Raw genomic sequence first — 64,660 nt, 5'->3', positions numbered from 1 at the left:
CCTGAGGTTACAACTCAGAGTTAAATTCATCTTCTGCCAAACCACCATTCACCCACTCCATTTCCTGAGCTGGGTCAGTGAAACCATCCTGTCTCCTGGCCCCCTACCTGGGCACAGCAATACACTCGACAGCCACCCCTGCCAACCTCAGCATCCCAGCTGCCACCAGTCGTGGCTGAGCTGCTTCTCCAGAATAACCCAACTCATCATTCCGCAGGGCTGAAGTCACCACTTTGGGTGGAGGTGCCCTGAGAGGCAGCTGGGCTGGTGCAGAGGAGGAATATAAATAATGATGCGCAGAGGTGGCACTGCAGCTGGTGGCGATGGGGATGGGCTGTGTGGCCAGTGGCTGCTGGGGCAGCATCCCAGCCACCTCCCCTTGGACCGCCTGAGGAACCTGGGCAATAGCTGGGCTGTCAGAAAGCCACCGCTGCCCAAAGTCACTGTCTCTGCCCTGCCTCCCAGCACCTGCTGCCTCCCATTTCGATGGCAAATATGCCAAAGGGGGAACTGATGCTTTCAAGTCACCTGGCACAGCTTTTCATGCTCCATCATTGCCCAACCTAGGCACAATACTAATGCTAATTAAACACAAGAAAGAAAAAAAGAAACAAGAACTGAGTGTTGGATACACTAGCAGATAACAGCTCTTGGTTTACTACCAGTGTACTGGTATTATTTTAAATATATGTTATTTATGAGACAGATAAAGTAGAGCACTCTGAGAGACACAGTGTTAAAATACTTCATCACATATTTTTTGCATTAAGCTTATTATTTTGTTCTCTTTTTTTTCACCACCAAAATAATATTGAAGAAGGGAGAACAGGATAAATGTGAGTTAGCATCTGTGAGCGTTAGAGGAAAAAAAAATGAGCCTTTAGGAGGGTTTGGATGGAGGAAGTGGCCCAACTTGCATCACTGGGAATGACACTGTACCACGTAACTTATTCCGAGGCCCTTTCCAAAACATACACACAATGTTTTGTATTTCCACCTTAGGACCCCAAAGTGCTTTGTAAACATCAATTCATTTATCTCTGTAACACACAAGACAGCAGGTCTTGAAAAAAATCTGTTGATTAGTGACAGTAGGAAGCTTTCCTTACAGAGAAGTAAATATATAAAACATTCCAGACCTTATGATTGGAAAGATGATCTGCCCAATATAAAATAATGCAGCATTGTATTCCTGGGGCTGCAGACAGACAGCTGTAGTGCCTCTGTGGCTGCTGCTGAGAGGTTGCCAAACACCACCGAGATTAACAAAACTGCTCAGTTTTCTTGCTGCTATTCAGCGTCTCGTGTGCGGTAGAGTGACACTATCAAAATCATGTCCACTTCCTGCTGAGGAGGATGATTGGCAAAGCTCTGCCCAGCACCAGTGCCAGACACTGGAGTTATTCATGGTGAGAGGGAGGTTCCAGAAGTGGAGGTTGGGAGAGGGGCAGGGCAGCAGCCACCTCTTTTCCTCCCTCATCATATAAGGTTTAAGGAGGGACTGTGTCTTGGAGACCTGTCTCTAGCCAGGAGGTCTTGGCAGTCGGGTACTACAAGGAGTTTTGCTTTTCATTTAGTTTGGACAGCTTGTAAACAAACCTCAACTGGAATCCAAATCATTTTCGTAATATTTGCGTTACGACGCCGAACACGCAAACCTGGAAGATGTGAACTGCAGCTCGGTGGGCAGCCCGGGGACAATGCCGGTCTCTGGCAGCAGCTGCCGCTGGCACCGGCTCTGGAAGGGACGCTGACCCTCTGGAGAGGCTGATGGCAAAACCTCCCCCTGGCCCACGCAGGAGGCAGCCGGGGGGTCTGCCCCAAAGGGAACCCCCTGCTCTGCCACCCCCTGCCCGGAGGAGCTGGCTCGGGACAGGAGTCAGGCACATGCGGGGAAAAGAGCTATTTAGAGAAACTGAATTATTTAGACTCCACTTAGGTGAGTGGGAGGGACAGACTGAGCAACAGGAAGAGAGGAATGGCTGCAAAGGCACCAAGGATTTATTTGCTTTACATAAGAAGCGTCATGGAGCAACATTTGCAATGGGAAAACAGGGTACATGGTGCAGAGCATTGAAGAACAGGGTGGGAAAGAATAGAGGAGCAGAACAGGGCTGCATGCAAGACAGGGAGAAAGAAACATAGGTGTGGGTAAATAAAGAGCAGGAGAAAGTAAAAACAACTGGGATAGCTGGAAGAAAGGAGTGAGGGAGGAGAGAGGAGACCACCCTAACCACCACAAAACTGCAGGAGGGACTGGAGCCTTAGAAACAGAATGGGAAAGAGGTCTGCACAGGATGGAAAAGAAAAGTAAAATATCAAGGGAACTTGAAGAATAGTGAATAGAGATGCCACATAAAACAGCAAAAAAGGTGAGGTCTCTGAAGGGCAGAAGATTACAGGCTTCCACTCGCTGTGCTGGAAATGATGGCTAAGGGATAACTCAGAGAGCCTTTCCTGCTATTCACCCTCTCTACAAGCTTTAGAAACTACTACATGGTGTCTAGTCTCCGTGATCCTCTCTAAAGCGGTCCAGCAAACATGGGAGGACACACCAACCACTCAGCTCTAGCACCAGAGCTGCTCCATGTTCCGAGAGCACCCAGCACTGCACCAGCCCTGTGGCACCAGCTCCTCTGCAAACGGGACCTGAACACATTTCCACATTCCATTATTTATTTTTTCCACAACATTCTAAAGATTGCATATAAAGTGACAGAAAGCAGCAACAGATTTGAAAAGTATCCTGAGCTGCACCTTCCCTCTCCACTCCAAGTTACTGTTTGTAACAGACTTCCCTCAGTTGCTGCTTTCTGCTCCATCCTCGCTCCTACCCAACCCCTCCCAGTCCTCACTCCAGCAACCCATGTAAAGAGCTTTCCCTGCTGTCAGGAGGCTCTTCCCCAGCTCCTCCTGCCCTTCCCCTCCTCACCTGGGAGCTCTGAGCATCCTGTGGGGTGACACAGAAGGACCCATTTCCCCACCGTCAGAAAAGAGAGATGAGGGATGCAACAGAAACCCACCAGGAGACATTGATTAAAGTGTTCCTCATGGTCATTGGGGATAAGGCAATTAGCTCAGTTGGCACAGAAGGAGAAAAAGGTTAGATATTAGGAGAAACTGAACTATTATGAGGATGGGAGAGGTTGGCCCAGGAAGGCCAAGGAATCCTCATCCATGAAGAGTTTTAAGAACAAGTTAAGCAAATGTCACTTCAGTGATTAAGTTCCATTTTGGCTTTGCCTACTGCAGAGGTTGCCTCTTGGCAACATGTTCAGTCCTCAGTTTCTACATCACATGAGATGCAAGGACAGAAAGAGCTTGGAGTAAAGGAGGCAAAAGCAAGGGCTTGCCTGATGGAAAGGGGAGTTCTGACTGTGTCCCAATGCACAGATGGAGGCTAGAGAGGAGAGGAATAACAGGGAAATTTAAAGGCCATGGTTCGTGGGCACAAGTCAAGGCAAGGAACAGCACGGGGCTGGGCTGCACCAAACAGCAGCAGGACTGGAGAGAAGGTCTGGGACTCAGTTGGATGAACAGGAGCCACAGAAAAAGGTCTGGGTCAGGTTTGAGAGCATCAGCCAGTGTGTTGTCTGCCAGATATCTTAGGCAAACGGGGCTTCTGTTTCAACAGTTTTTAAAAGTATTAAAGTTCAGGACTGAAAATAAAATCCTGTATCCCAGTGGAGAAGAAAACAAACAAAACAAACCCACCAAACACATCACCACACCAGACACGGCTTTTCCAGTGTCTCCCTGCAGTGACACTGCTGGTGACCTGCAGCCCAGCTCTGGGCCCCCAGTAACCATCTTCTCAGGCAGGGACCAGTGATGCTGCACTATCAGTTGATCTGCACATCCTCTTCAGGTCTGACGCACGTGTGAATTATTCATCCGGGGCTGAAGTCAGCACCATGTCAAGGACCTCTAAAATCTGCCATAGAGACATCGGAGTCCAAGGGAACATGGGAGCAAGGGGAGAGCTGGGCTTGGGGAAGGAGGACTGGATCCTTCGCGGAGATGCTTGCAGGAAGCATAAAATCTGGGTGCTGGCAGCACTACAGAGCAGCACCAGAAGGAAGAGGCACTTACAGGAGCAGAGAACTTTTGGTTCAACACATGACCAGGAGCTGAGCAAGCAGAAGCTGCTTCTTCAGCCTCGCTCTTTCAGGACGTAATCGATTTCCTACCTCTGCCACAACACTCACACTGGCTTTTAACTCCCCCATTTCTTCAAGACTTGTTTTCTAATCTAAACTGACGGGACCTTTGCTCCACAAATCCCAACAGCACTTCTCAGAAGACAACTTTATAGCATCGTGGCACTATGGTGGTGTGAAGTAACCGGGACTACACTGTTAAACTTAACAGCACAAAATCGAGAAGGTTTACAGATTATTTGGAGGAATGAACAGAAAAAAGCATCTTGAAAATCCAGGGTGCATGCTGGAGCTCCTGAGATGGGAAAGGTTCAGACCAAGGCAACTGTAGGGGACAGAAATACACACTGTAAATCTCCTTAAGCAGCTCAGCCTGTCCTGGTTCCTCAAGGTTTTGCCAAGGTATTTTGTTTGTACTTGTCACATGACTTACATCAGGCAGCACATCCTAATCAAGACGGACACCGGTGTCTTCCCAGGCAAAGCTCCCATCCTCAGGCCGCAGGAGCAGCTTAGCTGCTCTGTACACGTAACCCTGCCCGAGCCTCCCCCTGGTGCACTTGTAGTCATCTCTGCTTGTTCTCCTGTTTTTCCATAAAAGAAGTCTAAGGCAAGGCACAAACTTGCCCAGTGGGTGTTGTACTTAGAAGAAATCCTGGTTTGCTGCAAAAGTGCACCAGGAACAGAGTGGTATCTCCTCCAGAGAGGGAGCGTATCCCCCAGGGCACAGCATCTTCACTCAGGCTTACAGGCTCCCAGTCCTTCCAGGAGAGGGAATGTGAAATGACACAGCTGTTACTAAAGATTCCAGCTGTAGCAATGTACAGTAGCTTTTAAACATGTTGAGTTTGGAACTGGAAAAGGCTCAAGATCCATTCTTTGGTCCCAAGACACAGCGATTCCCCCATCCACAGACCCACTGAATTACCCTCTCACTGAAGACAAGCTCTGATTCTGCACTGCTCATAGTCTAGTGGGAAATACTTTGTTCCTGCTGCTACTTGTCCATTCTTGCCCTTGTATTTTTTGCTCACTTTTCACAGCCTTTAAGCATTTATCTTTTCACGCCTTTGCCTGCTCTGGATTTCCCTCAAGGCTGATTTTGCTATGTCAGGGTCCTTATGACTTTTTTCTTTCCCCTTTTTGCTCCCAGGCAGAACTTTCCCACCTACCTCATGCCCATGCAGTGCACAAGCTGAAGCAAACCGAGTGGCTGACCCTTTTCCCACCAGGCACGAGGTGATTCACAAACCATGTTCCTCAGAGCTCCCAGCTGGCTGGTGGCCAAGCCACTGCAACAGCGCAGGACCAGCTCCCTCCGAAATAGCTGTCCAAGGCACCCTGAAGCACAAACCTGGGATGTAAACAACATGGGGATATTGTCAAAAGGTGGGGGATGCAGAAGAGCAGCGGGAAACCCCTCAGACAGTGGAGGTACACAGTATTATACTGGAACATCCCTTTACCAGAAGTAGCAATGAAACAGTAACCCCTACAATTCAAAGTTTCTGTGGGATACATGTGTCAAACTGTGGAACATTAATTTAAAAAACAAAACAAAACATACCTTCGGGCTCCTCCAAAAATTCAATCTAATTAAATGTTTTAAGATTTCAGTTCCGTCTACGTGCCCCATTCCTGATCAATCAATGAGCAGGTTCTGCTCTCCTGTCTGCAGGAGTGAGCAGTGCAGATCTGGAGACACCAGAAGAGGGGACTCTCATGAGTTACACGGGAAATAGTGGGATCATTCTCAGGCTTGTGACATCCTGACTCACTGGACTTGTAATCTGATTACACGGGTGTTTTTGGAAGCCCTGTTTAGTACGTCCTGCCCGGCTCCAGCATTTCCCCTCTGGGGATCATCAAGTTCGCTGCTTCACAGACACCCCTGGGGTTTGGAAACTGCCCATTTGTGACGGATGGAAACAGTGAGGAGTGTTCTGAAACTTCCCATCCGTTCTGAGTGTCCGAGTCCAAAGCTGGAGATGCAGTACGCATTCCTCTTTCCACTCAAGGTCTGGGGAGGCTCTGGGCACACGCCGTTTTCTGCAAAACAAGCACATGGTGTCTCAAGGTGCGCACTCAAGATCTGTGTTTCTCTATAAGCAATGACATAGGTGACTAGGTCAAAAGCGTAACGCTCGGATAACCTCTACCTTCTCCATGTTTTTAGCTGCAATAGCACCCCATCCTCCATTTACTGGCACTCTAATAGACACCAAGAAAATCAGTACAGACATTTTCCTGTCTCAAAAGTTATAACGTTCCTGTGACATAACGTGTATTTAAAACAAATCACATTTTGGAGGGTGAATCTAAACGAGCCCCTCTGGTGTCTGAAGAGACCTGGGGACAGCAGAGACGTTTGCTGCAAGGGCCGCGCTGGAGCCAAGCAAGGGTTTGAAGTAGGAAAGCTCCTCTTACACGCTCCTGCTAGTCAGACAGTGTTCTCAAGTTCGTTGGTCATTCTGGAGCCTTGAAAGCAAAGCAGCGTCTGGTAAATTCATTCCCAGATGCTGGGGGAACAAGGGATTATGTGAGACAGCTCGAGATGGGGAGGGACTTACTGCAGAACAGAGAAAAAGCAAATCAATGAAAGTTTCTTCAGCCTTACTTCCCTTTTGGGTTTCTTTTTTAGTGAGCCTGCAGTAGGAGAAATTTGGGGATTTTATGCTTGTGTTGCTTTAAGGACAGGAATGCTGGAAACGGAGGTATTTGATACCTTTGCTGCTAATTACAGTGCAAGCTCCCAGTGTCCTGACAATGCCCTTGTCCCTGACCTGGAGGGGCCTCACTGTCTCAGGGTCAGCTGCAATTTAGTTTTAGGTCAGACCTGGGACTCGCCTGCCAAACTAACTGCACTTTGTTTTGAAGTAGAAACCATTTACTAGCAAGTCTGAGACCACCAAACTCATTTCACTAACGAGAAACAGGAACAAAGTGCAGAGCCCCGGAGACAAAGGTCAGTGTTCGACACAAGGAGAGCTCGGCTGCTGGCGAAGGACGGGGCCGCTCTGCCCGCACAGCCGCGTCACCTCACATCTTCTGCTCCCTTCAATTACACGTATTTATTACAAAAACACCTGGGGACCAACCAAGCTGTGCCAGCCCCCACCTTAGAGAGTTCACACCGCGGCGGCTGCGCTTTGTGGGAGGCTTGGGAAAGAGGAGCGAGCTCTGCAGCGGAGCTCACGAGTTGTTGGTGCTGCTCCTACCTCTTCTCACAGGTTGGCTGGGTGATTTGGGCCAAGAAACTCCATTTTTCCACTTGAAAACTCAGAGTTTTCTTCCTTACCTCAGAAAAAGAAATGCTTTGAGATCTTCAGAGAGAACACGCTGCAGAAAGCAGCCCAAAAGCTGCAAAGGGAAATACTCTTTAACTCCCTCCAAATAATCAGCACTGTCTAACTCACAGGCAATGAAGGATTTTTTCAAATCAACACATTTTGATCTGATCTTCTTACCCCCAGCATATTCATGAACAGAGATTATACTGTCATGATACTGCACTGCATTACCTGAAATTAACTTGTCATTTGCAGAACCGTTCTCTACCATTTGGGGGTTAGTCTGAGAGCCCAGTGCGTTTTGCATATTTTCAGAGTCCCTGCTCTTCTGCATTTATGCAGATATAGGACTGGGTTTGCTAAAGAAAACCTACCCAGAGCACAAATATTTTCAACTCCGCATATCAGTGTGACGAGAGGCCAACTTGCACTTACAGGAGAAATGCTGTATGAAAAATTTGTGCCAGTTTACTGAACTGTAAAAGTCTCTTGACAGCAAAGGAGGGGTTTGTGTCCAAATCTATGAATGCAAGAATGAGACAGACGAGTCTAGACCCAAACATGATCTTTGGGAACACTAAAACATCTTCAGCTTTAGATGCTGCCCACATTTGGGGTTGGTGATGAGATGCAAGAGACCACAGCTATAGTGAGAACATCTTAAGGGACGTTCAGATCTTTCTTTCAGAGAAGATGACCAGAAGACTGCAACACACCCTGATGTGCGTTAACACTTGTTCGCTGCCACGCTTGACAGCCGCATGGCAGCACGGAGGAAGAATTACCAGTCCTACAGACTTCCAGATGAGTTCAAAACGCAATACTCTCCTTGCCAAACACCACAGGTCCCCACGTACACATAAACCCACATCTCTCACCATTCTTGCCTCCGCAAATATCAAACCAGCTTCCAAGAGCTCATCTTAATCACCAGAGCTCTTTGTGGGACAGGTCCAAGCTACCCAAGAGGTGGGTACCTCCCCACGAGTCCCTGAGAAAGCCACTTGTTTTGGGAGCGAAGCAACTGCCATGTACCAGGAGAAGGCTCTGGAGCAGAGCAGATAGTTGCCTTGGCAGCTGGCCCACAGAGCTGGAGCTCGCTCCCAGGAGAGATTAGAGCAAGCAAAAACCTCATTGCCATCAGAGCAAAGCACTCAACCTTCTCCTACCAGAGATTTCTCACAAGAGCAAAAAGAATTAAAAAATCCAGAAGTGTTTCTACAAATAGGAGGCTGTGGGAACAGAAAAGATAACCCAGTTAACGTCCTGCATCCAGCTTTGAGAACGTCGGGTAACGCTGAGCAGCGAAGGACAGGCAGAAGCTCCGGGCAGAGCCTGTTTGACACCGGGAAGATTATCTGACTAACACCTGGACACCGAATTGCCTCCCTTCACCCAAAACCCAAACCTGCAGCTGCAAAGCTTTCAAGTGAAGTTTTTAAATTTGGAAGCTGAGTAGCATGAAGTGTATTTTATTTCCCAGATGACCTTATTCAAGTCCCTAGTTTTATTCTCAAGGCATGGTGGAGGACAGAAGCTACCCTCTGGTTCCCAGGTAATGCAATTTATACCCCGAGGCTGATGAAAGTACAAAACACTCAGACTCTGTGTGCTTTTGGACTCCCCTGCTACTTCAGGTGTCACCACACCTGCGTAACCCCCGCAGCAAAGAGGAAAGGAGAGGGTTTTCACTGCTTTCAGGGCTCTGCCTGTAGACAAGGTAATTTTCTGTCTACACACCGAGGACTCTGCTCAGATGAGCTGTTTCTAAGGGCACAGCAGAGGCAGCTCCCAAGGCTGGAGCTCATTGCAGCAGGACATGACATGTGTCACCCCCCAGCCCAGCAGGCTCCTGGGGACAGGGACATTTGGCCACAGACTGCCCAGGTAGCTGCAGGGAGGTCATCTCCTGCCCTCCGCTCCACCGCCAAGGTCGGGCTTTGCAAGGTGGAGCTCTGGGCAGGGCGGCAGCCCAGCCTGGGAACCCAGGAGCAGCAAGGAAGGAGAGGATGCTGGAGTGGAAGTGATTTGAATTAGAACAAACTGGCTGCTGAATAGAAGCTTTTATTCCGGCATGGAGAAGGCTTTGTTAGTCAAGCACATGTGATGCACAAAAGCCTCCACTTGAATTCATTGAGTTTTAATTGGTTCTCAGGTGGGGGAGGAGATGGGTGTTAGGAATTAGGGATTCCTTAAAGAGGCAATATCATTAATTCTTAACACCTCTTCCCTCTCACCCCCAGCTTCAGCTTAGGAGTCTGGCCTTATTCAGTTGTCTTATGTTAGAGAATCAGAAAAACTGAGGGAGAGAAAGGGTGGGAGGGGAGTAACTAATAAAGCCTAAAGGGAGATCAATGAAGGAGGAGGGTGAGGGGCAGGAGCAAGACTGAAAAAAGAAAGAGGCTGGCTGGGAGAAGAGGGAGGTCACATGCAGGCAGGGAAGGCAGGAGAACCTCAAAGGGATGAGGGAGAGAGAATGATGCCATTCCCGTCCGGCCTTTCTTTTCTCACTGCATTCCTTCTTTTATTGAATACCTAAAACTGCCCTTGGAGATCCTCTAGCTTGGCTCTGTGCTCCAAAATAAGAGTCGACCACTACAAAGCAGGAAGCAAATCCTGGGACGGGCATGGGGGTGCGTGTGCGTGGGGAACGGCGGCAGCGAGAGAAACCTCCTTGGAAGGAGCTGCTGCCTGTTTTGGCAGACACGGCACGTTTCAGACAGAAGTTTTGTTATTGGGAGTCTGCCACAGACGTAGCTGAGTCAAGGTCCCTGTGAGCGAAAAAGAAAGGGAGGAACCGGGAGCTGAGGAGATTTCGGGCAGCGCGGTAGGAGGTTCAGCTCGCCGCCCTGCTCACAGAAGGGACCCCGCGTACCTGCGAGCCAAACCCCAACATAAAACTGCTACGCTGTGAGGGGGGACACACATCTCATAGATATGTCAGTCCAGTACATCATAGGAGAATGAATTAATGTTGTTTTACCTATTACATTTGGAATTTAGATAGATGAATGACATACCAGACACACTGCCAGCAAACACCAACTCAAACACTTTTCTTTTAGATTTCCCAACAGAACACTGCTTCTATATTTAAGCCAGACAGTTTATCCTATATAAAGCCATACACGGCAGATATTCTTTGCAGGAAGCACTGCCTACTGTTTTACTATAATTCTTCATTACAACATTAAACTGCACAATTTCCACTTGCAGACTTCACCATGACCCTCATCTCCCCTAAACCAGGCACTGCAACCCATCACTGCACAGACTCAATGGGAGGTCACAGAGCTCTGCTTGAGGACAGCGTGGGGTGATGAAAACACCATTCCCATAGTGGCTTCTCCATAAGAGACATCTGACCCACGTCACCAGTGTGGTGTGAAACCTGAAGGAAACACAAGATCCTCCACTGACACAGTGGTACAGGGCAGCTCTCTCATACACGTGGGTTATTCATGTATTTCAGAGCACAGGAAAAAAAAAAAGAGAGATCAGTGAATTCACCCATTGAAAGTGTCAGAGGATCCAGTTTTCCAGACTCCCGCCCTGAAACATGAGCCTAAGCATCATTTAGAAGTGACACAGAGACTGAAGTCTCCTTTGGTCCTTAACTCCAAGGAAAAGCAGACGTGGTCTCCACCTGGCAAAGGCATTGGTGAGCAGTGAGCCGCGACAGTGCCTGGCACCAGCTACACAGGGAGCGTTTAACCACACTTGGAGAGGAGCTGACACTACTTGCCTTGATTTTTAATACGGCGAAGTCTGCACTCTGACTCTGCCAAGCTATTGTCACCACTTGACCAGTGACAACCCACAAGAGCCCTGCCCTGTGGGAACAGCAGGGCTTTCCCCAGCAAGGGAGTCTGCCCTGGAAGGCTTGTGTAAGAAAAACAAACAAAAAAACCCTGCAAAAGTCATGTTAGAGATGTTTTTTCCCCCCTCTAAGCAATGTTTCTTGCTTGCTTGAGTTTTCCTCTTTTCGTGCTACCTGCATTACAGATAGCACACACATTGCAGATAGATTTATTTCATTATCTATGAGTTTTAATTAATATAAAGGCATCATTTCAAATGATATCTGCCTCATTTGAAGTAACTTGCTACTCTTCATCATTGACAGTAACATTTGCGAGTCCATCTTATTGCGCATAGTTCTGAACACGGTCCCTGCCTCGTTGGAAAGTCACATTGCTCCGCAGAGGACTAAGAGGTTATGCTGTTTCCCACAACCCTGCATTCAAGGTTAGAGACAGAGCAACTCCTTTGACTGTCTTCCCAGTAACAAAATGCAGAGAAAGGCTGTCGTGGTAAGGATGGGCAAGGTCATGCCTCCGAGATTGTTCCGAGTATGTATCCTAGACTTGTTGCCCTGGATGCATTTGCTCTCCTCCCAGCAGTTTTCTAGTATCAGCCTTTCCTGTAATTGTTCCTTTTTCTTTCAGATACATTCAGTTTATCTTTACACTTCAGTGCTGGAGTACTGGTTTTCCCAACACCACCTTGTTTCTCAACAGTCCCCTGTTCGTAGCTTCCAATAGGATCAGACCAAATGCCGTTTGTGCCTTTGGAAACAAAAGAAAACCCAAACAAACCAAACCCCACAAACAAAAGGCCACACCAAACCTCCCACTATACTCAAGTATCTTGTTGCTTTCCTATGGTTTTCTGTAGCCGCCTTCGGTAATCGGGCTCCTCTCACAACATTTTTCCAAGCAAGTAGCATTTCCACAGCCTTTTGGTATGCGACAGCAAGCACTTCTGAACTGCTTCGCTACACAAGCCACAGATTTGTCTGTCACAAACAGTGTCACTTACCACGGCATCAAATTTGCTGTGTGCAGCAGGTCTCTTTAAGACTGCCATGAATTGAAAATTGTTTTCCTACCTCTTCTCAATGCCTGACGGAACAGGTATCTCAGCAATCACAGTGGCTCTGGGGCAAAGTGTGACTGACACGTTTGTATCAGCTACCCAGTCAATTTTATTCCCGGCCTGTTTCGTTACATTAAACCTCAAGATGCTCATCATATTTCCCACTTCCCAAGCAGGAGAGAAAGCAAAACTATCCTTTTGGCTCCAGAAGAAGTTTAGCTGTGGCTGCTCCACCAATTACAACCAAATAGAATCATTTTGATTGGAAGAGACCCTTGAGATTGAGTCCAACCATAACCTAACTCTGCCACTAACCCACATCCCTAAGAACCTCATCTCTGCATCTTTCAAACCCCTCCAGGGATGGTGACTCCACCACTGCCCTGGGCAGCCTGTTACATGTGGCTGCTGAGACAGTTTCAAGAGTTAGAACATGAAGACCACCTACAGCACAAGTCTTCACAACGCTCATCCAAATGCTAGCACAGAAACATGCTCTGCTCCCCTGGGAAATCACCTATTGCTTTTCCAGTGGACAAGAGCTTGCAAGGACATTGGGGACACCCATCCTCTACTCCGTCCTGGCCATACCAGCCTCCTACGCATAGCCCAAGGGTTTCCATAGCCCAAGGGTTTTCTGCCGCTCGCCTGGAGCAGGACAGCGAGCAGCCGAACCCACAGCCCCCGGCACACACCAGAGCCATAGTTGCCACAGGACTGGACACCAGAGCACTCACGGGTTCTTTGGGCCCAAAGGCCATGTCCAAGTCTGCGCAGGAGGGCAGAGCTGGGCAGGACACGTTACAGAGACAGAATGAGGCTGGGATGACTAATGAGAGCAGCCAGCGCTGCAGAAGCTTTCCAGCCCAGAGCCCTCACAGGTCCCTGTGTGAAATGGTAACACTTTGCACATTTATTGGTGTAGTACTGCACACTTACTGTTCCTTAAACTTGCACAATCCCACAGCTTCATGGCCCTACTAGCCAGCAGACCTTGCTTGGAAAGAGCTTTTCAAATGCACATCACTGCTGATAAACACCACACAAGTTACCACTGTGAACTTCAGGGTACCAGTGAATTCTCTGCTACATCAGCCTGTTTGCCCATTGTACCTAAACATGTTATTTATCTGAATTATATCAGCGTTGTGTTTTGACAGGTAAGTGGACGAGGGGCACTGTGTCTTTAAGAAGGTCATTTCCACTGTCCTGCCGGTGTAATTAGGCTGCTAAAGAAAGGGCAGAGGCTGGAAATTGGATTGAGCAAACCAGGCTTTAGCCGCAGGATGAAGGCAGAGCCTCAGGATTGTTATGTTAATCACCTGAGCTCAGCAGTCCCTGCCCTTCAAACCAGTACAAACCCAGTACAAACCCAGGACCCCTCTGCAGAGCAAACCCAGCCGTGCTCAGGCTCCAGCTGCCCTAGGACATCTCTTTGCCTCTCTGGGGATGCAGGGGCCACTTATCACCGGGAGGGCAGCCCCTGCCCAGCCTCCACACAGCTCCACTGATCCAGGGCACCGGCCACACTGCCAGCAGGTGAAGACTCAGCAGGGGTCACAGGTGACACCAAGAGCCAACAGGCCAGGGCTGCTTTACACCAGCTGAGGATCCAGCCCCGGCCGTGCTGAGTCAATAAGTGCAGGTCACTTACTGCTATTTCACTGAGGAAAAAATAGCATTAGAACAACAGGCCAGATTTGTATCGGGTGTAATAATGGCTGCCCAGGTCCCTGGGCAGCCGGCTTGTGCTCAAGTCCAGTGTCTCCAGTGCCAGAATGACCCCAAGTTAATCTCGGGGCAAGTCCTGGGGGCACAGCCACCCCTGCGCTCCCCCCAGAAGTGCAGCCATGCTCTGCACCAGAGCTGTCACCTGCACCAGCATCACCTCCAGCACCAGCTGGTGTGACACCACCAAACCAAGGGGAGCCGGTGGTGATGGAGAGCTTGGCCCAGGGTGCTGTGTTTGCTGAAGGGACACATTTGTGACACAGCCACCAAGAGCTGGCCATGAACGGCTCCCAGCCCCAGCCAGCTGCCTTCTGTTGTGTCCTCGCCATCTCTCCCCTCCATGGGAAACAAGGCTGGGGTTCACCTCACTGCGCTTTACTAGCTTGTGTTCCCTGGAAACGTGCCTTTTGTCCCCTCTCTGCTCAGAAACTTTAGGCTTGCAGCCTCCACTGCTGCCACCACCACCCACCTTCTTCTTAAGGCAGCGACCCAGGCTGGCCATTGTCCCCTTCGCGCTGCCCCCATTTTCTGAGGGCGAGCTCGCTCCTCTCCCCCGCGTCGGGCCAGCTGGGGCTCCACGTTCCCTCCCTTGTTCTTTGGTGCATTTTTTCACTGCGCTGCCGGGGAGGGGGAGGGAGAGGAGGAGGACGGGAGGGCAGCGTCTGGCCCCGCATCCCGCACCGGATGGCATGGTTTTGGAGAGGCCTGGCTTAGTGAAGTTATTCAAGCCAACGGCAGCCTGGCAACCAGGCGGCCACAATGGGAGCGCAGGAGGAGGAATGTTTCCACATGCCTGATCAATGGGAGCAAGGGAGACAGCAAAGCAAACAGAAGCTGGGAAAGAGACACAAAGAGAAAGCAGCCTTTTCTCTGCTCAGTTCCTTTCATTTGTCACAGCTCTTTGTGCAGCTGATGACAACGGAGGCCCTTCGGAGGCTAGTTTTAGGGAGTTTGGTTTTTCTAATTAAATAAAACGCCATGTCCTTTTTCTTCACTTGTCACCTTCCCGCTCACTGGAAATACAAAAAACCCCACAACCCAAGAGCAGCCCCATCCGCAGTCGAGCCCCCCGCTCCGCGCGCCTCCCGGGAGCCCCAAACACGTCTGCCTCCGCGGGAAGGTGGGCAGGCACAGGCACCCCGCGCTGGCTCAAAGCAGCTCCCGGGCTGGACGTGGCGGGGCCGGCAGCACATGGCACCTGCACCCCCCGGCTGCTCATAAAGAGCCCAGCGAAGGACAACTTCTCTGGAGGTGGCGCGCTCCCCGCGGCAGCTGCTGACCAGACTAACGGGCAACTTTCTATGGGAACCAGGCAGCGTTCAAAACGGGGTTAGAGGACAGTTGCCTTGGAAACTTGGACTGTTTCTGCTGAGGAGTTGATTTCCCTCGATAGGTCCCAGGCGAGATTTACCTGGGGGCCGACTGTGGGTCAGAAGCTCCCACAATGTGCAGTGGCTCCGGGGGGATGGAGGTGAAGGAAGGTTCTGGGCAGAGCCACCAGCTTTGGGTGCTGGGCTGCGTGGTGACAAACAGCACCGAACCCAGCCCCATTGCGTAACCAGCGGCGGGAGCCCAAAGCTGTTTTCTCTAATTACTATGCAAGAGTTCACAGCAACAGGCCTCCTCTGTGCAGGAGTTTACAGGAAAGGTCCTCCCCGGCTCTAAGGCAACAGCAAGCAAGCCAACAGGAGAGAGGTTGGGGGCAGCTTTCCTGCATTGAGGCCAGAGCAGAAATTAGTCTGTCTCTTTAAAAAAAGAATAAAATTCTACCTTGATGCGTGTAGCCCTGAAGAACAGAGAAACCTTCTGGCGGTTGAGGAATAGGAAACAGGGCACCTGCTTCCTCCACACCTCCACCAAAATGCAGTGGCGGGGGCTGCAGCTCAGCTCTAGACCTCTGGGCATCACACGTGCAGGAAGAGGATCAGTAATTCAACCTGCCTCTTAAGAGGAGAGAACTTTGGTTATGAAGATGGTGACATTTGGGATCCCACAGGAAGATTCAGGATGTGAGCAAACTCAAAGGGAGCTCCGGCACCGTGAGTCCCGTGAATGGCAGCGTGAGCTCAAGGAAACAGAACTAAACTTGGTTCTAATCACAGGTGTAGCACCTGCTCAATGGCACGGGATAATTCCCACCCACTTCCAACAGCCAAAGACACAAACAACATAAATACAGACTTCTCAGTCCTCATGGCCAGGTGCTCTGAGGTGAAGGTTACTTGCAGCCAGGCTCTCCAGGCAGACAGCGAGTTCTTCTTCCAGTACCTGTTTCTATTCCCAGGATTGCTGCTGAACCCTGGGATAATAACTACAATTACTGAAGGGCAGGATTCTACCATATCCCAAAGTCTCCTTAGCACCAAGTTGTTTACTGCCATATAATCAACAAACCTGCTCTCGGGAAGCATCTCCATTTCCCTATCGAGTGTCTCTCTGCCACCCCAGCCCTTCCTGGCTCCTCCGCTGCCCCCAGACAGGTGCTGAGTGCCAGCCTGCAGCTTAATGAAGGTCAGGAGCCTCCCCTCCCCAACTTTGGAGTGAAAACTCACTCCACAAGCATTACCTACTGCTTCAAAACTGTTCCAGTGCTCCTTGAGCCTTCTCATAAGGAAGGAGAAATCCACCTGCGCTCCTGCTCAAAGGATTGCTTTCATTGAGGCCTCTTTAGATTTGTGATGGCAAGTATTTGACCTGCTTCAAAAATATTTATGAGACTCTCACATGCATTCAGTAAGAGCAGATTAGCAAAATCCTCCTCTCATGTTCTCCCAGGGTCTTGGGGTGCTGATGGCAATATACATCCTAGTTACAACACATACCATATTGAGAGTGAGACCTTGTCAGCTCTGGCGAGACTTATTTGAATCAAAGAAACAATCTGGAAGTGATTGTGATTATTTCACAGTAGATCAGAAGAAAGTCTAACCACGTGTATTTTTAAGTAAGTGTCCTTTTCCCTGGCCTCAGTGAAAAGCTCCCAGGGCTTCCATGGGGAACATTTGAACTGGACAAGAATATTTAGACACTTCCAGAGCTCAGGTTGTACAGAACAGCAAAGTGTGCTGCTCCCGCACAGGGAGAAAACAAACAAAACCACTCCTCAGGTATGAAAACTGCCAAGACGGTGGCATTATGGTATTCACTAAGCTCCAAAACAAAACACCTGCTTCTTTACAAACAGTGCATTTGGAGCGTTACAGCATAACATGCACAGGGCAAAGCCAGCAGGAAAAGCAGCACTGGCTCACCACAAACAAGCCCCACAGAATGCAAACCAGCTACTGCAGACTCCCCAAAATGCTGCAGAGCAGCGCAAAACACAACCCAAGTGGTCTCTTTGGGGAGCGAAAAGCAAAGCGTACTCCCTTTTAACACGACCCCTGCAAGGCAAGCAGCTCTCACATAGCTGTGTGCTCCCTTCACCCTGCACCTGCGGCGCAGACACCGTCCCCATGAGCTCCGTGGCTCCCTGGTCTGCCTCGCTCAACAACACCCTTCTGTGCTGCCTATGGATTCATCTCCAGATAACATTCTTCGGCAGAAGGACAACCTGCTGACGGACATGTGCAATTAGTAGCCTGCTGACAGGGGCCCTTTCAGCCTCTCTGTGGCCCCTTTTACTCAGGTAGAGCTGGCAGAGTGATGCAGCCACCCATCCTTTGTTACAGCTCTGTAAAGTGGAGGAAATAATTCCAAAAGTCTTAAAGGGAACCTTGGGGTGGGAAAAGAAAACGTAATAGGTATTCCATAACTGAGGGAGAAGCAGCGCTTTATCACTGTTGAAGTGGCTTCTGCTAGTGAATCAATAAGTGCCTGAGCTTTTTATGATTCTCCTTAGCACAGGTAACACCACAACAAGGCAAAGACCTACCACCTGCAAATATATAAGCAAGTAAATCTCAGAGGGGAGAATGGGTGGGCTGGAAAGAGCGCGTTTCTTTCAGGAACTACTGCATTAATCCCAACTGAACGGGGAGCCTTTCGGGCTCCTGACAATGTCACCCCGATGCAGACAGTGCACAGGTGATGCAGACAGCACCCAGTGACTGGGACGGTGGTATCACCCCCCTGCTTCAAGCCGGTGGTGTCCCGCGAGGTGCAGAGTGCACACGTAACCAGTGACCAGATCTCCAAGCAGCCTAATTAGGTGACCTTGCCACCTGGGTCATCACCCAGAGCGGGAGGAAAGGAAATCCTTTCAGACGCGTCACGTCAGAGCTTCTTGGGATGCTTCCACTTATGTCCCAGCCCCACACGTGGGCCACAGCCTCGAACAGCTGTTTTCTGAACAAAGCTAGAAGTGATTCCAACTCATTTTGGTATGGATCAAGGGAAACAGCATCACGTGCTTACAGGACAGACTGCAAATACTTATTATATAACATCCTCTTCCACCCACAGCCATAGAACCCTGATGAAAAATCAGAGAAGCCACCCCCTTGGGTACAGCCAGTCCATGGCCACAGCACATGCCAGTACCAGAGAAAAGCACAGAGCAGATCCAACCCTGTTTCCTTCACCACTTGAGACCATGACCCCAACCATCCCCTCACAGAGGATGTATATAGTGTTCAGAGTTTGCTCCCCACAGTGTTCAGGCTTTTCCCCTTGCTCACAGATATGGTAAACAAAACACAGCCCAAATTTACCACTAGTGGTACCTAATTGTGAAAGACAGCCATCCTTTTTGTGAAAAGCCACCAGTATCCCCTTAGCCCGCCACAGCCCACTCAGACCTTCCTGCAAAACCAGGGAAACTGGCTTTTAACCTTTTCTCATTTGCAGATCCATACAGGTTTCTCACCAGAAATATGGACCTACATGTAGTGAACGTAGCCTACTAAAAAAATACATTTCTCTTGTCAAAGCACCTAATAAGAATCCTTATAAGCTAGAGAAGCAGAAGTTGGGTCAACCAGGGTAACAAGAAAAAACCTACAATTTGTTTTCTTTACCTAGGGGTGAAATGTTCCTTTGGCACAGTGAAAAAGCCATGACTTGCAGAGAGCTCAGGCACACCGACTCCTGCAGCACACCCCTCAATTTGCAGCGATGAGCCAGGCTGGGCAGCACAAGGGAGAAATCTCTTCTGGTTTGCTATCTGACTTCACGTGGGGCACCAAAGAGCAGACATGTAAGTGCTGCCCATAACCTCCACCAGAATTAAAAAGCCATTCACACAAAGCCATCAGTGACTTCTGCACCCTGCCAAGGTCTCTGCCCAGGCACAGTGCCCTCCTGGCAGCTCTGCAAATCCCCTTTTAGGAAGGCTGCGGCAGCTGATCTCTGTTACACCACCTAGCACCTGATGAGCAGCAACTGGGAAGGGGATGTTCACAGGTGGCCACAGCGATGTGCCTTTCAACGTCAGGGACCAGTTAGTGGCAGAGTCCTGCATAGATCTGGGGGAAAGGGGATTTCATCACCCTGAAATCCCACCAGTGCGGCAGGTCAGCCCTCTTCTGCATCACCGCTCTGTCCTGCTGGTTGCAGACAGTTGGCTCTAATTCCAGGAGCAGCAGAAGCGACTGTCTCATTTCCTCTGTCATCTGTATTGCCTTAGCACTAAAAGCCATATGAATCCACAGGGGTAAATCCACCCACTGCTGCAATTCCAGAAGTGTGTGCATCCTTCTGTCATAATAGAACTAATGGCACCCAGCAGCAAGTCCTCCATCCTGCCTGTTTGCCACCTGAAAACAGCTCTTAGTGATTCTCTGCCATACTAGAAGGGTTTGTCAGCTTGTCTCACACCCAGTTCTGGGGATATTGGTGTATCCAAAAGGTATCTCACAGCAGCCCTCACAAAAACAACCAAACAGCCGCAGGGCTGAGTACCGAAACTGGCCATGGGACGTCTGCCCTCAGCTCCGAGAAGCTAATTTGAACCAGCCGATCTGTATGGACTCAATCATTAAGAAAGAATGTACCTGAAGCCAGTATATTAAGGGGTGAGAATGCATTTCAGGTCTAGAGAATTAAACCATTGTAATCAGAGAAGGAGAAAAAAAAAATCGGAGGTAAAATCCTTGCACAGACCTTGACTATTCCCTTAGCAGGACAAACCTGATGACTAGTTGTTGTTTACAACGATAAGGTCAGAGGAAAGGCCATTTCCTCTCAACGATTGTCAGAAGGGATTAAAACCTGCATTCAGGCTTGCTTTGAACTGCAGGTACTCCCTTCCCGATGGTATCAGGATCCATTCCTCCCGGGCATGTCTCCAGAATGCCCCATTGTGGAAATATGCAGGGCTCCATCTTGCCAGAGCTTCACCCCTGTGGCCTGATGCCCAGGCCAGGAAGCAATCCTGCAATCACCGCTTAATTAGTCATTTCCCAAGTCTGCTGCTGCTTGCCGGCTCCTGAGGAGGTTGGGAATCAGAAACATCCCCACCAGACCGGGAAAAGTTGCTCGCAGGGTTCGAGGTGGTTTGTTCGCAGCTCCACACACCACGTTCTCCATTCCCACTTATTCTTTCCCCCCTAAGCAGAAGGATTTAAGCGGATGAAGGGGCCATTGCACCTTCTGCAAGTCAAGACAAAAGCTGATTTATAACAACAGCGCTTTCAGTTTTGTTGATTGGTTGTTAGGGGCTGAGCTTTGGTTGGCTTGCGTTTTGTTTTCCTTGAGAAATAGCATCTTTGCTGCACAGCACATGGTTCAGAAGGTCTGCTCCAGGAACCCCAGCCGCCTGCTTTCCTTTGGGGAAGTCGGTGCTGAGCCCGAGGTTGGATACACGCAGCTCCAGCTTTTCCAAATGAGCTGCAAGAGGCACTTCTTACCGTGCAGGCACCAACTTGATAAGGGAGTTACGCAGTATTAACATATCTGTCTAGATAATGAGTGTTTGTGGGGGGGGGAATGCTAAAGGAAAAATACGTTTGTTGAGACCCAACTGTTTTGAAAAACACGGTGACTTTGCTGTTCAGCAAAACAAATGAGGTATTTCAATAATGCCCAAAAGGCCTACTTTGGCATTTTCAGTGTATTGGACATTGTTGAGAAAGGTTTTCAAAACAAACACACACACACACAAATATAAAGAGTTACATAAAGCTTTATAAAATAACATTTTTTCAGTTTAAAGACACTGAAAACAGAGGAACCGCTCTGATCAAAACAAAACAATGCTTCCAGAGTTTCGTTTTGTAAGAAAGTTTGATTTCAAACATGATTCATTCTGGAATGGAAAAGATTTTGAAATCTCAGCATTGTGCAGTAAAACGAGAACTTGTGTCTTTCGCTCGCTCCAGCTTCCTTTGCTGTAATGAAATAATTGGAAAAGTGGCGTCTGCGCTGGTTTCCTTGTGAGCGCGGGACAGCCCTGCCCTGATAAACCTGTGTGAGGTGGAAATCAGAAGAAAAACCCGAACAGATCAGTAATTCCACTGAGATTTACACACATTTCAAGAAACGATACTGGATACAGAAGATTGCTATGGGGGAAACTGACCCCAGTGGGGAGTAAAACTGGTGACACGAATTATTGGATCTATCATCTGAGAAATTCCCGCTCTCTCCCTGGATTGAGCGTGTAACTTCTTATAACCGTGTTCAAATTGCGTCTCGTAACGCGCTGGGTCAGCCCCTGCTGCACTAGTGCACGGTGCTTCCAGCACCTCAGAGCGCGGGCAGGAAAGACATGGATTTGCTACAAAAGACTGTGCAAGTATGTCCTCAGAAGGGCTTTTTTCCTCCTTCTCCCACTAAGGGTTTACTAACCCTGGCAACAGCCAAATCCACATATAACATCGCATGGGCATCCTTTCTCCTCAGCCCCTCTTTTTGGCATCTCGAGGAGACAAGCGGCATCTTCCCCCTGCTCCTTTTGCCTGATTTCCTGCCCCTTTCCCTCTCTGCACCAGCGTATCTGGGGTTGCCCTCTGCTGTCTCCTGTTACGTGATCTCCCTCTCCAGCTGAGGTTTCTCGCAAAGTGCCAATACGCAATAAGAACAATTATTTTTCAGAGAGAAGGGTGCAGAAGGGAGCTGTGAAGAGAGCTCGGGACACCTGTGAGGTTGTCCTCTCCTTCCCCTCACCTGGAGGGACAAAAGCTCAGCATCCAGCATTACCACAGCACCAACAGCCATCAATAAATTGCTCTCGTAAGAAAAGAACAGATGTGACAAAGATCGTTCCAGGGTCTATAGCAGACCACAGCCAAAGCACAAGAGTCTGAATGCGCTGGGCTGGGATGGCAAGGGAAGTCACAACTGGGTTCCATCTAGGGGGAATTATTCTTACACTCAATTCATCAATTTATGGGCAAGCGATTCCACAGGCAACATTGACTTGATTAAACAGGGCCATAATGACAGTGAGTGTAGGGAAGCATCCAGCCAAGTATGCAAACTAGCCTTCTCAGCCTGGAATAAAAGCTTCCTAACCAATAATTTCATGCTTTTATCTATACGATCATTAATACAGATACCAAACAATGCCAGCTCGACGTGGTGTCAAAGGCTCTGACAACCTCTAATTGATAATAAATAATTCAATTTCTGTCCCAATCCAAAACTGCTGAATCTTGGGACACGTTCCAAAGAAATGATTAAAAAGAACTTTGAATGTAATTATATCCAACACAATTGGGGATATTGCCCAGATGAAATTTACAGCAACTATTCAGAGCTACAAAATTTCAATGACGCTGGCAGCTCCTTATGCCTGCTAGAAAATGCGATGTTCTTTGCTGGGGCAATGGCAGGCGCTGTGGTTTTCACGGGCAGCTGCACGGCAGCAGCGCGCCCAGCCCAGCCGCGCTTCCACAGGGCTGCAGCCTTTCCCAAAAGCACTCGAGAAGATTCGGGAACGGGGTTTTGCCACAGCCTCTATCGTTCTGTACACGCAGAACTGGGTCGTCTTTCTGATACAGCTGATTCTTCCCCTCCCGCAAAACTGTTTACATGACAATTAACAAAAATTTCTTATGAAATTAACACTCGTAGTTCCTGGAATGAAACTGGAGTGACGTGTTTCAGCAAGGACAGTGATGATCAGCACAACCCTGAAGTGGTGAATGCAGCATCCTGAAGGCACGATGCTTGTTCCGGTAATACCCAAACGACAAAGCCAGAAGGAACTCCAAACACTTATTAGTGGAAATACAAGACATGTATTTACAAGAGCGTCCTTATACAAGATTTGAGTCCTATTTTCCTCTCACTTGCATAAATCCTTGCTGAAATCTTAGTTTCTGCATCTGTAAAAGAGGATGATTAGCTTCACATTGATTTCTTTGGATGCACAAACTAGCCAAAGATCTCATATCTTCAAAGCCTTGATAATGGAATAGTGGAACAGGCACAAAAATACTGTAACATCAGAAATCACTGTGGAAGTTGATGGGAGGACTGGATTGGGCTCTGTGGCCCTATAGCATTTTCAGCACCAGGTCACAGGTGCAGGGTGTTTGTTCACAAAGTAACTTAACAATCATTAATACTTTGTCATTAAGCCATGTAATCTATAGGAAATGTTCTCCAAACACTTTGTAACGCAATGTTCACGAAACAGGAGTTTGCAGCAGTTCATTCAGAAATTCCAGGAGGCTGAGTCCTTTTTGAAAGAGGAGAAGCCAGTGGCAATAACAGAGGATTCCAGTTAACATCCTGATTTCTCAGTGCACACCTGCGGGTTGGAAGGGGCGTGGGATGTTGGAACAGCTGTATGCTTCATCTCTGGAAAACCAGGCAACACGTCCCTGCCAGCAGCTCTTCTGCCGAACAGAAGGGGCAGCACTGAAGACTTGATCTGCCCTCTCAAACGTTAAAAATAATTTCTCTACTAAAAAGCCCCTAAAAACAAAACATGAAGGAAAAGCTCCAAGAAGGGTCAGGAATAGGAAAAGACAGAAATGCAGAAGGTGTATTAAAAAGATGTCATCACCTCTGTCATGTGTTTTGTCTTGTCAAGTGTAAACATTCGTAGCTCCTCCATTTGCACCGGTGCAGAGGATGGGAAAAGGCCGAGCCTGTAGCACCAGCCGCACCCCGAGGGTGGGCACTCGGCTCCAGACACAGGGCGAGTGCTGCCGAGGTGAACTCAGCTTAACAGGCTGCTACTTACAGGCTTAGACTGATGTACAGGTGTTTGTCCTGAAATATGACCATCCGTGTCATCACTGCTAATCCTCTCCCACCTCAGAAATCCTCCCACTCCAACAGATAGCTATTTTTGGAGGAGAAAAACCACAAACACACCAAAAAGCAACAGTTCCCATTAAATCTCCTCCCACAGGAAGGGCAGCCTGACTATCACACACCCGACAAGTTGTCGAGTGCAGCGCAGCACCAAGCCCTCGGTTGCCTCTGTCACGGCGGGTGTCAGCCATCTGCGTGTGACAGTAATAACAGGGGTGTCACAGGGAGAGCGCGCACAGACCGCGCGTCCTCCTCCCTTGCAGCCTGGCAGAAAACCTCACGCTGGCAACACAAACCCTCGCAAGCGCGCTGGGCTGCATCCTGGGGAGCAGCGTTTTCCACTTTTCTCTGCTGAAGGCTTCTCTTCTGCTCGCCCTCTCAAGCTTGTGACCCCTTGTCTGCAGCTGAGCTCCCACCCACCTTGCAGCCGGGTTTGGGTCCCGCCGCACCGCTGCAGACCCAGCCCCGGGGATCCCGAGCGCTGTGCCGCACGTACCTGGTGGATCAGTTCTGATTCCCTGCACACGCTGCTCCAGCGCTGCGGTGATGATTTGCAGACATACGTGAGGACAAGGTTCACGGTATAGGTAATCTAAACAAAAAAATTATCTTGGGATTGAAAGTAAATTTACAAAAGTAGATAACCTTCTTTTCCTTAAGTAATATATCATATAGGTAGTGACTGCATTGCATTCATCTGTCTCCTAGCTTAGCTTAGAGACAGCTGAGTACAGCTTCTAGAAATATACCACTTGCGGCAAAATACGACTTCTAGGAGCTCAAGGTCCCCTCTACTCCGCCCTGGTGAGACCACATCTGGAATATTGTGTCCAGTTCTGGGCCCCTCAGTTCAAGAAGGACAGAGAACTGCTGGAGAGGGTCCAGTGTAGGGCAACGAAGATGTTTAAGGGAGTGGAGCATCTCCCTTATGAAGAAAGGCTGAGGGAGCTGGGGCTCTTTAGTTTGGAGAAGAGGAGACTAAGGGGGGACCTCATTAATGTTTATAAATATATAAAGGGTGAGTGCCATGAGGATGGAGCCAGGCTCTTCTTGGTGGCCAACAATGATAGGACAAGGGGTAATGGGATCAAGCTGGAACACAAGAGGTTCCGCTTAAATTTGAGAAAAAACTTCTTCTCAGTAAGGGTAACAGAGCACTGAACAGGCTGCCCAGGGGGGTTGTGGAGTCTCCTTCTCTGGAGACATTCAAAACCCGCCTGGACATGTTCCTGTGTGACCTCACCTGGGCGTTCCTGCTCCAGCAGGGGGATTGGACTAGATGATCTTTTGAGGTCCCTTCCAATCCCAAACATACTGTGATACTGTGATACTGTGAAGGCCATGCCAAGTCTCACATACTGAGCATAAAACCCAGTATTCTGGCTGTTATGCTTTGCTCTGTTCCCACAGAACCTGCATTTTACCTGTTTTGAAGCACAGCGTCTCAGTCCCTCTGTTGCCTTGGGATTTTATCATGGCAGATATGTTGGTTTGGTAGGTCACAGTGAGCTTTGTAGCCCTGTGGGAGAGGGGCCTCCCCCACGAACCACAACCATAAGTGCTGGTAGAAGGAACAGCCAAGTGTTGGGGGCCCTTTTCCATCACACCAACCTGGTGGGAGACACACAAACCTATCACAGAGCCCAAACGACGACTCTGGGCATCAGGATCTCAGTCAACTCAGTGTATTCCATAACTTAGAGAATCAGATGCAAAGGCACAGATCTCCCACTTTTTTTAACTCTGGAAAAAGTCCAGAAAGCTCCTAGAAATTTTCACAGACTTTGCAAACAGCCAAGCAAACACTAAACACCAAGCCAAACTACAAAAATTAGAGACAGAGATAAAACGGGACAAAAGCCCACAGCGATTGCTGGTTTTGTATCTAAAATCGCAGAGAAAATTAATCTCTGTACTGCTGTAAACAAGTCACATTGGCGCCTACAACACCGCAGGAACAACCCCATCTAGGTCTGCTCGCTTCTTCGCAGTGCTGCAGAACCAACACCTCCGTGCAAAGCTGATGGCGACTCCGAGTGCTGACGGTGCAGGGATCCCATTCCCTGCAGCACAGAGTACAAGGGACTCCTCACACGCTTCAGGTTTCATCTCCACCTCTCCTGTTCTTGGCCTTAAAAGAACAACAATATTTTGAGTTAGCTGGGCACATGCCAACACACTGCAGCATTCGGTTTCTGTGGATGCCACCACGCTCCAAGTCTTCCTTGGGACAGACAGCTGCGTATTTGTATTTTTACCTGTTCTGTTTTCCCAATGGCTTCCTCTTTCTATCTCTTCCTGGCTTTCTGATATATCCTACTTCTGTTGTTCCCCTGCTATGTGTGCAGTTCTCTGTCCTCGCAGCTTTTTGCTCTATCTCTGCCCAGCAGTTATTTGTTAGTTACTCAGGATCCCAATAATTTAGGTCAAAAACCTCGGTGAATCTGATGTGGTTTGTTTCGCGTAAAAAGAGTGAAATTGAAAACCACCTTATTCTTCTCAACTGAAATGCTGCATCCCTATTAATTCAGGTGTATAAATAACACTCTCTAACGCTGCATCAAGAGCTCTGCTGTGTGATTAAACCTGCCTCCCTGACCTGTAATTAGAAACTTTGCCTCTGAAAGGCAGTTTGCAGAGAGAAAAGGAGAAAGAGAGAGAGAAGGAACCAGCTCTCAGACCCAACAATTTTGTTCATAATAAATTATTCAGAGTATTTGAAAGTTGAGCTAGATTTCCATCTGGTAGCATAAGGACCCAAAGGGAAGAATTGAAGGATTCTCACAGCAGAAACACAACAGTACAAGAGCATGGGGCTGGAAACAAGAAGCCAGATGAGAAGTTCACGGTGTCCTCTGCCTGTTCCTGTTCAGTTGCTGCCTTTGCACTCCTGGGCTTCCCGCAGGTCCCAGAGCAACGCGGAGTGACCCTCTACCAGCATCCCACCAAGCTACAGCGTCATGTTTGGGATATAACATTAGAAGAAACCCCCAAAATTCCAGGAATGCTTTACACATGTCAGCAGAATCGGACAATGAACACACAAAATAGCAATAGTCATGAGTACAGAAACAATTTACAGAGCATGTTGCACGGTCCCACACAAGCAATATAATATATAACCTTTTCAAGACAAGCAATTTGAAGACGAATTTGTTAATGATTAAACTGATCTTCTGCTCCAGGGGCAGTTAGACAGTACAGACCATCACACTACTAGTGATGGTAGTCACAAGGGTACACCCGATGTTATAAGGCAACTTCTCACTTGGAAGTGTGGAGATAGTAAATATCTTTTTATCCTGGAGCCATAGTAAGAAAAATTATTGTTCCTTCAGCCAAATGTAGATGCATTTTAACAAAAAGACAAATAAAATATTCCGTCTTCTACTATGGGTGTCAGTAATCTTTCCACCTTCCATAAACCGGGGATAAAACAAGCTTTAGGGCACTGGGTAACACAAGAACTGGTCCTAGGATGAAGGTCTCTGGCCTTGAGTATTTGGCAGCTGTTTCCAGGGTTCTGCTTGATTTCAGACCAGAGAGATTTTGTGATGAATTCCTCCTCTGGTTACACCTATAATCTTTGTGGTAAGGGTGTGACTGACATCGGAGTTTCAGTCTTTCATGTTTTCAGGCTCAGGTTTGTGAGGCCTCACACCGGAGGAATTGAGCGTCTGGTAATTTTCTGCATAATTGTCTTTTTCCTGGGAACTTCACAAGGTTGATCCAGGTTGTCAGGGGAGCCTTATGAATTGAGACATCAACTTTAAGGGGACTTACATGAGAGAGGAGAAACGCAACATTTACCTCCCAAGGATCCTTTGGTCAAAATACCAGACCTCACTGAATTCTCCAGTGTTTTATGAGTTCTGCTCTGTTTTAGACATGCACAATTTTAACGCAAATAAGAAATTAAATCTACCAAAATATTAAATTGTCAGTAGTGGAAATGTCTTCATCCCAGGCTGCCTAAATTTGTAAATGTATGAGGTGCAGTGCCATGGAGACCACAACCCTGGTACGGGGTGCAGGACTCCATGAAACAAAAGAGTCCTTCAGATTCAATAACAACAACTTTAAGTAATCTTTTGTGTTTGTAATGTGGTAGAGTCCAAGTTTATCACGGAGCTGCCAGAACATAAATCTGATACAAACTACTTTGGATTAGATAGCACAGCAGCAGGAGCTTTACTGGGGTATTGTGACGAGTTTTATGAACTTCTTAAAGAAACAGAACTTGGAAATACTGGCAGTGCTGTGAAGTTATTGCCTTGCAGGCTTGAACGCTCAGCACTAAGAAGCGAAGAAGGAAAAAAGCTAACAAATTCAGAAAATAGAGCAGTACTTGAAACTTGTATTAAGGCACATTTGTTTTTCAATCAGAGTTTTAAGTCAGTTTACTTAAAGCTGAGTCCTGTGACTCCAGCATGCTCTACCTTCCTCAAATGCAACCGCGGGCTATTCTCCCCTCCTTTCTTCCAAATCCGAGTCCCATATTGCTTCACTTCTCTTTCTTCAGGGTCCTTCTCATGATTTAACATTGGTATGCAAGTACAGAAGCCAAAAGAGATAAAAAAAGCTAGGCACTTGCCATACATCAACTTCCAGAGACTACCTGGTTCTGCACCCTACTTTCACACACCAGGACCGCCCAGTAGCCCCAAGATGCCCCATCTCCGCACCAGCTCGGAGAGGAGCAGCAGGACGGGCAGTGCCAGCTCTGCAGGGGCCAAGTTCGCAGCCAGCTGCCGGTGTGGCTCTGCTCGGCGCTCTGCTCAGCCCCGCGCTCCACTCCAGCCTGCCGGAGTTACTAACCAGTTTCTCTGGTTTTCAGCAAGTCAGACATCAGCCAGAACCAGCCCACACGGTTTGAAAGCACCTTTCCCCTTTGCTGCCTTGGCCACCCTTGCTCTCAGCAGAGCTGCTCAGCGCCAGCAGGCTGGCCTGCCCTCTAGTTCTCATTTCTCCGGGGCAGTTCACTATCTACAGCTGTCCTTTTGAAGATTTTGCTCTCTCATACAGGGATTTACTCCATAAGCTGTGCTCACCCCTGCACAAATGCCTCATATGCTGCGTTTCCAAACCTCCCAGCTCCCCTTGCAATGCCTGGCACGTGCTGGTGCCCCCAAGCAAACTGTGTATGGGTTGCTGTGATCCCAACATTCTCCTCTTCAGGAGCCCCCTGTTCTCTCCTACAGCAGCAACTTAATGTCCCATCTACGTCCTTTCCCTGAGTAAACAAGTCCTCTAAATGCCACTATCAGGGTTTCTGCACTCACCTACACTATGGCTGTACCAGGGTACCCTCAACTCCCTCATATCGGTGTTGCTGTGTGTCCCCTGTCCTTTTTCCTTCTACCTTTGGATCTTCATTCTCCTCCAGTTCTGCCGAGGTTGCATACAAGCCCTGTAATATTATTTATCTGATGACAGATCTTGCAGTGTGCTCACATGATAACTTTTCTAGAGTGACAGACAGAGATGAGATAAAGATATTGGTATGCAAGTGCTATCACCCAGTTGCTTCGGCTACAAATGCAGCAGTATCTAAATTACTGCTGCTCCCCTATTTTTCCCTTTTTATTTTCCTACTATTTTCACAAATTAGTGGTGTTCTTTCGCTCCCAGTAATAATGTAATAGATGGAGCATTTAGAAGTTGTCCTATCCTATGATGTCACAGAGAAATGATGTCAAGACGAGCATGTAGCCTCACAAGTTTAGACTTCAACATTTTGAAAATCGAAGGGATCCTTTCATCACTCCAACCCTGAACTGAATGAAGAACACTCAGGAAAAAGAGGGTTTATGCGAGGTTTCCTTGGTGACATTCCAAGTGTCTCCCAAATCTCAGAATAAAAGAAAAGGTGGATCCAATGATTTGTGTTATTCCCAACAACCAGCCTGAAATACGGTACTACACTGAGAAATGACTCTCAAAAAAAGGAGGAATTGTTTTGTACTTATTATCCTCCAGGGACTCTGAAGTTCACCTTGTCTGTTCCTCAGTACAAATATTTTTCTAGCTTTCAGAATGCAGAGAGAGTTCTGAAAAATGGAGCCGTGTTTCTGTGCATCAACTGAGTCAGACGGTGCCATTTCTACACAGCAGCTTTGCAAATATGGTTAAAGCCCGAAGCACAATGCGGTGCTCCATGGGACATATCTGACCCACACGCTGCCTTTTCAACTCTGCTTTTTCCAAATCGTGTACATTATGAGTGAACAGGAGGAAAATGTGTAAACAAGAACGGAAAAGGTTGTCGTGAGTTCATTAATTCTGATCACTTAATAAGCTGTAAATTGAAGTGCATGAATTCCATTCTCTTGAACACCAGGATAAATTTGAAGAATCTCTATTGACTTAATTCACACTGATATGCATTAGAATAGTTTCTGGCACATTCAGAATCAAAATAATTATTACAGCAACTTTCAAGACCAGAAGGTGCCTAGTTCCCATTTAAGTGACTAAATGAGGGCCAGACTTACAAAAGTAGAGAATTCACCACAAATTAAAAAAAAAATCTTAATTCTTTTTTACAGGCATTGCAGAGGCACAGCCGTGGGGCTCGGGCAATGTAGGGCTGCAGGACTGGCAGAAGAAGCAGGGTGATACTTTGCACCCAACTAATGAGAAGACAGCGCTGTGCAGAAGGGTGACTGCTGTCCTCTGACCTTCTCACAGAAGGCAAAGATGAACTGTATACAAGGAGGCAGAACTGCTTGAAAAACATTGTCAGGCCAACATTCAGAGCAGTACTGATACATTTCGGAGATTCTTTGCTGACAGGTCCCCTCAGAGGTCAGGAGGAATCCAGGAGGATATCGTTCTACGCAAAACAAGCATTGCTTTGGAATTCTTTACTCTGTGGCTAGGATGCTGGACATAAAATCTTACACTAACTTTCTTGGAAGATAAAACACTTGTCCCCTTCCAGGGACCAAAAAGAATCCCTAACATCTTCAGCAACACTCTAAGTTTCTGAAACAATGACAGAGAAAGACATTGTGGTGGGAAAAGGAACCTGGGAAGTCTCCAAAAGGTAAAAATCACTAGAGCTGCTCAGCTGCAATAACTGCTTAGTTGCACAAAGTTACCTGTGTGTTCTGCTGCTGCTGGTTTGTCTGCAAGTCCCAAGAAAGCAGATCTAGTGATGCCCTTGAAACATGCAGCTATGACCGTCGCAATGTCTAGATGGCTCCTCCTGCCGGCTGTTTCTCAGCAGTCTGAGCTCTTGCCAATAGACCCCATTTTCGGTTTATCTTTTCAGGAAGCTGGAAACGAAGAGAGGCAAAGTTAACACCACATTTTTCTTATTTGTCACAGTAACAAACAAGCATGATCCCACAGCATCTCTTGTATCAGTGCACATTTACTCCCCAACTCCTGAGGCAGGTGGAGATGCTGCGTCCAACAGGCCGCGGGCGGCACCGGGAGCAGAGCTGCGCAGATGCTGAGAGGAGCTTGAGGAGCGTGAGCAGCAAAGGCGAGCAGGTCAGGGTCAGGATCAGAAAGGTCCATAACCAGGCAGAGACACCTCTACAGCCGACCCCAAACGAGAGCCAAGGACCAGGGCAGCTCTGTGCTGTGGCTCTCAAGGGAAGCGAGGAGGCCCCAGCAGGATTCTCTCCGCTCTTTGGCACACGACTCTTTCCGCAGCACTCTGGTCCCAGGTTACACTCCACCGTATCAGGGCAGACCATGAACACAGGCAGCCAAACCCGCAGGACAGTGGAAAGAGGTTGCAGAGTCAGCTGGTGGACCAGGGCCCTCACAACACACTGCCCAGCACAGCCAGTGAAGAACATAAATATTACTTGAAGTGCTGACAAAAGAACGTGGGTACAAACATGGCACAAGGGCTGGCAGTGTGAAAGATCAACAATCTGTACTCCAGCTGTTTCAGGCTCTGGTCAGGAATGACTTTTGCAGGGCAAGGGATGTGTGCTTTTGTTTTGCTAGTCTGTTGGGAAGCACTTCTTTCTAAGCCAGAATAAAACTTCCACTGAGACACAATGACAAAGCCCCTCCAAGTTTTTCACCTATGACTTAAAACAGAAAAAAAACCAAATGTAAACTAATCCGGGCTTCTCATTTAAAAAAAAAAAAAAACTCCATCCACACCACATACTCCTCTGTGACATTTCAACTGCTCAGTTCTTTGGTCAAGCTACGTCCCAAAAGAGAAAAGCAAATGAGACATACCGGCATCCCAGTTCCTGCCTCCGCACTGATGACATTTACCATAACCGGGCACTGGCTACATCTCGCAGGGATGTGCAGTCTGAACTCCCAACCCTGCCTGCACAAGGAGGAGGTAAAACTACCTGAGGCAACAAAGCTCAAGTGGCAGGTGAGAATGATCTTAAAAAAAGAGCTTGTCAAATCAACAGAGGGAAGACCGAGCCTTTGGAAAGGGTGACCACAATTACCTTACTGTGTTACAACAGGAAAAAAACAAAGACAGACACAAGTGAGCATCCCAATAGTGCTCCCAGCTGGACTGACACTGATACACCGCCTAGATAAAGCTGGTCTGACCTGCAAAGGCTGCTTGGCTAGAGAAGAGAGCAATGGCCTACTAGAAAAAGAACATCCTTGATCAATATTGATAAAAACACATCTCCAGATAATATGAGTTATTTTGGAAGAAAGTCACATTTACAACAGGGACCCCTCATTTTGCTGAGATGCCCAGGGATATATGTTGTCTCCTTCTGTATAGGGTACTGAATGTATACAGGACTATTCCTAAATATAGTTCCTCTGCCAAGCAATTGTATTCCCATACTTTATATTTCCAGTGAGAAAACTCCAAAGGAACATTTTAAACCAAAGCCGTTTCCTTGGAGCTGCCTCTGACCTTCTTCTCCTCTCTCAGCCGAATCTCCCTGCCAGGATGAATTCAGACCTAACGTCTGCTCCTCCCACCAGGCTTTTGGATATGTGACAACATCCTTGTCACTGGGAGCTGTGCCTGCTGGTGTCCATTGTCCTGTGTCCAGTTTGGAAGAGGGCTTTTAAGGAAAAGCCCAGAATGAAATTTATGAAGAGTCAAATGATTTACAGGAATGGCCAACCACGTAGCTAGTTTCTGCGTGCAGCTGTCAGCAACTTGTGAGGCCTTAGCAATTAATTCACAAGGCTCCAGCATGGGAATGGTTCAAGGCTCAAAAAGAGGATTTTAAAAGTTAAAAAAACCAAATGAAATGAGGTGTCCTGGTTTTGCTAAAAACAAGTTTCTCTTTTAGTGAATTTGCCTGTCAGCTAAAGCCTTCATATTAACTGCATTTTCCTGGAGCACCAGACACATGTTTTGGTAAACCTAGCAATGGAATGCAAACTTATTGATAAGCACAGATGGACATCTCGCGAGAGGGGCGACGAGAAACAAGAGACCAAGAAACTGACCAACTGTGTATAACATTCCATTCACGTGAATACTTCATATAAAGTGGGAGATCACGAGGATCTCGTCACTTTTCCCTTTTGCCCTTTTTCCCTTCTGCTTATGGCCGACATTAGAAGAGGACCTTGCTAGTCGTCCCTGCGAACTGAGGCCAGTGACAGACTGAATCCAGCTCTGATTGGCTGCAGAGTCTAACCCAGGACTTTGGGTGCCGGCTCTGCAGTTGCTGAGACTTTCAAGATTGGTTTTGTATATTTTGTATTATTTTCTCTATTCTTATTAGTAGCATTAGTAAAACATCTTTAATTTTTTCCAACTCTCTTCACTCTGTGCTTCTTTTCCTCCCAATCGCCTCTCCTTAGTGAAAAGGGGGAAGGGGAGGGGGAAGTGTGGGAGGGGGAGAGGGGGTTAACAATACATCTGCCAGGGTTTTATTGTCACCCCGCAATCTTAACCCTCGACATGAGGGATCAATCTCAAAATATTACAACTCTGTGCACCAACCAGGGCTGTGGTAGGATACTGGGGGAAGTGTAGGGGACAGCCTAACAACCTGTCAGGCAGAGCCTGTTGCATTTCAGAGTCCCAACAGGAACAAAAGGAGATACACACCGACCATGTGTGGCTGCTGGCTGTGCTCTGTGGAACGCGTCTGCTCCATCAGCCCGGTGACGGGCACAGCGTGCACGTGCAGCCCGATCACAGCCACCGCTGGGCACAGCCAAGCAGCTACATCACGACACTGAGGTCTCCGCGCAGAGAAGGGAGACAGCGCAAGGCCCAAGGGAGGCACAACGGGTAACGGAGATGCGGAGCAGGGTGCATTGCCCAGGGGAACAGGAGCGGGTCTGTGGGATGGGGTACAGACCACCAGCTGGTACAGCAAAGCGCGGCTGGTGTAAGGCCCTGGATAATCCAGCAGCAATTCTCACAGTATGAGGGGTGCTAACAGAAGGAAAGCAAGTTGTAAGTCTTATTTGCAACCACTCATAATCTGTGGGGACATTATGTGCCCATAGCCCATAGTGTCATCCATGTCTCATTTTCTGTGATATCACATGTATTGTCTGCCCTATATAGTTCAGGTACATGAACAAATACACACCTTGGTAGAAAGTAAAACCACTTTCTCTGTTAAAACCTGTAATCACACTGCAAACAGGATGCAAAAACCTTTGCAGGTGTTTATCCAATTCCCGCATTAAATCAGTACATTACTTGACAAATGCTTTCATCTAAAGACCAGCTACCTGCTAGGAATTCACAACTAGGCTTGAGCCCTTTGTCTACAAACTCTTAACTTTTCTTCTTCTGCTCCCTGTCCCCCCTTCCATCAGTGTTCTGCAATTTGCCAGCCTCCTTTATGTCTCAGTTATGTCTTCACAATGTGAGGCAGGCAGACCCATGTGCCCACAAACAGAAAAGCTCCTCCAGCTCACAATAACTCAGCAGGCTTCTGTGATTTTCAGAGACTGCATTACCATGTGCCCATGTCTGCTGTCAAATCACCGCCTGGACGCAGACTTCATGGTTAACCTCAGCCTTACCCCAAAGACCAAACTGTCCCCGAGCCCTCAGGAACATCCATCGTCTCTTGCAGCATTTCTTATAACATGCTGTGAACCTGGCTGATGCTTCTAGGAAATAAAGAACACGCCTATCCCTCCAAAGACATATGATGATGTTATGTCCTTTTTCTGCAACCTACCAAGAGTGGCTGTGCATTTAAAACACATCAAAACAGATTTGAAGGGTGGACAGTCCTCCTGAGGTTTCCAAAGGAAAACTGAGATAAAAGCCATAAAAAACAATCCTGCACACATAGCATATAGAAAAATAAAATCTAAACCTAAGTTCATTTTTCTCTTTAGTACAAGCTCTGACAGTCCCAGGACTGTTCTAACTTCCAGCTGCTTGTCATGGCTGTAACATCACAGCAGTGAGGAAAAACCCTGAGCGCAGTTAGTCCAAGCTTAGCTGCCTTGCCCTTGAATCCCCCACCCTGCCCTGCTCTATCCGAGGCTGTGAAAAGAAAATAACAACAGGAAGCTGTTCCTAGAGCTCCTACAAGGGAAACAGTTATTTCTACGCCCTGCCTTATTTTAAATACCTGTAGATAGGGAAGATGGCATGGACAGATCACACGCAAACCTGTAATTGAGGCAAGATTTTCTCAAGTGATAGATGTCATTGACTGTAATTGCTGTTGTCTGTTTCGACCTTCTCCTCGAGGTGTCTCCACCTCCCATTACAATGTCACAGCGAAAGAAGTTCCCTGGTGGTCTGCAAAGAAGCACATGGCAAGACAGAACTGACATTGTTTATATAACATAAAATGAATTCTAAATCAACAGTTCAGAGAAAGTAACATTCTTGCATAAAAAAGTAGACAAAAATAGTTATTTCACTGACAGATGGTGCTACTAACAGCAATATTTTGCATCTATAAAGCACTCTGTACCCCAAATCCTAAAAATGTTTTGGAAAAAGGAATATACTACTATTCTTCAGTGTTTTAAAGAAAAAGTGAGGCACAAGGCATTCACAGGGCTTTGTCAAAGTAATCAACGATTTACCACCAGAACGAAGAAGAGAATCCGGGCTTTTTAATCCCTTGTTACTCAGTTATAGACATTATTTTAATGTAGCCCTTGGATTTACTCATTTTAGTGTAGGGTGGGTAAAAAGGAGCACTAAAGCAGAAAGAAATTTATTCTCCATCTTAAACCAAGATTTTCCTTGTGGAATGGCAATAAGGATACCCTGCAGCCCTGGGTTTTCTAAGCAGCCAGAAAGCCTTCATCCTCCGGACTGTGCTGGTAGCCAGGATAACCCCCAATCCATAATCTATGCCCAGTGCGTGCTGCGGGAGGCACAGATAACAAAGGCTGTGACAGAACTCCACCAGGGAAGTCCTTTCGGGCCCCATTTCCATCAGCTCATAAAAGGAACAGCCTGGACCCACATGCTGGGCTCTGCTAAGGCTGCTCCAGGCTGCAGCTCTTCATTTGCAAAAGAAATGACCCATTCATTCCGCTCTGACCTCTGCAGCCACTTCAGACTGCTGACCTCACCACCGATGGCCCCACCGCTACTGCGGCTCCTCAAACAGGTGCTCCCGGATGAAAACCTCAGCCTTGCCAGGCGAGCTGAACCAACACAGCGTCCCGAGTCCTGCTTCAGGGGTCCCGGGGACTGTTCGTGCACAGGCGGGGAATGTTCAGCCCTCAAAGCATTTATTTCCTATCCAGAAAAGCAGAGGCCAAATGAAAAAGAAGTGCAGATGAAAGGATGTAATTTTAACTGAGTCAACTGAAGTTAAAAAATAGACTTGTGTGTGTGTGCACTTGACAACAAAGATCTCTTCCCTGCACCTACTGACAGCTGCACTTTGTCTTAGTGTGTGTTTGTCCAAGCAAGTCCTGATGTTCCTGTAGAGAAATGAGTGCCTTGTGACCGGGGTGTTCCCGTCCCTGCAGCAGATTTCCAGACTCAGTTTTGTGTGGATGGATGGAAGGTGACAATGCTACTTCAGCAGGGGAATCCATGTGCATCCATTGCCTTCCAGGAAAAAGACACATCTCTCCAGCCACGCTCACCACCCACGTTTACCTCGGCATTCGCAGCCTTATTACCAGGAGCATCACGATCCATATTGACTTTTGGTTTTAACAGCCCCATTCTAGAGAGACAACTATGCCGTTTCACAGCCAGGCACAGGGTAGCCAGTCTCTTGTCAAAGGCCACTAAAGCACTTGGTGGCTGAACTGGGAAACTAGTGCTGGCTTTAAGTTGAAGTTCAGAGCCCTGCTCACTGGACTAATCTCCAGACAATAGCATTTTTCTACTTGGCAGAGAGCTGGAAGCTTTCAAGTACATCTGGAAGAATACTAAGGCCCTGAGATAGTGTCACAGATATATGCAGCACAGACTAACATAATTTTTCAATAGAAGTGGCATAAAAATAAAGCAAACTAGGTCAATTCTTACACTGGTCTCCAAAGAACACCCAATTATCAGGATGAACATAACCATCTTTAATAAGCGAGCCCATTTGGAAGCTGAACTGTTTGTTCCAAGTGCCACATACACACCAGCTCTTGCTACTGGCAGAAGAGGCCTGTGAATCAGAGCCCGAAGTCTGATGCAAGAGAAACTTGGGCGTCTCAAGCTGCTTTCCCCGGCAGAGAACAACCCTATTATAATAGTTTGAGAAAGTCCCCTGCCTGCTTTCTCTCTGAGTAATTAAGAGTGAAATCCTCCTCTCAGTGACCCCAATGCTCTCAGCCTAGGCTGATTTACACATGAAAGGAACCCTCTGAGGGGCCTTCTCCCTTTCACATTCACAACCAGGCAGAACCTATAAATAAAACCTTTCTGAAAACGGGAGCTTTCAAAAAGGTCTGTGTATGTGTGCAAATGTATAGGAGAGAAAGGGAATGGATGTGTGCACTCGAGAGTGCCTGTGTGTTTGCATGCATACGTGAAGAGCGGGCGAGAAGAATGTGCATTCATACACCAGGACGCAAACAAGCTGCTCTACAGGGATGCGGGAGCGTGCACAGGTAGCTGGGAGCACTTATAGGAGCCAGAGAGCTTGTCCAGGCTGGTTTCCAGCTCACACGGTTGCAGGGGACATTCACCCAAGTCAGCCGAGTGACCCTAGAGTTACACATGAGAAAAATGAGAGCAGATTTAGACTTAGTTGTGCACATGAGAGCAAGCTTGTGGTGCGCTTTCACTGCACAAAGCAGTAAAGTACTTGCAGAACAAAACACTTGTGTTTTATGCTGCTTTGAATATAACATGGGAGGCAACAGAATCAGGCCTTGTGGCATGTGTTCTGATGGCTTTGACGGAAAGTGAGGTTTTTAAAAGGTTGCATCTTCTCAGCAGCCAGGACAGAGAGCCAGTGTTGCATTTTCCAGGGCCATCGCTGTTCACAAGTAATTTTTACAGTTTGTGGGAACACAAAGCTCCTCAAAGTTTGAAAAACAAACAATGGGACTGATGCCATGAAAATGAAGTTCAGAAAATCAAAAAAGACTAAGACTGCCTTTGCAGTAGCTTATAAAAATGCATAGATATGAACCCGTACTCTCCCGCTGCCCTGTTCACCCCTGTGTCTATGCAGTCAGGACATTTCCCCTTCCAGGAGGCCTAAGAAGAACCAACACAGCTTCCAGGGAGCTGGCAGTCGCTGTGACCCTGCCTAACAGAAAGGAGTTGACAGGGAGCTCCGAGCCCAGCCAGGACAGAGCACAGGGTTTCACAACGCAGGTACCCGTCTGTGAGTCTTTGTCGCTGTAAGAGAAGCCTTTTTAAGACCAGGCTACGACGTGATAATTTGAGAACCGCAAGCTGTTTTACTGCACTGCTCCTGCCCAGCTGCATAATTTCCTTCCTGAACTGTGCCCGTGCTGAGTGGCAGTGCCAGCGGTCGGGCTGTACGTGTGCTGGCAGCGCTGGAGCCGCACTGCTGCTTGGGGGGAGACCCCGCGGTGCGAGGGGTGCTGCTCCCTTCTGACCCGTCACTGCTGACCACAGCTCTTAGATCTCTCCCCTGCCCAATTCTTATGCAAACATGGAGAATAAACAAGCAGAGAAAGGCACAAAGCAGGAGACATAAGGAGTGCAAAGCCTCACACAACTGCACAAAGCGCAAAACGTCTCTTGTGCCGGTTCAAAACACTCTTCCCAGCTCCTTGCAGCGGGCAGGGGTGTGTGAGCGGGCTGCAGAGCTCCCTCCTACCGAGCCCGCAGCTAAAGCCCTCCCCCAGTTCCCAGGGTCTTCAAATGAAGATTTGCATCGCACTTCCAGACCGTTCCCCAGAGAAGGGACAATGGTGCTCTCAGTGCCCTCTTCCCCCCTCCCTCCTTCGCTTACAAAGCTGATAAAGCCCTGGTGAAAAGGGGAACAAAGGATTTACAGATGGCAGAATATTGATTTCTGCAGTTCGAGGACTACAGGGAAAAGATGAAGAACCCCCCAGAAACTCTGTGAAGTTCGAGACACGGGCACTATCTCTGCAGCACGAACTCCACGTTTGCTAAGGCCGTATCTGATGGAGGAGACATTGCTATTCGAGGGGGACAAGCAGGTCCCTGACAACTTGAAAATGCGCAGAGATGAGATTACAGTCTGAAATCCCACTGAGCGCGTTTGTTGTTCCCAAACCTGCTAAACGAAGAGGCGCGTCAGCGAAAGCAGTTTGCCACCAGGCGGGCTGGCCCGGCATTGCCTTGAGAGCCTTCGGCCTCGGCTGGCGGCATCCAAGGCTTTCATCAACCGCGTCAGTGATCTGTGCTGTTATCCGTGTCCTCGTCCCTCCACCAGCCACCACTGCAGCTGGAAAAATAAGAAAAAGGTGGAAGATGAGTCTTCGGAAAACAGCCTTTGATTCTGGATCGCATTGAAACCTCCTGCTCTCAAAACTCCCCAACTTTTCAGGCCGTTACCTGAAGGCTAAAGCTTCCTCCCTCCACAAGCATTTCTGTGCTCAGCACGTGTAAATCCAAGCTTTATTCTGCTTTATTTTTTTCAGCTTAGTGAGTCAACTCCACCTCTACCGAACAGCTGCTCGCTGAAATTGTTTCAGGTTTTGCTGCACTGAACAACGATACGATCCAAAGTGCTCAAATCAGGCGCTGCATGTCACTGCTGCACATCCAACAGGAGACATGTACTGAGTGACCAAGGCAGATCACAGGAGGTCTGGCCTGACCTCCACACTGAAAACAGCCTTCTCAAAGGGACTGGCCGCCAGCTCTTTGTGTTTTCTTTTATGATCCTTTCTCAGAGCTAATTTGGTAGCATTTCTGCACTCAGAACCCTCCCAGGGTGCCAGGTCTTTTAGAAAAACATACACTGAAACTTCCTCAAAGTGTTGAATTTAGGACCAGATTTTTAAAGGTGATAAGCTGGTTTCTAAATTAAGCAATAGGCCCTTCAATAGGTCAGCTTTGGAAAAACCTCACATTAGAAACCTCTGCAAGGCAACAGTGCATACTGGGAGATGCAAGAGGGGGTTCCCACCCCACAAATCAATAATCCAGACAGAGCTACTGGGCCAGCGGTAGAGTTAATTCACCAGTACTTTCCCCACACCTTTGTAAAAACACCCACTGTCAGGATGAGTGCAAACATCACAATGACAATAACCATATCACACAGTTAAACACATTTCATACAACTATATCAAAACATTCTTCACAATACTTTTTTTAAAATAAATGCGTTTACTCAAATACCTGCCTTATCTCAACAAGAAGTTTTTCACATGGAAACTTTTGTATCTTCCAACAGTCACTCTCAATTTACACCACCTTTTAAGAACAGGTGAATCAGACCCATTAGACTCCTGGCACACCTAATACAGAGACTAATTGCAGCTGTTGGGATGACAAAGCCTAAGAAAGTCCCGTTTTAAATCAGTGTAACTCAGACTAATGAAACTGCCACCATATTCAGGTTCAGGTCAGACCCAAACCCAATTTCAGGAGCGCCTTGGAGCTCCACAGGTGGAACAATCGCTCACAGGAGCTTCTTTTAACCTGGGGCAGCTGTGTCAAGAGCTGCCACCATTACACACCGCTCTCTATGGGCATTTTCTTCTCTGAAGAGCATTTTTGAGGCTCAGAGTGAAGCTGTTGGGGAGGACGAGGCACAAGCAGACCTTGGCTGCTCTCACCTCCCGCTCAACACTTGCACGTTGTCTTTTGAGGCTACCGCAGCAGCACAGCTCGCAAAATCTCATTGCAGAGAACACCACTTCATGCTTCCCTCACCCTAGACAGAAGTTTGCTGCTTCTTTTGTTGATCCTTTTTTGTTTTCTCTCCTTTGTAAACATCAGTGTCTGTTGTTTACTTACAGTTCTTATTGCTACAAACACAACTGGTTTTGCTTACATAGCTTTCTGCTATAAACACTGTAATTTGCTTTAGGGTGCTTTCATCACTTAAATATTATAAAAAATAATTCCTGCATCTTCTTTTCCCATGAAAATTCCCATGCAAGTTCCTTTTAAGAAGTCTGATGTTACAGACCTCATAAGCCCGAATCCAAAGGATGCAGGTGGAGAAAGGCAAAATCTACCTCCAGCGCGGCCAAGAACTTAACAACATAACGCCCCCCCCATTCAGCAAAGCAGGTGCGTGCGTGCACCCCGAGCTGCAGCAGCTTTGGGTGTGCAAGAAAGGCACCACGTCCGTGCAGACGGGACGCGTGTGTGGGCACCCACGGTGCACCAGGAGGCGCCGGCTTCAGCGTGGACGTGAGGCCGTTCTCTGCTCCTCGCTCTTTCGGTCTCTACATCCGCTACAGGGATCCTCGCTTCGCTGCGGGGTCCAAGTGTTTCCAAATCTGCTCTTCATCCGAACGGCTTCTGCCAAACAGCCAGCCAGCACACTCCAATTAAAAACCATAGTGGAACAGGGTCTAGATATTTGCGAATTAATAATGATCTTGTGTTTGTTCAAATGATGTTATTAACTCAGCAGAATCATCCCAGGAATCCACATAATTAAAAACACATTAATGGTTACAAAATTGCCTTTCATTAATAACAAACATCTTATGATGAAACCTTGTAAAGGGTGAGTGTCAGGAGGATGGAGCCAGGCTCATCTCAGTGACAACCAGTGACAGGACAAGGGGCGATGGGTATAAACCAGAACACAGGAGGTTCCACTTATATATGAGAAGAAACTTGTTCCCGGTGAGGGTGGCAGAGCCTGGCCCAGGCTGCCCAGGGGGGTTGTGGAGTCTCCTTCTGTGCAGACATTCCAACCCGCCTGGACACCTTCCTGTGTAACCTCATCTGGGTGTTCCTGCTCCATGGGGGGATTGCACTGGATGAGCTTTCCAGGTCCTTCAACCCCTCACATTCTGGGATCTTTTTACTGCCGTGATTGCAACAACTTTTATATCCCAGCGATGGAATCGGTCTCTAATGTGAAAAATCACATTAACAAATCCAACAGCCCTTCCCTGCTGCTGCATGAAAGCACCTCGGGCCGGCTGTGCGGAACCCCCGCTCCCAACATGGCGCTGGTTCCCCCCCACGTGACGTCACTAACGGTTCCTCCCGCCCCCAGATGGCGCACGCGCAGCCGGCGGCCCCGCAGCTCGCAGCTCAAGGTCGCCGTGTCCCCTCCCGGCCGCCGTCGCTGCGGGTTCCGGTTCCGGCCGCGGAGCGGAGGGGATGGCGGCGCTGGGGAGGGTCTCTCGGCTCCTGGTCGGTGCGGCCGGCCCGCGCTCCCCGCCGGCGCGGAGCATGGCGGCTGCGGCACACGAGGGCGGCGGAGGTAACGGCGCTCTGCAGGGCGAACGCGCGGCCGGGGCCCGCGGGCGGCGAGGCGCTGCCCTTGACAGGCGCCGCCCTTGCGGGCCCGGGGCGGCGGCAGCTCCGGGAGCGCTGGGTTTGAACCGGGAGAGAGGGGAGCCCCCGCTTCTCCCGGTTGAGAACGGGGAGGGCGATGCTCGCTGTGGTGAGGGACACGGCGTGATTCCTCATTAATGCACTAATTGCATTTAACGCACTCTCAGGTCGCTAACGCTCATGGAAGCGGTGACTGTTGTAACTGTAATGCTCTTTACTAGCCCGCTTGTGGAAGACGTTGACGTTTGTGGTGGCGCTGCCCGGGGTCGCGGTTTGCATGCTCAACTGCTACCTGAAGGCGCAGCACGAGCACGAGAGACCCGAGTTTGTCCCGTACGCTCACCTGCGGATCAGGACCAAGGTACGTTTTGCTCTAAAGGCCTCTTGCTTCCTGAGGTTACTGCAGCATCTCTTGCATCCTCATCCTTTATGTGACATCCTGCATATGAAGCTGTGATCTGAACTCACGGCTTTGTTTCTGAGGCATCGGGAGGTTCTCTCAGCTCAGGTGAAGTACCTGTGGTATTCACAGGCTGTCCCACCCCCGAGGAATCCTGCTAGTGTCTCACTGAAAGTATTTTAGTCCTAGTGCTGTTGTACTTAAACTAACATAGAGCTAAAAGCTAGCAGAGGTGATCCCAGATTCTCGAAGCTGTGGCCCTCACAGTGTAGCACAGTCGATGTTTAAGGTAAGGGACTGTTTTCCATCCCCTGCTGCCTGTAGCCCAGAAACAGATGCCAACTTGCTTAATTCATCAGCCTGCTAAGCTGTGTGATGCCTGAGTCCCTGTTGCTGCTCGTGTCCCGTGCTGATCAGTTCATTATCTGCAGCTGCCTTGCCTTCTTTTTCCAACAGCCTTTCCCCTGGGGTGACGGGAACAAAACACTATTCCACAACCCCCATGTTAATGCTCTCCCAACCGGTTATGAAGACTGAGATCCCGACCACAGCCAGAACTTTGGCTCTTCCAGTCTTGGACCAGAATGTTGTGTGGGAACCATCACTTAAAAATCTCCACATTCCTTCTGCGATGAAGCCAAGTGGCGTTGTAGCCTCTGTCTGTGCTTGTGTAGAGGCCCTTTAAATAAACAACTCTGAACTTGACTTGAACATCTGACTTTTTTGTTAAACTGAATCCTTAGAAATTCTTTAGTTTGGTGTTTGATTAAAACATTGAGGCTTCACTGAGGTTACAGTGCAGGAGTTTGGGAGTTTGGCTGTTTGAACGTTACTACCTGCTCCTGTATCTGATAACACCAACAGGAACACATCCAGCGTAGGATGCTGCAGGGTTTTATGTTCTTCGTGTCTGGTTTAACTGATCACTGTAAGCCCAGAGCAAACAGCCACATGAACAGGTATCAGGCTAACACTGCAGATTCAGATTTGATATATGCTAAATCATGTTCTCTATAATCAGCAATATTTATTAGTAGCCATGAAGGCAATTTTCTCTTAGGCCCTTATTGGCAGCAAAGATGTGTAATTAAGCTGTGTGCCTTCACAATGTTGATCTTCAGCTCCCAAATTTTCTAGTGTATCAGTATGTATGTTGCTCACAACTCTTTCTCATAACGCTGTAGTCTGGTTGTACAAAGTCTCTCATACAGGTGTTAGAAATGAAAATTTTTGCTCCACCGCATGTGTCTGTGTAATATGTGTCACTCAGAAGCTTCTTAAACCAGAAGAGCTTAATTACCTTCCATAGTTAAACAGTTCTAAAGCCCTGAGCCTGTCAAAGTACAATGTTAATTTTGAAGTTCTTCCTCCCTGCAAGTCGCGGAATCACAGAACAGTTGTGGTGAGATACCCCAGCGGCAGCTGGGGCTTTTAACATTATCAGTTTCACACTTCTACCCAATGTTCTCCTCATTCAACACGTTTCAACTACCACAGGCAAAAGTCTAACAGCGATCGTGGCCGGCCTGATGCTCTGTGGTAGTGCGGAAAAGGACGGCCAGGGCTGCGCTGTGGTTTTACTGCAGGAACATGTAATGCTAAAGGAGAGAACAACCAGCTTTGGGATTGTTTCAGTACCTCAAAAAAGGCTGAAGAAGCAGAAGTGTTCTCAGCTTCAGCTGCAGGCCACCTCCATCCCTCCTAGTCATAATCAGATTCTACTGCACAGTTATCTACTTGAACAAAATAGAACCAGGTTATATTTATTTTGGCTGAGTCACTACAGGTCCAATAGAGTGCTTTTATATCATCTCTGTTGCTGACACCAAATAATGCTTTAGCCCCTCAGCATTCAGGACCATATAAAACAAATTTCACCAAATTTCAGCAGCATAGAGGTGAGACAAACCAACCTCCTTCATACTCTGTTATATAAATAAGCAAGAGAAACTGGTCATAAAGCAGCTACGAACTCAGCCCACTCTAATAAGCGTTCTCCCATTACAGTGCATTCAATCATTCAACAGAGAGTTAGTTCAAACAGCTTTTTGCGCTGATAGATGCTGAACCACCACCACCAAAATTCATTGTAAAGGAAGCAGCAGTTACCACATAATCCACTAGGGGTTTTTTTGGTGGCTGTTTTTACAAGCAGAGAAGATTCTTTACTTCCTCCTGCTAAAAAAGCAGCGTAACAAAGGTCTTATCCAGGCGGCATCCAGTCTTATGCCTGGAGATGTTGTTAGTCCAAGGGCTCGTATCAGTGACTCCATCCGTACAGCTGACGTCAAGAGGAGTTTTCAGTTTTTCCTTTACTTGGGCCCATGAACTCCAGGCCTTCAATGGGTATATCCTTTTCTTTAATTGCTTTCTGAAAAAAAAAAAAAAAGAAAACCCAAAACAAATAAACTTGACATGTCTTTATAGTGCTATGTGGTGTGGGTTTTGGTACAAAACATTATCTAGAAAAGCAGCCTGAAAGCTGGTTTGGATAAAGCTTCAGTGTCAGAGATGCTCACGCAGAACTACGAACATACCGCAGCCTCTAGACCAGCCGGCCTAAGAAGTAACATTAACGAGAAAAACACAGTAAGAGACACCTGTAAAATATTTTATATCGTGACCGGCAGGAAGAGGAAACGCGGAGCAGCGCGGCGGGGCGCGGAGCGGCGGGCAGGGGCAGCCGGGGCAGCCGTAAGGAGAGGAAGTGCGGCCAGGAGCAGCTGGAGCAGCAAGTGAACGGGCGGAACTCGGGGCTGCTGCCACGGGAGGAGGCGGGCGGGGCCGCACGCACCTGCACGCAGAGCTGGTAGCGCTTGAAGAGCTGCCCGCAGGGGTCCCCGTCGCTTTCCCCCTTGAGGAACTTCTCGGCGAACCAGCGGTTGAAGCACTGGTCGTACTCGCGCTTCAGCTCGGTGCACGCCTCGCCCACGCTGTTCATGGCGGCGGCGCCCGCTCCCGTCACCGGCCCGCCCGCGCCGCCGCTCTGACGCGCTTCCGGCGCGGGGAGCTGCCGTGGCAGGCGCCGCCGTGACGGCGCGATGCGGGCGCTGCGGTTGTGGCGGGGGCTGCGGGCGCGGCCGGTCCCTCCCGTTCGGGCGCTGCGGAGCGCGGTGCCCCCGCGGCCGGGCCCGCAGGTAGGGCGGCTGGGCCGGAGAACGGGCAGCCCCCAAACGGCTCCGGGCGGGCCCTGCTCCCGGAACGAGCGCCGGCTCCGGTTGGCCCTTGGCGCGGCGGGAGGTTAGGAGGAGGGGGAAAATAAAGAGTTCGGTTCAAGTTAATTTTCTAAGAAAGCGCAAGGAATCACCGTGTCCCGGCAGGTGTAGACTCGGGGTTTTGCCGTGTAACCGGTTTTTGGTTAAAAAACAGAAATAGCGCCGTGTTAAACTTGCTCACGTTGGCCTTATGGTGTGGTGCTTGCGCAGCAGCAGGTGACGGCGGAGGTGCTGGGTCAGCTGGAGCACCTGGCCCTGGTTGATTTCCGCGACGCGGAGGGCGTGGAGCGGCTGCAGAAAGCGATCCGGTTTGCTGACCAGCTGCGGGAGGTCAACACCGACGGGGTGGAGCCCATGGACTCGGTCCTGGAGGACAGGTGATGAACCACAGCTGCCTCCTTTAGCTGCTAAAGTATCGAACTACTCGCTTTTGTAATTATTTTTTTTTTTCTGGGAATCGCTGCAGTGATGCGTTTGACCCCTTTGCTTACAGAAAAGTTTTTATCATGTTTCTTGTAGAATGGTGATGTCCTTGGCCACCGTGGCCTTTACACGTAGTGTAGCAAAGATGTGCTCCCGTTCCTTTCTGACTTGTCATGAACAATCCACACGTGCTGCCTCCCAAATACCTATTGATGCCATTCTTAGTTGTCTCAGAGTGTTCCAATACTTGTCTTACCACTTACTGAAGACCACGTTTAGAGATAAGCCATACTTTACAGAATAGCTTAAAACAGACAAGTAATCTTTGTTCTTCAGGTGTCTGTATCTCAGGGAAGATGATGTTACAGAAGGTAACTGCACAAGAGAGCTGCTGAAAAACGCCAGAGAGAAGGTGGAAGAATATTTTGTAGCCCCACCAGGTATTGTCTTGCTTATAAAAACCTCCTAACTTTGCTTGAATTAAAGTGAGGAATGTAACTTGCCAGAACTACATTTGGAAATACTAGCTGGTAATAGGAAAGGACTAAAATAACTACCTGTAGCCATCTGAACATGACAGTCTGCAAACTGTTGGCCCAAACGCAGGACCGAAGCTGCCCTTGCTCTGAAGTTACAGCACACGTTGCGTGATTATTTACAGAAGTCAGACAGAACTTGCTTTCCTTACTTGCTCAGAAAACTTAAGCTGCCTGTTCATACTTAGAACGAACTGGAGAAACACTTTTCTGCTGAGTTGTACCACCCAGAAGGTACCTTACGGCTGGTCTCACACAACTTTCTCTTTGTTTTCTATCAGGTAACATCCCTTTACCAAAGCTAGAAGACCAAGAGACTTTTCTGCAGGGCTCTTAGCAAAAGCCCAGAACCCAAACACAAAATCAGTGTTTTATTTGAGGAGAAAAAGAGGTTTGTGCAGTCACAGATGAAATACCCTGGTGTGTGTTTTGGTCAAAAGAGCACTTGCAAGACAATTTACGGAAGAAAGAAGGTATAAAATGTTTAGTAATGCTACTGAAATGTTGATGTTTATAAGCTGAAAGGCAGCATGACAGATCACTTCAGGGCTTTTATTTAGCAAAGCAAATTTGATGTTATACTTTTAAGATACTGACTGGTGTAAAGGCAAACAATAGGTAATATAAATTGGAGATTAATACACTGTTGTTTCTTAACATCTCAAAAAGCCACCAAGCATATTGGAAATATCATCATTTGAGAAACACAGACAAATACTAAAGAGTGTGAATAATAGTGGCACAAACTTCAGCCATTAGTGACTTGCTCTTTAATACCCTGTGTACAAACTGCTTGGACAAGCTCCCTCTCAGGCTGTTCATTATGTGCCACATATTTAATGGAAAACAGGCTGAGTGAAAAGCAATGTGGCTGCCTTCGGTCAGAGAAGAAACCAGCCACTGGGTAGGATCCACTTTCACTCTACCTGCAAGGCTGCATGTTTGGTAAGCTTTGAACTGTATTTTTTCTGGAACTGATTTTTTATATATATATTTTTCTGCCAGAAAGTGAGAGTAAACACTTGTCCGACTCTTATTTGTGCAGTTACTTTGTTATTTGTTTAAGCTTCCATAACATATGCTCATACGTATACACAGACGCATAAAACATGCAATTATTATGATACTTTAATTCAACAGCCTTGGAAGAATTCAAGTCTCTATTTAACCCCACTAATCCAATTCTCTGCAAAGCTGTAACACTGTATTAGTGCTTTAGTCTCAGTGACGCTGTATTAGTGCTTTGGTCTCGGGCTTTTCAAGATTCAGACCCTGCAAATGCTCCAAGTTTTACAGATATACAAGCTCAGCCTAAAAGTCATTTACAATGAATATATACATCATGACAAGGAAAGATCTCAAGTCATGCCATACAACAAGTGTGTTAGCAGAAGATTTCCAGTTTGAGAAATCCCCATTTATTCTATCCATTTTGGCCTCCTCCTTTGACTATCAGAGAAAATAAGGACTATTACTTACATAGAAAAAGGAAGAGGAATTTGAGAGTGAACTGCATGGCCTCAGGAGCTTTCAACCCAAAGTATCAAGTAACTATTTAAAAGCAACAACCAAACCAACACTTTGGACAAGGATGATCCCACCTTCCCAGTGCACCACAGGCTAGGCTTAAAAACACCAATTCCAGGTATCATGCTGGGGGGTCTGGACATGACCACCCTCACCCACACACTCCAATCAGAGAACAGACAGATGCCTGTTCCCTGCACCCCAAACTGCATTTAAAGTGGAAAACACACCTTTGCTTAATGAAGGGGTTTGTTGCAACTTCACCACTAATGGGGGAATTACAGCTGTCATGCAGACACCTGCAGCCACCAAACAGCCCAGCAAAGACCAGATGAGCTGCCTGTGGGGCAGAATGCATTAGCGCTTCAGCCTGTCCTTGGCATGTCTAAGGTGGTGGGTGCTGTGCCCCATGGGATGGCCTGAAGCCCCACGAGGCCCCGGCTGCACCCTGAAGGGGGGACAAGACGCCCTTCGTGGTGCTGGTTCACCTGCTTTCACCGCAGAGCCTCTGGATCTGGGTCAGATCTTCATGTGGTTCTACCACAATGCAACTTACAAACCAAGGTATGTGAATAGATACAGTTAAGGAATTGTAATAAAATCACTACCTGTAAATTCCTTGTAACTGTGGTTTGGCAAACATAATGTGTATTTGTGAAATAACTCATCTTTTCTCAGTGGTTAATAGATAGAGCAAAAATAATCTTAAAAATACTTGGTTAAAAAGAAAACAACAAAAGGAGACCAGATTCTAAGATGACGTCAATATATCTAGTTTCCCTGGAGACCATGGAGATGAGATGACTTACACCTGCTAAGGTTTTTCAACTACTGTGTAGATCTGTACCATATAAAATTGGATGAGAAGCCCTAGCATATAGATTCCAGGTTTACAAAGAAAATTTCAAGGTGGAGATTTCTTCAGCTTTATGGGAAAAAGAAAATAGATGTTTTATTGCTAGTAATGATTATTTTATGTTTTTATAGTAAGTAGCCCCAGAGAAAAAAAAATCTCGGTTAGATATAGTGATACAGTACTGAACACAGAGCAAAAAAAAAGCCTCGTCTGACAAGTGATTACAATCTAATCTGCATCTGCAGGGGAATCTCATGATATGTCTTATCCATTACCGAATTTTCTTTGACGCCTGGTCTACTCCAGCTATCATCTCCTATGTGTATTTGTTCTGCCTTCCCCTGCAGCTCTATCCTCAGGGAAACTATCCTTTTATATTCTAGATTAACAAGTAAGACTCTAAGGTTTCTCTTTAAAGCCATGTATCTCAGGCTTTAATGTTTCTCATTAATGACAGGTATCTCACCCACACTGACATTTCCTGCAGTCGTCAGCACATCTGTTCCTTCAGCTAACCATTTCTTAATAAATGCACAGAAATTTGCCTGCAGCTACCAAACACAACCACCTCCTCAGAGATTCACGGGTGTTTCTGAAGTTCACTGTAAGCACTCAGAAGATTGTTAAATGGTTTGGTTCTGTCAGCACAAAACCGTCCAGTACTCAAAAGAAGCATTGCTGGTGCTGCAGGTATTACACACAGTTCTGTAAATTAATTGCTTACTGTGGTCCCGAGACTACTCAAAGCTTCAAATTCCTAGCACACAAGGTGTCTTATGCCCTTTCATCTGCTGCATTAAAAGAGAAAAATTCCCTTAATTCCATAACTTTCAGAGTTGTCCCTAACACACACTCCTGATGGCAAAGCTGTGAATTGCATCTCTTCTAACCGGAATGCCAAAACCTGGAAGCTAAAGTCAAAAGTTATTTCTGAGATACCCTAGACTGACAAAAGGGCTACCTTATCCTGTTTTAACGTTTTGGGCACAGTACATCCTTCTGAGGTTGCCTCAGAGCTTCCAAAAGCAAGAGGTTTCTTGCAGTTTTGCTACTTCTGCTATGAGTCACATTTAGCAGGTAACTATACTGTATTAACATGAAAAATATTCGCATTTCAAGTGAGGTGGATGACTGCTTTTGAGTGTTTTATTAGTACAATAAAACAGCAGTCCAACCAATCAGTATTTGAAAACTTATAAGTCATCCTGTGCTGTTACCTATAGACATGGTTCAGAGTCATGTTATTAACAGATCACCAGCTACAGAAAAATCAACAGCAATTTTCTAGCTGCTGATGACAGTAAAAGCAGAAACAGCCCCAGGCAGAGTGAAACTAACCAAAGGGAGCACTGGGGATCTCCCAAACATCTCGATTCATTTAAAACAAAACAGAGAAACAAACAAAAGAGAAAATGCAAAAAAGGCATTTTTTGCAGAAATTGTGAGATCCACAAAAGACGCCCTAAATGAGATACAAGAAGTCTGGTGGATTTAGTTGACAGGAGGAACAAAGATTAGAGCTGACTTGATCATATGTGGTAAACATGGATAAAAGATTTCTATCAGAGATCACTGAGTGAAAGACAAATGGAAAACAGACGCATTAATAGGAAAGATGATCAAGTGCCATTTTTAAACTATGAAATTTTTTTGTCTGACACGGGTGGGCATTCCTGCCAGTAAGGAGCATCTTACTGACAGAGCTATCCCAGTTCAAAGAGAAACAAGGGCCAGTTGCAGAAAATACTGGGTTAAATTCGGTGCCTGTGATCTAGGCTGGGGTGAATAACAAAACGGCCTTTGGGGCTCACATATCAGTTATGGAAAGGTGTTTTACAGAAACTGGTGGATATTTTAATGTACTGGAGACAGTTTACTTTAAGGAACAGGGGGTCTGGCTCAGAATCACTAGGTGATGCCAGCGGCGAGTATCAGAGAGTCAGGCCTGCAGGCTGTCCACACACAGCTGCCATCTGCGTTCACACCCCGACAGCGTGCGCTCTGCCGGACCCTCACCCGGGCTGCGCCACCACCGCCCGTCGCCATGGGAACGGACGCGGACGCGGGGCATGCCGGGCTGAAAGAAAACGCAAGAGTAAAACCTACGGCAGCGCCCGAGCCTTGACCAATGAACGCTCAGAGGGGGCGGTGGCAGTGACCAATGGCCGGAGGCCGGTGCGGAGGGGGCGGGGCTGCGGGCGCTCGGAGGCGGTCGCGGCGCGCACTGAGCATCCCATAGCGCTGTTCCGCCCGGCACAGGGTCAGTCCGCAGCGCCCGGCACACGGTGAGGGGAGTGGCTCTCAGCAGACACCGGGACCGGCTGCGGTGCCTCATTCTTCTCTTCCCGGTGCCCGGGCACACTGGCAGCCGGCACTGCCGGGAGCAGTGAGTGTCCGGCGGCTGCACCTCCTTTCCCGTGTCCACCCGAGCTGCGGGAGCGCCTGGAGAGCAGGTGCTGAACGGGAGCGGGTTTGAAACCCCCGTTCCTCTGGCTGTGAGCACAGGCTGTGCCCGAGCCTCTGCCACAGCCGGTGCAAGTGCTGCACAGCCCCGGCTGTGGGCACAGCACGGGCCCTGGAACCGGCTGGGAGTGATGGTACCTGTGTGGCTGCTGGGCAGGCGGCTGCTCCTGCAACTTTGAATTCTCTTCTTCTTTGCTCAATACAGACAACCATGAGTGATCGAAAGGCAGTGATCAAGAATGCGGACATGTCAGAAGAGATGCAGCAAGACTCTGTGGAGTGTGCTACTCAGGCCCTGGAGAAGTACAACATTGAGAAGGACATTGCTGCTCACATAAAGAAGGTAATTGCTTACTTGTGCTGTCCTTTTGATATCTCTGTGCACATGAAAAATCAAGCAGGGGGAATGCTGCTGGGCAAGTAGCTCTAGAGAAACAAGTTCTAGAGACACTAGATAATCAAGTTGGACTTTCTCTGCAGGCTGGTGTCCTTACGTTCCTTTCCCCACCCTTTATGTGCACTTTTCCAGGTCCTTCTGTTTTTCTCTTGCAGTACTTTGTACTCGAGCCTTTTCTGCCACTGTCCCATTGTCAGGTGACCAGAGTGGCGGGTGCCTGATGAGCTGGTACAAAACACAGGGGGTCCGTGGAGCCTGTTTGAGAAGTGGTGTTTTTCCGACCTTGTAATAAGCAGTGGGTTTGTGGCTTTTTTTTACCCCCCACTAAATGTAAGACAAACTGTTCAGGCTAATGCAGAACAGATGGTTCTCAGCTTCCAATGTGTCACATTTTCTCTCCTACTGGGAGCCAGATTGAGCTGCAATTAGTTCAAGGGTTTGGCTGAGCAGAACACAAGCTCTTGCATGCTCTCACAAAAAGTCTCTTCAGCCAACAGCTGTTATTATAGCTAGTGCAGTGTATAACCACTGACTGCATGGTTTTACTCAGAGTAGACTTATACACCTGAGTTAGGACCCAAGAGAAGGTCAAGAACATGTGCCAGGGGAGGTTTAGGTTGGACATTAGGAAAAGGTTCTTCACCCAGAGGGTGCTGGACACTGGACAGGCTCCACAGGGAGGTGTCGCAGCCCCAAGCCTGACAGTGTTCAAGAAGAGACTGGACAACACCTTCAGACAGATGGTGTGAATTTTGGGGTTGTCACAGCAGGTTCCTGACTACAGTGTGTGGGAAAAACATGGTCTCATGACAGTGTATCAAAGAAGTGGCAGAGAGTTTTCCATCTATTGTCCTTTCACCATCCTTGAAAACATCTAAGCAAGTCAAAATAATAACTTAGTCTGTATAGATTCAGAACAAGCAGTGAAGTTTTAAAAGTTATCGTTTGAGATCATGGGAATTTGAAGAAAAGTTACTTCCCCAAACATGTTTTAAGGTTATTCTTGCTCAGCTTGGAAGCACTTTTTTTTTTTTTTAGTCTGAGTAAGCAGCAGATGAGTTAAAAAGTGACAGATGATCCTTGCACTTAAGAGCATATGCTGTTCCTTAATTGCCTTCTTCCAAAAGCGATACTCGCTAACAAGTGACATACTGAAAAAAAAACCAACCCTGTTGAACTATATTAGTACAATTCTCATGGAAATGCTGAATTCCTAGTTCTGTCTTCTGCAGGAGTTTGACAAGAAATACAATCCCACTTGGCACTGCATCGTGGGAAGGAACTTTGGCAGCTACGTGACTCATGAGACCAAGCACTTCATCTACTTCTACCTCGGCCAAGTCGCTATTCTTCTTTTCAAGTCTGGGTAGAACCGCGGACTGTTACTGAAACTTGCACCTGGACTGCAGACCAACTCCAAACAGGCTCCTGCCTTCAGCCTTCCCAAGGAAACAGACCTTGATCTTCAGGTCTTTTGTGGTATTGTTAATGGTCAGGGATTTTGCTGTAGCAGCTGCTATTTTTATTGTGGCTATAAAAAAGGCAAAAGTGTCTTCCGTGTATTTATTTTCTTTCAAAAGATGGCTTCTTTGCTAATAAAACTGTTGGAACAAGTTTATCCTTTAGGAGTTTTTCTACCCTTCTGCCCTTTTAGTGTTTGCATTACCTTCTATTCCACCATGAATGAAGGAGGAACATCCCCACCTCCATTTCACCCCCCCAATCCATAGCAGCTGAAGCCTGAGCTAATCTAGAAATGCATCATCATTCAGTAACTGAGAACAACAGGAGATATTTTCCCTGAGAGAAAACAGACTGGTTTTCAGTTCTCGATAAGAATATTTTCAGCATGCACAACCTCCAGTACAAATTCTGGAGTTTAGATCCCATGTTGCTTTTCTGATTACAAGTGAGCTGGAGAGCTAAAAGCAACAGTCCTTTCGTCTCCCCATTTTCAGAAGAGACAACGTCATCCCATGTCATGTCATCCCAGAATACAGTTATGCAGTCATTTTCCTTAGAAAAAAAAATCCTTTCTTAAAAATATACCTTCTTAGAAAGATTAAAATATTGGCTTAGATGAAAAAAGTTGATGCAGAGCTGTTTTATTTCACAAGCCTTCCATTTGCCTTCAAAAGAAGGAATTGTGGGGAAAAATCCCTTAAGAGTCCACATAACAAAGACAATCAGCTTAATAAAAATCTAATAAATCCAAGTTACTTCTCACTGGCATGATATCCTCCTTGAAGCTTAGTAAAAAAAAAGGAGGATTCTTATTTGAAGACCAGTCAATCTATTTCTGGTAACTGAAGTTGCTTCATTTGTTAGCATTGCTCAGTTTCGGCCATGTCCTTTGCATTGCACTTGAAGGAAAGTGCAAGTGTAAGGAACACGACAGGAGTCACTTCATCTACAGGTTTCATGGGCAAAAAAAGGTAGCCGATGTTCTTCCAGGTGATTGGTGAGCAAGTACCTGTTGCATAAGTTATTAAAGCTCCTCTTCAATCTTGAGAGCATTGAAATTCCACACAGCCTTCATATTTTTCAAGAAAATTACACTTCCTGTGTTTTGCTACATGGTAAACTCACAGTTTGAAACCAGAGTGAATGGCAACAATGCCCGAGTTTAAATTCTGATAATCCACCTTAAGAAACCCAGCATCTTCTATCATTGCCTTCAATTCCTCCTGAAAAATAATAGTTCCATAACTTTAACTATAAGCCTATAAGCCAGTTGACTGCAAGATCATACTGGGACCATGTTGTGTGTTTGTGAATTCAGAAAAATACTGTCTTACCTGAGGGGGAAAACGTCGGATGCTCTCCACAAGATACTGGTAAGACTTCCAGTCACCAGCAATAACCTCACCCAGCACAGGGATAACCTGGAAACTGTACAGATCATAGAGACTGCACAGACAGAAAGTAAATACAGATTAATACAAACAAGTTTAAAACAAACCCTCTCCAAGACAAGTTGGTATCTGTACCACAGAATCACAGACTGGTTGGGGTTGGAAGGGACCTCTGGAGATCATCTATTCCAACACCCATGCTAAAGCAGGTAAAGCTAGAGCAGATCACACAGGAATGTGTCCAGGCAGGTTTGAATGTCTCAGAGAAGGAGACTCCACACCCGCTCTGGGCAGCCTGGGCCAGGCTCTGGCACCTCAAAGTAAAGAAGTTTCTCCTCATCTTCATATGGAACCACTTGTGCTTCAGTCTGTGCCTGTTGCCCCCCCATCCTGTTACTGGGCACCACTGTGCTATGCAGTCTGTGTCTGATTTTAGAAGGGCACAATGAGGTGGCCTCAAAGTGTCTCCATCTCCTGTTCCGGCTAAGTACAAATAAGAGAGCCCTGTGACACGGCATTAAGTGTCATCATGTTCCTACCTGGAAAGAAGAGGGTTGCTGACGTGACTAAATTCAAGGCAGAGAAATCTTCCCCCTGGTTTCAGCACACGATAAGCCTCCTGAAGGGCCTGAGACAAAGCAGACAGAATAGGTTTGTTTCTGTAGAACACCACCTGCCTATTATCACGCCAAGTGATGGCAACTCAGTGATGAACTGAGAGAGGTAAAGAGGATCCTGACTGGCAACCTCCAATATTTGCTTGTGGAGAGGCAGCTCGAGACAAGTGCAAAAAAACCTCCAAACAAACAACAAAGCCAAAGTAGAACAACTCTTGCTGCTACATAAACAGATTTATACCAGGCTTTGTGCTGAAACTATGATGTCGGGTTTGCAATTTTTCTTCTTTTTTTCCCTACTCTCAGATGATGAATGTTTGCCAGCAGAGCTCTTGCAATTACACACCAAACCCAAAAGGGAGGTGACTCAGCTACAAGAAACTGAAAATAAAAAGAAGGCAAGATAGCTTTTTTTTTTTAATCAAAAGATTTTACTCCACTGTGAGGCACACCCAAAGGATCAAAGCAGAAGCGATACCAGGTCTTAGATGAGCAATGCGTGAGAACAGGGAGGAAGGAGAGAGAAGAAGAAAACCATTGGCTACTTTGAAAATTCCATCCTATATGCAAAATAAAACACCTAAGAAGAACCAAGACAAAATTCTGATTACAACTGTATGTTTTTTCACAAAAGAGCGCAGCCAAGTTGTATTCAAGAATCACTGGAGGCTGTACATCTGCTTGGCTTCAACTGTCATGTTCCTAAGGAATAAAATACAAACAGCACACATATGTGAAGGGAGCTCTGCAAAACAATTGGAGGTTTGGATGTGTTTTGTATCAAGTCTCCAGGGAGCTATGCTACCAGTCTGCTGCATCCATGAAGGGGTATTAAGACAGACAGCCTGTGCTTCAGAAGGGTGCAAGATAAAGCACTGTGAAAGGCCATCTGCATTAGGAGAAGTTCAAAGGCATACGGCTCCAGGTGGTTTGCATCCAAACGCTACACCTTCCACAGAACAGTATTGCCAAGGTTGTAACACTCCTCCAAAACAGCCAACTAGTCTAGCTGTTTTTGAAGGACAGATACTGTTTAGAAGAAAGGGTACTCCTTACCCTAACTAAAATCACACTTGTTTTTCACAGGAAACCCTACTGCTGGCCCATGTAAAGACACTGAGCAGCAGTGGGCTGAAGGGGTTTGCGCAGCCGCAGTGGTGGCAGCAGCTGCTTCCCATGCTGCTCTGGGAGCTCTGCGTGCTCAGGCATGGAAAAAGAACCAGGCAGAAGACGCTGGACCTACTGCAGGCGGGATGCAGATCACATGCTCCAGGAGGATCTGAGACATGCAGAGTGACTGCACTGTGCATGTATAGATCCAGCCACACCACAGGTCAGGAGAAGTGGGGAATGACTGTAGCGTTCAGCCCTTTTTGTCTTCGGAAGTGATTGTCTTGCTGAGCTGGAAGGATTGGGCACAGCTAGTATAAATCTAACCTTTTATGACAAATGTGGGGCATTTAGTTACATTATTTATCCAAACAAGTTGCACACTACATGCCACTTATTGCTTCCTCTGCTAGAATGAAAAAACTCAGGTGAACTGTAAGGCATGCCAGGATACACTACAACAACTTACCAAATCAATACGAGTTACATTTCGGATTCCAAAGGCAATTGTGTAAACATCAAACTTATCATCATCAAAGGGCAACTCTTCAGCATTCCCAAGTACCCAGGACAAGCCTGTAATAAAAAGCCAAGGACACAGAATTGAACTCAGACTGCTCCTGAAAGTCTAGAACTTATCTATTCCAGAAGGAAATTATTATTAATAAAGCGATATTTAAAACCAATAATTCAATTTTGCAGTTTTGTTGGTGGAAAGCCACCTCAGTCTATACTCACAAACCTTTCAAGGCCCTGTATTGTACAGCCGTCTATCAAGCAAAGTAATTAATTTTGCAGATCAGCCAAAGCATTATTCTGCATATACATGCACATTGTGCTCAGAATGCCTTAGGCTGCCAAGAAGATTTCACCCAAATCTTGCATCGTAGCAGAAAGTAACTGGCTTTCCAGAAACTGGCTGCCATTTGTTTGTAGTGAAGTTGCAAAAATAAGAATCTCTGCTCAAAGAGTAACTAAAAACAATGGTTAATGTCTTGCCATTCAACAATGGCCAAAACACTTAAAACATGTTGCTAAAAAGTTTCAATAGTTTCGGTTTATCTGAGTACTATTAGCATATGTTCTAACTGAGGAAAGTTTTATAGGTTCACAATACACTTTAGTCCTTACATTTATTATTTCCTGCCTTGATTCCCTAAGTACCCATTATAAGATCTTCACTGTAATCATTCTAAGGCTGAACTTTTCTGCATTATATGTCTTAGTAAAATCAGATTCATTTGCATGGATATAAAGAGCAGGTTTAGGTTATTTAACCAATTTTGAAGGATAGCTTCGTATCAGACCTTGTGGGCACCTCCATATCTGCATTTCTGAAAGTTTAAGTATTATTCAAGAAGATCACTGTACATCTGAACAACATACTACATATATGCTCACTGAAAAAGTTACTTGACACTGGCAAACAGCTCTAGTATACACCCTGGCTATATAATGCGCATTGTAATCCTGAAGTGGTGATTACCTGACAGATACCATGTGTTAAATTCTTGCTATCAGGCAAAGGGCACAATGCATGACTTACCTTCAGTGTAGCCAAGATGCTGTGCTCTCTGCTTCCCAACTTTTAACATTTCTTTGTTAATGTCACAGACCACCACTTGGGAATCCCCTAAAGACTTTGATTTGTCTTCCTGGTAACTCTCAGCAATTTCCTGCCACGATAAATTTTGATGGTGCCTAAGCTTCCGTTGGAGCTGACGTTCTCGTACAGAGCGAACATAATTAATAAATCTAAACGCGATGTCACCTGCATTTGTATTAGAAGAAAGATAAGTGTTTTGGAATGTTTTCTGACTATAACAAATTGGAACATAAGGCTTTGAACATCAAACTGAGTTTTTATTTAGATATATGTAAATAAAAACCACACACACAGGGTGGGAGCGAAAGAAGGGGGAAAGAAAACAAAACAAAGAAAGGGAATGTATTAAGAGCAAAAAGTCCATGACTTCCTATAAATGGAAAGAGTTTTCCATAACATATAATAGCAGTACTATAACTCTTTCAGAGCCTTGAAGCAAGATATTACAAAACACGTAGCAGTTACCTCTCAACCCTTCTGGAAAATCAAGTAGATGCTTCACTAGTTTTAAAGACAGGGAACTGAGGGTGAAAAAAAAGCCCAGGGAACTCAATTCTGAGCAGACTGAAAGAGTTCAAATCCAGCATGGCATTGTCATGTGGAACTCACCAAAACTATTTACCTGTTCCTCCAGCAACATCAAGAAGAAGTGTTCCTGGGGAAGGGTTCATTTTATGGACGAGGATATCCTTCCACACTCGATGAATCCCTAGAGTCATTGAATCGTTCATTACATCATATTTCTTGGCCACACTTTCAAAGACCTGGTAAACTGCAAAGAAAAGACAGGAGAATTAAACGGAATATTACCTAAAAACGCTCCTGTGGAAGTGAAAAGTGTCATTTATTTCCTCGTGGAGGTCTGCCACCATGTGGAACTGAAAAATACCACTCAAAAACTCTTTATAATTGACAGAATCCTGAGTCTCTTGCCTGACATACATCTCTTTGGAGAAACAGCCTCTTCCCGTAGCGCTTCCGGAGCTGAGGGAATAATCTGGTTGGTGTAACACTGACACTATTCACCGAGATTGCCGGTAACGTCTCAAACCAACGGCCCAGCCCAAAACCCATCTCCAGCCCCCAGGGGCACCAGGAGCCCCGTCAGGTTCCAGGCCGGCCCAGCCCGCCCGGCGCCGCCGCTGCTCTCACTTTTCTCCCTCCTCTCCGCCTCCGTCACGGTCTGGAAGCCGAAGTGCATCTCCGGCCCCGCGGCGAGGCCCCGCACGGAGCCGCAGAGCGCCCGCAGCGCCCCGCCGGGCCGGCCCAGCAGCGCCCGTGCCGGCCACAGCCCCGCGGCCGCCATCTTGCAAGGGCACGACCTGCCCCCGCCCCGCCGGCCCCGCCGCAGCACCGCCCGCCGCCCGCCGCCCGCCGCCGCACCGCCGCCGCACCGGGACCGCGCTCCAGCAGCCGCCGCACCGGCGGAGGGCGCGACCACAGGCGGGGCCGGGCCGCGCTCCGTACTGGGCCCCCAGAACCGCGAGGGATCCCGGTGCTACGAGCTGAATCCCGCCCGGCAGAACATACCTGACAGGGAAAAAAAATAAACAAACCAACCCGAAAACCCCCAAAGCCCACACAGTGTATTTGAGTAATTCTGCAAATAGTTTTCTCTAACTTCTTCAGGTTTTTAGTTTTGCAGAGGGGGGCTGGTTTGTGGGCGCTGATGGCCTGAGGGGAAGAGGGAAAGGTTGTGATTCCTGTCAGGAACACTGCCACAAATTAGAGACCTTCTCTATTCTTTTTTTTTTTTTTGCAAAAGCCGTCCTGCTTATGGCATTCTTTGAATAATCCAGAAATTCCTGACAGCTTTGTAGATACAAAGAGGTTACTTAACCCTTTCTTGTGAGGTTTACATCACATCATTCCCCGAGCACGAGTGGGCCTCCCTCGCCAAGATCTTTCCACTTCGGGACTTACTAGTGCCATGCTCAGGCTCTAGCATGATTTTCTCATCTGCAGAACTAGGCAAAACCTGAAATTCAGATATTTGGTCTATACTCTTTGTGGCAGGATGCCTTAAAGCATCACACGTGCTTTTTAGTCGTTTTGTTTGTTGTTTTCGTGTCTAGCAGTGGAGTTACCAAGAAAGCCTCTCACACTGCAGTCACAGACCACTGTACCAGCCACGTTCAGGCAGCTCAGCCATGAGGAAAGAAATGGGAAGGTCGAGAAGAGGCTGCATACCACTTCAGAGCAACCAACCCAGACATACCCACACACAGGGTGCTGCGGATGGACCATACACCGGGCTCGCCCCGGCGGAGGCTTTGTGGGATCCACCCCAGAGGCCTCGCTCCCACCGAGGCCGCGCTTCCATCTGCATCTTCGCTGCCGCCCGTCGCTATGGGAACGGGTGCGGGCGCAAAGCATGTCGGTCTGAAAGAAACTGCTGCAGTAAAACGCTACGAGAGCGCCGGTTCCTGGCCAATGAGGGCTCGGGGGGTGGTGGCGGTGACCAATGGCTGGCGGTCAGTACAGAGGGGGTGGGGCTGGGGCCGCTTGGAGGCGACGGCGGAGCGCGCGGGTCGGTTAAACCGACGCGGCGGCGGAGCGTGCAGTGTGATCGAGTTCGTCAGTGCCCCGCCCGCTGCGTTCCACACAGGGCGGCACCTGCCAAACGGTGAGGAGAGCGGCGTGAGGGCTTCGAACGGTGTGGTGGGGCAGCTCCCGAGAGGGGCCAGGTCCCGCTCGGGCACCGGGAAGACTGAGGCCGGGCAGGCAGTACCCGGGCGCCGCGGCGGCTCCCCCGTGGCCAGCCCCTTCCCCAGCGGTTGCCGCTCCTTTCCCACATCCCCGAGAGCTGCAGGCAGGAGTCTTCCCTGGAGCCGTGCAGGGCTCCGAGCCCTTAGCGGGGGGCGCTGGGCTTCGTTCGCTCCCCCCTGCAGGGAAAGACCGGCGGGGCCGGGCGCGGCCGCGCTCTGGCCCGGGGCTCCCGGCCTGCGTCGAGCTGCGCCAAGCTGGACAGGGCCGGGAGGGCGGCGGCCGGCGGGCTTTGAAACCGCTGCGGCGGAGCTTGTGCGGCTGCAGGCGGGAGTGCCTGGAGAGCAGGTGCTGAACGGGAGCGGGTTTGAAACCCCCGTTCCTCTGGCTGTGAGCACAGGCTGTGCCCGAGCCTCTGCCACAGCCGGTCCAAGTGCTGCACAGCCCGGGCTGTGGGCACAGCACGGGCCCTGGAACCGGCTGGGAGCGATGGTACCTGTGTGGCTGCTGGGCAGGCGGCTGCTCCTGCAACTTTGAATTCTCTTCTTTGCTCAATACAGACAACCATGAGTGATCGAAAGGCAGTGATCAAGAATGCGGACATGTCAGAAGAGATGCAGCAAGATGCTGTAGAGTGTGCTACTCAGGCCCTGGAGAAGTACAACATTGAGAAGGACATTGCTGCTCACATAAAGAAGGTAATTGCTTACTTGTGCTGTCCTTTTGAAATATCTATGCACATGAAAAATCAAGCAGGGGGAATGCTGCTGGGCAAGTAGCTCTAGAGAAACAAGTTCTAGAGACACTAGATAATCAAGTTGGACTTTCTCTGCAGGCTGGTGTCCTTATGTTCCTTTCCCCACCCTTTATGTGCACTTTTCCAGGTCCTTCTGTTTTTCTCTTGCAGTACTTTGTACTCGAGCCTTTTCTGCCACTGTCCCATTGTCAGGTGACCAGAGTGGCAGGTGCCTGATGAGCTGGTACAAAACACAGGGGCTCTATTGAGCTCCTACGGTTTTCCTCTGAGAGAAAGCCTGTTTTACATAGTCCTTGATTTCAGTTTTATTGAACTTAATCTTAAGGATCTGTTTGCAGTTCTGTCCAGCTGGGTCAAAATTTGCAAGGAAAGGTAGTTTTCTGTAAGTTTACTGTAATCACAGCTCTACTTAAGTAGTGACATAAGCAAAAAAGAAAAAAAGACAACAACCGAAACCAAACCAAAACAGTTCTGGTGGCACTGATTATCTGTTGTTTGCAAAGTCTGTGTCATCCTTTATGTAGGATTAACAATACTGAACACGGGAAAAATCTAGTTCTGAATATATTTCCTGCTTTGTCAACTCGGGAGAATGGAGAAATCCGAGTGTCAAGGGAAGTTAAGCTGAAGTGCAAGAACTATTTAAAAATAATTCAACTAAGCAGAATGATTGCTTCCACTAGAGAAATCTTGGTTTGCTCTGCTCACAGTAGAGAAGGGCACTTTTTTCCCCAGATACAGTGGCTGTCTATGACAATGAAGGAGTTTAGTCTGGCATTTTTCAGGTGTTCTTTGTAGCAACTAGTGGGAATTTGTAGACGATTTGTTTGAAATGTGTAGAACACAAGTTCTTAGGGTTCTTGATGGCACTAGAGTTACAGAGCATGTGGCAGAGAATTTTCTAGCGAGTCTGTTTGGCACCCGTATTGCAGATAACCAATGCAATAACCAACGGCTGAAATCTCTGTGAGTGTAAAACTAGTGATGAAGCTTTTTCTTAAGGGCTGTAATTTCAGATGAATTTGGGGGGGAGAAAGATTACTTTTCCTGAACAAGGGTGATGTTTTAAACTTACTGCTGCTCAGACTGGAAGAACAGTGGCTTTTCTTTGTGGATTTTTTTTGCCTAAGCAGCAGGTGAACAATAACATGCAAATAAGATAATCTTGGTACTTAAAAGCATCTGCTCTTCCTCTAATTGCTTTGGTCAGAAAATGAGTATCTGTTTAGAAGATTTCTTAATTTCTAGTTATCTGTTTTTGCAGGAGTTTGACAAGAAATACAATCCCACTTGGCACTGCATCGTGGGAAGGAACTTTGGCAGCTACGTGACTCATGAGACCAAGCACTTCATCTACTTCTACCTCGGCCAAGTCGCTATTCTTCTTTTCAAGTCTGGGTAGAACCACGGACTGTTACTGAAACTTGCATCCGGTTACAGGACTGTGTGCTGACGACTCTGACTAGTCACTGCAGCCTTCCTGAGGACGCAGGCCTTGATCTTCAAGGGCAATGGCAGGGATTATGCTATAGCAGATGATGTTACATAGTGGATATAAAAAGAAAAAGTACAAAAGAGTCTTCCTTGTATTTATTTTTTTTTTCAGAGGCTGCTTCTTTGCTAGTAGAGCTCTTGGAGCAGTTTTCCTTTGAGAGTTTTGTAGCCATCTACAGTATTGCCCAATTACTGCTTGTTCTATGTAAGTACTGACTGTTAGTTCTTTCTGTTTGAAACTTCTCTTCTCATATGTTTTTTTAAAATATTTTTCCCCTCTTGTTTTGCTGGATGTACTACCCCAAAGTCTGAGCTTTCTTTTTCTGCTGATGCCTGTTGGACAACTGCTTTGGAAAATAAATGACAATACCTATCCCAGCCGACAGGTTGTTACTTCTGGCTGCTTGTTGCGGTCTGGGCGGTGGCTGTGCCGAGCAGCGCTGCTGGAGGAGGCCGCGGGGCCGGAGGCGGGAGCGGAGAGCAGGCGCTCGGGGCGGTGGCCGAGGACCGGGCGGGTCCCGGCGCCCCCCGGACTACAGGTCCCGGCGTGCTCCGCGGCGGGCGGGGAACCGCTCCATCCGGGTCCCCGCCACTGCTGTGGGCGACTTGTCGCCGTGACGGGGCAGTGTTCGGCTGCTAGTGGCGTCGTTGGTGCCGCAGCGCTCGGCCCGTGTGACCGCCGCCGTGGACAAGA

General features: G+C 47.7%; 6 protein-coding genes and 1 long non-coding RNA gene across 11 annotated transcripts; 4 read left to right on the top strand and 3 right to left on the bottom strand.

Moving 5' to 3' along the window:
- Window positions 1-21,104: 21,104 nt before the first annotated feature.
- LOC110359816 (uncharacterized) lies at window positions 21,105-36,515 on the bottom strand. 2 transcript variants are annotated; one of them, XR_010466799.1, is made up of 5 exons: window positions 36,386-36,515; window positions 35,775-35,906; window positions 31,312-31,488; window positions 25,540-26,339; window positions 21,105-24,986 (listed from the first exon to the last, which is right to left on the bottom strand). It is a non-coding gene; the product is annotated as an uncharacterized LOC110359816 (long non-coding RNA). The 2 variants fall into 2 exon arrangements; XR_010466798.1 differs by lacking the exon at window positions 36,386-36,515 and having other exon boundaries at window positions 35,734-35,865.
- Window positions 36,516-42,728: 6,213 nt separating this feature from the next.
- LOC102090210 (cytochrome c oxidase subunit 6A1, mitochondrial) lies at window positions 42,729-44,109 on the top strand. Its single transcript, XM_065033755.1, has 3 exons — window positions 42,729-42,930; window positions 43,226-43,365; window positions 43,861-44,109. Exons 1-3 carry the CDS (start codon window positions 42,828-42,830, stop codon window positions 43,939-43,941), a joined length of 324 nt encoding a protein of 107 aa, XP_064889827.1. The 5' UTR covers window positions 42,729-42,827; the 3' UTR covers window positions 43,942-44,109.
- A 1,024-nt stretch (window positions 44,110-45,133) lies between these two features.
- TRIAP1 (TP53 regulated inhibitor of apoptosis 1) lies at window positions 45,134-46,376 on the bottom strand. 2 transcript variants are annotated; one of them, XM_065033751.1, is made up of 2 exons: window positions 46,199-46,376; window positions 45,134-45,775 (listed from the first exon to the last, which is right to left on the bottom strand). In XM_065033751.1, exons 1-2 carry the CDS (start codon window positions 46,343-46,345, stop codon window positions 45,692-45,694), a joined length of 231 nt encoding a protein of 76 aa, XP_064889823.1. In that variant the 5' UTR covers window positions 46,346-46,376; the 3' UTR covers window positions 45,134-45,691. The 2 variants fall into 2 exon arrangements, with proteins under 2 accessions (XP_064889823.1, XP_064889821.1); XM_065033749.1 differs by having other exon boundaries at window positions 46,005-46,345.
- Window positions 46,330-48,614, top strand: GATC (glutamyl-tRNA amidotransferase subunit C). Of its 2 annotated transcripts, none has more exons than XM_065033754.1 (4): window positions 46,330-46,541; window positions 46,833-46,996; window positions 47,379-47,482; window positions 47,860-48,614. In XM_065033754.1, exons 1-4 carry the CDS (start codon window positions 46,446-46,448, stop codon window positions 47,913-47,915), a joined length of 420 nt encoding a protein of 139 aa, XP_064889826.1. In that variant the 5' UTR covers window positions 46,330-46,445; the 3' UTR covers window positions 47,916-48,614. The 2 variants fall into 2 exon arrangements, with proteins under 2 accessions (XP_064889826.1, XP_064889825.1); XM_065033753.1 differs by having other exon boundaries at window positions 46,402-46,541; window positions 46,830-46,996.
- Window positions 48,615-52,173: 3,559 nt separating this feature from the next.
- LOC102098833 (dynein light chain 1, cytoplasmic) lies at window positions 52,174-54,439 on the top strand. 2 transcript variants are annotated; one of them, XM_065033757.1, is made up of 3 exons: window positions 52,174-52,414; window positions 52,630-52,767; window positions 54,054-54,439. In XM_065033757.1, the coding sequence occupies exons 2-3, from the start codon at window positions 52,636-52,638 to the stop codon at window positions 54,189-54,191; spliced, it is 270 nt and encodes an 89-aa protein (XP_064889829.1). In that variant the 5' UTR covers window positions 52,174-52,414; window positions 52,630-52,635; the 3' UTR covers window positions 54,192-54,439. The 2 variants fall into 2 exon arrangements, with proteins under 2 accessions (XP_064889829.1, XP_064889831.1); XM_065033759.1 differs by having other exon boundaries at window positions 52,189-52,347.
- A 471-nt stretch (window positions 54,440-54,910) lies between these two features.
- COQ5 (coenzyme Q5, methyltransferase) lies at window positions 54,911-60,350 on the bottom strand. The gene is made up of 7 exons (XM_065033748.1): window positions 60,162-60,350; window positions 59,632-59,781; window positions 58,950-59,174; window positions 57,873-57,979; window positions 56,216-56,304; window positions 55,620-55,731; window positions 54,911-55,508 (listed from the first exon to the last, which is right to left on the bottom strand). Exons 1-7 carry the CDS (start codon window positions 60,313-60,315, stop codon window positions 55,407-55,409), a joined length of 939 nt encoding a protein of 312 aa, XP_064889820.1. The 5' UTR covers window positions 60,316-60,350; the 3' UTR covers window positions 54,911-55,406.
- Window positions 60,351-61,476: 1,126 nt separating this feature from the next.
- Window positions 61,477-64,344, top strand: LOC135575641 (dynein light chain 1, cytoplasmic-like). Its single transcript, XM_065033756.1, has 3 exons — window positions 61,477-61,635; window positions 62,276-62,413; window positions 63,737-64,344. The coding sequence occupies exons 2-3, from the start codon at window positions 62,282-62,284 to the stop codon at window positions 63,872-63,874; spliced, it is 270 nt and encodes an 89-aa protein (XP_064889828.1). The 5' UTR covers window positions 61,477-61,635; window positions 62,276-62,281; the 3' UTR covers window positions 63,875-64,344.
- Window positions 64,345-64,660: the final 316 nt, after the last annotated feature.

The sequence above is a fragment of the Columba livia genome, chromosome 17 (genome assembly GCF_036013475.1).
Source record: "Columba livia isolate bColLiv1 breed racing homer chromosome 17, bColLiv1.pat.W.v2, whole genome shotgun sequence".
In the NCBI taxonomy this organism is placed as follows: Eukaryota; Metazoa; Chordata; class Aves; order Columbiformes; family Columbidae; genus Columba; species Columba livia.
This window is presented reverse-complemented; position numbering and strand designations above follow the sequence as displayed.

Bases quoted from the DNA above. Each gene is read 5' to 3' on its own strand.
- LOC135575641 (XM_065033756.1), top strand. From the start codon at position 62,282: ATGAGTGATCGAAAGGCAGTGATCAAGAATGCGGACATGTCAGAAGAG. The intron at 62,414-63,736 runs GTAATTGCTTAC...CTGTTTTTGCAG, and splicing joins TTGCTGCTCACATAAAGAAG to GAGTTTGACAAGAAATACAA.
- GATC (XM_065033753.1), top strand. From the start codon at position 46,446: ATGCGGGCGCTGCGGTTGTGGCGGGGGCTGCGGGCGCGGCCGGTCCCT. The intron at 46,542-46,829 runs GTAGGGCGGCTG...GTGCTTGCGCAG, and splicing joins CCCCGCGGCCGGGCCCGCAG to CAGCAGGTGACGGCGGAGGT. The intron at 47,483-47,859 runs GTATTGTCTTGC...GTTTTCTATCAG, and splicing joins ATATTTTGTAGCCCCACCAG to GTAACATCCCTTTACCAAAG.
- LOC102098833 (XM_065033757.1), top strand. From the start codon at position 52,636: ATGAGTGATCGAAAGGCAGTGATCAAGAATGCGGACATGTCAGAAGAG. The intron at 52,768-54,053 runs GTAATTGCTTAC...TGTCTTCTGCAG, and splicing joins TTGCTGCTCACATAAAGAAG to GAGTTTGACAAGAAATACAA.
- TRIAP1 (XM_065033749.1), bottom strand. From the start codon at position 46,345: ATGAACAGCGTGGGCGAGGCGTGCACCGAGCTGAAGCGCGAGTACGAC. The intron at 45,776-46,004 runs GTGTCTCTTACT...TTTTTTTTTCAG, and splicing joins CGATATAAAATATTTTACAG to AAAGCAATTAAAGAAAAGGA.
- LOC102090210 (XM_065033755.1), top strand. From the start codon at position 42,828: ATGGCGGCGCTGGGGAGGGTCTCTCGGCTCCTGGTCGGTGCGGCCGGC. The intron at 42,931-43,225 runs GTAACGGCGCTC...GCTCTTTACTAG, and splicing joins GGCACACGAGGGCGGCGGAG to CCCGCTTGTGGAAGACGTTG. The intron at 43,366-43,860 runs GTACGTTTTGCT...TTTTTCCAACAG, and splicing joins ACCTGCGGATCAGGACCAAG to CCTTTCCCCTGGGGTGACGG.
- COQ5 (XM_065033748.1), bottom strand. From the start codon at position 60,315: ATGGCGGCCGCGGGGCTGTGGCCGGCACGGGCGCTGCTGGGCCGGCCC. The intron at 55,732-56,215 runs GTAGGAACATGA...CTGTCTGTGCAG, and splicing joins AGCAACCCTCTTCTTTCCAG to TCTCTATGATCTGTACAGTT. The intron at 55,509-55,619 runs GTAAGACAGTAT...ATTATTTTTCAG, and splicing joins TCCGACGTTTTCCCCCTCAG to GAGGAATTGAAGGCAATGAT.